A 72,089-nucleotide genomic window follows, 5' to 3' on the forward strand; every position below is an offset into this window, starting at 1 on the left:
TTTTCCATAGTTAGATTTCTTAAAGGGGTTGAATTCTTGGGTTATGTCAAGAGTGAATAAGTTTTTTTTAATTGAAGGCGGTTTTACCAACTTAATTTAAAGGTTGATAATGTGCAATGTAGTTAGGAATCAAGCGGAAGACATAATGGTTTTAAGGTTCTACTTTTCAAAAGAATTGAAATAAGTGGGGTCTTTAACAACGCTCGAACACAATTTAATAAAACATATTTCGGAACAATTACGACTTAATTAATTTTAATTAAAACCTAAAATTACTTTAAAAAGTGACCATTAAATTTACTATTAATTTGATAGCTGATTCTGCACGTCGGCTTGTGGTTCGTTCTCAGAGTAGCTCGTTTCTTCCGTGGCTGGAGGTCTATTTCGATCCTAGAGTGATCCTAGTTATCATAACATACCAACGGTAGAATGTTCGATACATACCAATGACTTCATCTTGTATCTGATCTTTTGTAAGCGTGCATTAAAATAAGATCTACTTTCCTCGTATCGCGCACGGCACAAACGATACAACGGTTCAATATAACAAAGTTCCTGGGAAGATATAATTACCATCAAGATGAGTTGTCTCATATCCCGTACGAAAGACCATTCCTTACCACAGCTAACGTAAACGGAGCTAACGTGCTCAACATATCCCACAAGCACTGAACTTTCTCATTCATCACCACGGCCCCAGCAGATACGACATTGAGAAGTTTGAATGTCTGAATTTTCGTAAGACCGTACAACATCCACCCGTAGCAAACTTCAATAAGATTGCACTGACACACACGGCACCATTCTTCGGGGCTCCTGATTAATGAAACCAATTATACTTCGCGAAATCGTTCTATATTAATTAGGAACTTACGTGATGCTGTGCCAGATTCCCAGAGCATATTGGCAGAGAGCGTTAATTGAAGGTTCGACCCTTTGGTATATCATCCGAGGATATTGGAGAGCTATTTCGTACAGGTCATGGCCCAAGGAGAGCAGTCTTTTCCAGGCCTGCGATCAAATAGTGAAATACCCCTATTAAAATGTTTAAAACCTGATACTGGAACTGTTCATTTACCTGGTACAATGGCAATGTAACCAACGGGTTAACCGTTTCGACGAACTCCAATACTCGCGACGCATGAACATCAATAACTGAAACTTAATCAAATAGTTTTAAGAAAATTACGAAATAGAAGAAGAGTTGTAGATACTTACGTGGTTTCTCTAATAGCTGAAGCATCGGTTGCGCTTTTACTTTCAATAAATTGACACATCTTTCCCCCAGAAGCAACAGTGGCAACAAAGAAGTCCAAGAAGCTCTCACTTTTCCGTAAGCAACAATAATTTTACTTAAAACCCAAGACATTACCGGGAATCCACTCTCAACTTAGTTATGAATCGACTTCCAGATTGCTGAACGTCTTCTGATTTCTCCATTACGAATTCAATAAACTTCGCCGATTTTCTATCACACAATAGCTTTCATAATTATCGGGGGAATTCTGCAGACTTTCCTAGGAAAGTTGTGACACGCCTTCTTTCTTTCAACTTTCTTCTGGAGATTTCATTGGGCGCGAAATCACATGTCGCATTACGTCCCCAGGGACCGTACAAATGCGACCCTTTCGCTCCGATGGGTTGTCGTTACGTCATAGAATGACACCACGTGATTGTGAGGCAATAATCGCAATCTATTCGACTCCGAAGGACCAAGTTCAGTTCAGTTCCACAGCCAGATTCAGCGGGCCCGTGGTTAAGAGTTCTCATAGGCTGAAGTGGTCGTGACGTATGCCTATTGTAATTGGCTTCAGAAAATTGAAGGGGGAAAGATTTCCCCCGGGAATTTGCCGTTATCTCTGACGCAATTCCGGGGAAAAGAACTTTTAGCTTGGAGGCGCCTTCTATCTTTGAGCGCGAAAACTAACATCATGAAAATTCGAACGGAAGTGAGTTTATCAAAAGGTCACGGTCAACCGGAAAGAGTGCTGAAGGTCACTTTAAATTTCAAAATGGCGTGTGAAGCTGTGGAAAAGGTCCCCCGAACGTGTGTGCTAGTGTCGTGTATAATTTGTAAAAATGTCGATAAAAGTTATATGTAAACCGTAATTTACACGATCTGGACGTTGAAAAATTAGGTATGGAGTGCAAATTTTTACGAAGAAGGTATATTTGAAGGTTTAAGGTTACTCGAAGTCGTGCATTGGTGTAGGCCTGTAACCCTTGCCTTATTTTAATCAAATTAAGATCCTTTTTTGCAAGCCGAAGAGGTTTCATCTGCAAAAGTAAGTAACTTGTTATAACGTTTAATTCTTAGACTAATTAAGTACTTTTAGATATCATTCGTGACAATGTACAGCGATTCGATTCCAAAAATATGTATGAACATTTTCATGTTGAAAAGTATTTTTATTTTAACATTTGTAATAATGGTACTAAAATATAGAAGGTAGCTTGATGGTTTGGGTTTCATACAATGGCGTCATCTCATTCGCTATGGAAGAAAGAAGAGGAAGATTTTTTAGAAGTAATGGTAAAAAAGTTCATCTTCTAATAATAATAATTACACATTTTAAGACTTCTTTCTTGCAGAGTTACAATAATTGACTTTTTGCGTGTCAATATCAAATCCTCCGCAGTAAATATTAACAAATATGTATAAGAGAGGCGACTTATTCGGCATTTTCTTTGGTGCACAATGTTTTAGAAAATAACCAATTTTTTTATTTTAGGAGTTGATATCGTGATTTTTGTCGAGAATTGGTTCAAGTCTTCGATACGGATATTTTTAAACTTATTTTATCAAAAACAAGGCAGAAGGCGCCACTTAAATATTGGTTATAATAGTATTGTAAATTTTTAAAATCGGTATAGGTTAAATTACGATATCGGCTAACATTTATTTCTGTAATATTGCGGACAATTAAATTAATTGAACCCTTAATACTATGTTGAGGTGAAATATAACTAATTTACATATATGTTGGTTGCATTTGGTTCTGTTGGTAGAAAATTCTTAATTCTGCAAATTTTTCAAAAACCAATGTTTTGGCAATTAGGCTTAAAAAAATTCACAATATTACATAAGTATGTATTTTGGTAACGCAGCCCGGTGTAGTGTATCTCTTGTAAAACGTTCGCATATGAATAGGTAATGTCATACTTAAATAAATCTTATAGACGTAGGATATTATCAATTAAGTCACCGAAGAGAAAGCATATTTAAGTTGATGTTAAATATATCCCAATTTATCTGACCCCGATAAAAACCTTTCCCGCTGTTAAATCGGTAGCATTAAAGTTTTTCAGTTTATTACTGATATTTTACGATGAATAACGTTAAGAAACTAAAAGCTGAACATTGCTTGAAAAAACGTAACTCTTGGTTCTTGCAAAATCTTATCAGTTAAGAGTCAAAAAATACACTTCATATATTTTTAAAATACTAATTGACATTTTAGATCTTCGTTGATTAATAGCAATATATATTATTTTTAAAGGACATTCTAATAAAAATAATTCCAAATAATGATTATGTAAATAAACAGAGTTCAGCTGGTCATTTCTTTTATCTTAATGCTTTATAATCACATTCTGGACGAATTGCGAAAATTCAAACAATACTTAATACTATTTTACCAATTGAACAAGCCATAAGAATCTCCAGTTAATTGAGCCTCACCATCCATAAAATATGACTGGGAGCTATTGACACTCCTTACTCTAAAGAGCCTTTCGGTTAATTAAATTGTAGTGTCAATGGAGATTGAAACATTTATATCAATTGTAGCCCCAAGGAATTCCATTCCAATAACCTTGACATGGTTGCAACAGTTGAACGAATCGTAGATACTTTTAGAGCTCTGAACTGGCAAGTTTGCACCTTTACTTGCTTTATTGCTGTAAACAAGAAAAACTATTTTTGAAGGGCAGCTCTTAACAAGGTTGTCCTTTACCGTCATTTGTTGAAATATGTATCTTCAAAGGAGCATGAGAAGTGGTCACTCTTTGAAAATGGTGAGACCAACAGGGACTGTAAGAAGAAAATTTGTTACTTTTTCACATAGAGTTACGAAAAAGATGGACATCATACTTAAGCTCTTTGTATAACGTGACATATTCTGTCTCGAAGCGTGTCAAGTTTTGATAGAATCAACAATGAAGTTGTTGGGTAATCACAAACCATCAAGCCACCTTCTAAATTTTGGGACCATTATTACAAAAGTTAAAATAAAAATTATTCTCAACATGAAAATGTTCGTACCAGCTCTTCGTGTATTTAGTAAATTCCATTCTTATCCATATCGCAGTACCTTGTCACGAACGATATCTAAAAGTACTTAATTAGTCTAAGAATTAAACGTTATAACAAGTGTACTTCTCTTACTTTTGCAGATGAAACCTCTTCGGCTTGCAAAAAAGGATCTTAATTTGTTTAAAATAAGGCAAGGGTTACAGGCCTACACTAATGCACGACTTCCAGTAACCTGAAACCTTCAAATATACCTTCTTCGTAAAAATTTGCACTCCATACCTAATTTTTCAACGTCCAGATCGTGTAAATGACGGTTTACATATAACTTTTATCGACATTTATACAAATTATCAACGACACTAGCACACACGTTCGGGGGACCTTTTCCACAGCTTCACACGCCATTTTGAAATTTAAAGTGACCTTCAGCACTCTTTCCGGTTGACCGTGACCTTTTGATAAACTCACTTCCGTTCGAATTTTCATGATGTTAGCTTTCGCACTCAAAGATAGAAGGCGCCTCCAAGCTAAAAGTTCTTTTCCCCGGAATTGCGTCAGAGATAACGGCAAATTCCGAGGGGAAATCTTTCCCCATTCAATTTTCTGTAGCCAATTACAATAGGCATACGTCACGACCACTTCAGCCTGTGATAACTCTTAACCACGGGCCCGCTGAATCTGGCTGCGGAACTGAACTGAACTTGGTCCTTCGGAGTCGAATAGATGGCGATTATTGCCTCACAATCACGTGGTGTCATTCTATGACGTAACGACAACCAATCGGAGCGAAGGGGTCGAATTTGTACGGTCCCTGTGGACGTAATGCGACATGTGATTTCGCACCCAATGAAATCTCAAGACGAAAGTTGAAAGAAAGAAGGCGTGTCACAACTTTCCTAGGAAAGTCTGCAGATTTCCCCCGATTGTTCTAATGAAACATATCTATTTATAGGCCTTGAAATGTTTTTTTAACGTAGCCTTTAGATTTTCTATTAATCCCAAAAAAGTTCCAAAGTTCACATAATAACGCGAGGAATACGTCTTTTAAAAAAAAATAAATTATATTGAACCAAAAAATCAAACTATTTAATTATACTTATGTACCTGTTATTTTACTTTTAAAAATATATGCAGCCCTAAGACTACGAGTCAGTCAACGAATTTATAAACGTTCAACGGTATTCATCTTCACACTGTCAAGGCGCTGTACCATACGGAAGTTTCGCAATATTTGGCAAAATAAAGGTATGCTGCGTTCAACGTTTATTAATTCCCCCAGAAGTTTGTTATTTATTTATTTTTGTAAGATATTTATTTGATAGTTGTAATTTGATTTTAAAGAGGTCAACATCGCGGATATATGACTTTTTATTACATAAGGCTTGCTGTGTTGCCATTCGATCCTCCTATTTTTCTGGTTTTCTCGCCTTTGCTGTGCAGAAATTTAAATTATTTGTTATCTGTAAGAGAAAACTATTCGCCATATAAAATGTTCGTTATTGTTCAATCGTATCTACATTTTGCTAGACATTTTTAAAAAGGTATGTTACTTAAACCTACTTTTATCTGATTCTGAAAATAACCGGAACTATTAATTTTACGCGTGCAAAGCAAAGGTTGTGATATATTTTTCAAGGGCCAAATGTTTGGAACACTAAGTTTGGTTAAATTCTTAACTAGATTGTTAAACCATATTATTATCCTTTAAAAAATGGTAGTGGCACTGCTGTTATTCTTTATTAAATTACGTCATTACTTGTGTGCAACCTATAATGTCAAATAATCCAAATCTATCTATTGTCAATAGAGAAATTAAGCACTTACTTGTAAATATTAAAAAAGTGTATCTTTTTTAATTTTTAGAAATTGTGTGGTTCAAATTTGGGACCCAACAAACGAGCCAAAATAAGATAAGGGGGTGTGAGTAGTCGTTTTAGGCAATCGCATGGGGTATAGAGTACGAATTTTTTTTCATCGGGTATTCGAATTCGAGTCGAGTAATATTGAAGTCGAGTCGAGTAATATTGAAGTCGAGTCGAGTAATATTGAAGTCGAGTCGAGTAATATTGAAGTCGAGTCGAGTAATATTGAAGTCGAGTCGAGTAATATTGAAGTCGAGTCGAGTAATATTGAAGTCGAGTCGAGTAATATTGAAGTCGAGTCGAGTAATATTGAAGTCGAGTCGAGTAATATTGAAGTCGAGTCGAGTAATATTGAAGTCGAGTCGAGTAATATTGAAGTCGAGTCGAGTAATATTGAAGTCGAGTCGAGTAATATTGAAGTCGAGTCGAGTAATATTGAAGTCGAGTCGAGTAATATTGAAGTCGAGTCGAGTAATATTGAAGTCGAGTCGAGTAATATTGAAGTCGAGTCGAGTAATATTGAAGTCGAGTCGAGTAATATTGAAGTCGAGTCGAGTAATATTGAAGTCGAGTCGAGTAATATTGAAGTCGAGTCGAGTAATATTGAAGTCGAGTCGAGTAATATTGAAGTCGAGTCGAGTAATATTGAAGTCGAGTCGAGTAATATTGAAGTCGAGTCGAGTAATATTGAAGTCGAGTCGAGTAATATTGAAGTCGAGTCGAGTAATATTGAAGTCGAGTCGAGTAATATTGAAGTCGAGTCGAGTAATATTGAAGTCGAGTCGAGTAATATTGAAGTCGAGTCGAGTAATATTGAAGTCGAGTCGAGTAATATTGAAGTCGAGTCGAGTAATATTGAAGTCGAGTCGAGTAATATTGAAGTCGAGTCGAGTAATATTGAAGTCGAGTCGAGTAATATTGAAGTCGAGTCGAGTAATATTGAAGTCGAGTCGAGTAATATTGAAGTCGAGTCGAGTAATATTGAAGTCGAGTCGAGTAATATTGAAGTCGAGTCGAGTAATATTGAAGTCGAGTCGAGTAATATTGAAGTCGAGTCGAGTAATATTGAAGTCGAGTCGAGTAATATTGAAGTCGAGTCGAGTAATATTGAAGTCGAGTCGAGTAATATTGAAGTCGAGTCGAGTAATATTGAAGTCGAGTCGAGTAATATTGAAGTCGAGTCGAGTAATATTGAAGTCGAGTCGAGTAATATTGAAGTCGAGTCGAGTAATATTGAAGTCGAGTCGAGTAATATTGAAGTCGAGTCGAGTAATATTGAAGTCGAGTCGAGTAATATTGAAGTCGAGTCGAGTAATATTGAAGTCGAGTCGAGTAATATTGAAGTCGAGTCGAGTAATATTGAAGTCGAGTCGAGTAATATTGAAGTCGAGTCGAGTAATATTGAAGTCGAGTCGAGTAATATTGAAGTCGAGTCGAGTAATATTGAAGTCGAGTCGAGTAATATTGAAGTCGAGTCGAGTAATATTGAAGTCGAGTCGAGTAATATTGAAGTCGAGTCGAGTAATATTGAAGTCGAGTCGAGTAATATTGAAGTCGAGTCGAGTAATATTGAAGTCGAGTCGAGTAATATTGAAGTCGAGTCGAGTAATATTGAAGTCGAGTCGAGTAATATTGAAGTCGAGTCGAGTAATATTGAAGTCGAGTCGAGTAATATTGAAGTCGAGTCGAGTAATATTGAAGTCGAGTCGAGTAATATTGAAGTCGAGTCGAGTAATATTGAAGTCGAGTCGAGTAATATTGAAGTCGAGTCGAGTAATATTGAAGTCGAGTCGAGTAATATTGAAGTCGAGTCGAGTAATATTGAAGTCGAGTCGAGTAATATTGAAGTCGAGTCGAGTAATATTGAAGTCGAGTCGAGTAATATTGAAGTCGAGTCGAGTAATATTGAAGTCGAGTCGAGTAATATTGAAGTCGAGTCGAGTAATATTGAAGTCGAGTCGAGTAATATTGAAGTCGAGTCGAGTAATATTGAAGTCGAGTCGAGTAATATTGAAGTCGAGTCGAGTAATATTGAAGTCGAGTCGAGTAATATTGAAGTCGAGTCGAGTAATATTGAAGTCGAGTCGAGTAATATTGAAGTCGAGTCGAGTAATATTGAAGTCGAGTCGAGTAATATTGAAGTCGAGTCGAGTAATATTGAAGTCGAGTCGAGTAATATTGAAGTCGAGTCGAGTAATATTGAAGTCGAGTCGAGTAATATTGAAGTCGAGTCGAGTAATATTGAAGTCGAGTCGAGTAATATTGAAGTCGAGTCGAGTAATATTGAAGTCGAGTCGAGTAATATTGAAGTCGAGTCGAGTAATATTGAAGTCGAGTCGAGTAATATTGAAGTCGAGTCGAGTAATATTGAAGTCGAGTCGAGTAATATTGAAGTCGAGTCGAGTAATATTGAAGTCGAGTCGAGTAATATTGAAGTCGAGTCGAGTAATATTGAAGTCGAGTCGAGTAATATTGAAGTCGAGTCGAGTAATATTGAAGTCGAGTCGAGTAATATTGAAGTCGAGTCGAGTAATATTGAAGTCGAGTCGAGTAATATTGAAGTCGAGTCGAGTAATATTGAAGTCGAGTCGAGTAATATTGAAGTCGAGTCGAGTAATATTGAAGTCGAGTCGAGTAATATCGACATCCGAACTCGTGAAGAAACATCAAAGTGCCACTCCAAACCAAAACTTAATAATATTGTTCGGACAAAAACCACCATGATCCATCACCAAGATCATTCAAAGAATTTGTTGTTTGTACGTCTTGTAGGTACCGTTTATTATTTCCACCACAAAAAGTTGCAAAAACCCCTCTTTGAACTTAGAGCAGCTTATTCGAGTAATCGCGGATCCGACTATGCAACTTTTTGGTACTCGATAATCGACGAGTATTTTCGAATTACTTATTCAAGGTCGAGGTCGAGTACTCGACCTCAAAAAATACCGAGTATTCGATGATGTTCGAGTACTCACACAGCCCTAAAAATAGTTCACTCACTGTTTCGAGACCAGGCTCATAAACTTGTTGTTACGCTTACTTTTAACTGACATAATAATAATAATACGAATAATCTTTTTCTCCTAAAGGGTATTATGCCTGTAATAAAAATTTGTCAAAACGTGATTGGAAGAGTTATATTACAGAACAAACTAAATTACTGTAATGTCATTGAATCTTTGAATATTTTTAAATCACGATTAAATGAATTTGGGAGGAACTTGGCTGGAAGACTGGAATATATGCTTGATGAAATTTTATTGTGGTTCTTTTCAACTTCGAACGTGACTGCAGAAGTTACGAAAATAAATTATTATTCAGTTGTCGTTATGAATTTCATGACTACTTATCCACAGAGAGTTTACCGAAAGTTTTTAGCCAACGCTGGTGATATCAGGATGAAAGCTGTGAACTCTGTTAAGAGAACAAGAGTTTTCACAATCATTGAAACTCTGGAGCTAATAAAACAACAGTCATCGGAATGGCAAAGACTCATTCCATCCCAGCCGCTTATTTTTCGAACTCAAATACTCGTAAGTTACATCACTGTTCGTGTCTTTGTATATTTACCTTGTCAGTTTTGTATCACAACGTGCAATAGAAATCTAGGTACGAGGAATGAGCATATTGAGGTTTTTTGCGCTTACAATTGCAAAATTTACAAAGTACCTTTAATTCGCGCACGCTGTTGCATTGTTACGTGGTTGTTTTGATTCGTGATTGTCAAGAAAGTTCCTAACATGGAGACATGAGAGATTTCCATCGCTCAACCACGAGTTCGAATTGGAACTGAAAAGTCCTTTAAGGGATTCACTTCGTTATCTCTAAAAAACACGTATAGGGCAAAAACTAAATACGTAGCTGATTCTACTTTAACAAGCGTGACGCTATTGAAGTCCAAAGCAGCTTCCCGTCAAAATAAAGTAGCGAGTTACTTTAGCTATTCCGATTTCTAAACATAACACCCTGTCGTCGTGTCGTTAAAATGCTAATCCGGAGTACCTGAAAGTCCATTATTCGAACGAAAACAGTATAACATTAACTAATAGAATGCAGTCCATTGGTGGTTCTTATTAACTTAACCATAACTTATACCATGCAAGTTAGATCGTTTAACTTTACAGTCTTGACGCTCAAGGCAAGGTTTAAAAAAGTGTATTATATCCGTTTGTATAGGTTGTTAGTGAACACGGTGGAATTCAAGGACATGAGGTCATAAACAACATTATTTTATGCCTTGGGTCCGCTACTGCCTCTCTGAAGATAACGCCATGGCCATCGTGGAAACGTCAAGTAACCAAGTTTACCGCAACTTCTTCCGTTCTGTCGCTAGTTTCATCTTCAAATCTTGGAACAGTCGGAGATTTGAACTTTAATTTCAAAGCGAGTTTCAGCGTCATAAATCCTATAACAATGATACCTCTAGTATTCGATCAAGTTCGAATCAGTTCGTTTAAAATTGGATATCTTGTGAGTTTAACTTTATACTTACTTTTATAATTTACGCTATTGATAATTTCTTTTGTTATATGTTGGAACTGTATACTAACAATACGGACTGTAATGTATACAAGAGAGATTTCATGTATTTATACCTCTTGAACCTGAGTTTTTAAGCTACGACTCTTATGCAATTTAGGATAGGATAACCACTTAAAGACTGTTGAGTACGAAATTGACTACAAATTATATCTTAGAACCAAATTCTGTGCACAGTAGTTGAAATTTACGAGGTGTTATATGTAACGTATACTTACATGTTACACTATTATCAATACTGGAACATATGAGCCAAAGCCCAACCGGAAATTACTTTATTTGTACATTGTTTTGTTATTATTGGTGCTGTGCACAAGCCCCAACCGGCAACCCCTTTACCTACTTTGCTCACTTAGTCACTTTTAGAGTAGAAATGACAACACAGATGAGAGCTAAAAATGGGATTTTACAAACAACCTCTATTAATTAGCTTAACTAAAAGTATTTGCAATATACGTGTTGTAATAACTGAAGAAATCTTTACATCATCCCGTTTGAGATAGATAGATAGATAATAATAATAATCAGCTAGGCTAATACCCAAGGCACCACCTTAGCTTAAGTCATCGAGCGACTTTTAATGCCTGTAAACAGGTGGCCGGGTTACAATGCGTAGGAGGGTCGTGGTGGTAAGCCCTTCATGCCACGCGAGCCAACAGCTACCTACATTTACTTTTACCGTTAACCTCTAAACGTTTTTATGGAAAGGGGAAACCGAAGACCCCAGGGGAAACCCCTTTTAACCAATGGAGAGAGAGCTTGCAAACTCAATTAATGCAGAAGGAGTGGTTTCGAGTTTTCACCCAAGGAAAGTCAGTAGGCTAAAATTCCCTTACCATATATTGTGAAGACTCACTTCCCGTACGTCTTAACGCCGTCTGTTTCGGCCCTTAAGCTTATGACGAAGAGGAAATGCAACTTCACAAGATAGGGAGAAGGGAATTTTCACCTACTGACTTTCACTGGGTGAAAACTCGAAACCACTCCTTCCGCATTAATCGGAATATTTCTCATGAGTTACTATGATAATTATTTTTAGGTACGAAGTTCAATTTACAACCACTTGGAAGGCACTGAACAAGATGTACAAATTGAAGAACTATTAACTGTGAAATGATAATTATTTTTTCTTACCAATATGTTTTTGGCAATTTTGAACGTTGGCGTTTCATTGTGTTTTAATTAGTTTCACTTCTGTTATATGAGCTAATGTTTACCGTAATTTTAATATAATTAATTTAATTAAATTTTACAAGAGCGATGTGATTTAATGAAACCTCATTCCAAGACATAATAAATTTTTCTCCATCTCTCCCCAATGGCATATTTATAAATGTCAATGATCAAACCAAGTGAATCTTTTAGCCCTACTTTGGCGTAGCGAGGGGTGGGGCGGAGGGGCGGACCGCCCCGGGAGCCACCATTAGGAGGGCGGCAAAATTGCCCCTTTTTACAAGGATGATTTTGGCACGTTCATCCCTTCTACTTCGCCTCTCTTCCTATCCTCCTTGGAATTATGATTCCGCCCCGGGCGACAATAGCCCACGCTACGCCACTGTTTGGCTAGGCTGCTCCACGTCTTAATTCGAAATAATCTCAATTAAATCAGGCCCTCAACTCGATTCAATTTACACACAGCTCATAATATGTGTGTAAATTCGAGAACATATTATGTTCTCAATATTTGGAAAAATGAAGTTTGGACTCCTTTTAAGGAACCATTTTGTTTCAAAAAAAGTTCAAAGAAACATTTCGTAAAGTGATTCTAAAAAATTTGGATAAAGTTAGAATTATCAAGTCTTCTCTCCTTCGAATTCCACCCTCTTGGTTTCAATTTTCAATAATCACCTTGCATCTCTAAAGACCAATTTATTCCTTAATTCTAGCCGCTGATAAATTTAACTTTTACATAAGTAGTCATAAAAATAACAAAAAATAATATTGTTTTCAGTGGCGTAGCCAAGTGGAGTTTAACAAGCAACCCCCAAAGACTTTCTGTGAAGTGCATGTCGGGCATCTTGCGTGAACCGAGGAGAGTGATATCCCGGAGACAAGACAACGTAGCGGCGGACATTGAAACCAAGCGATAAGTAGGAAATTTCCACTCCCCCCCCCCCAGCCAATAAAACGAAGAGTAGAATTCTTTGAATAAAGGTGTAATCATTCGTATTGTTCAAGGAAAGGTTAAAAACAGGTCCCCACGAGAGCTTATTCCACTTCGTATGTTTATACAGTTAGGATTGTTATTTTCGTTCGTATTTACCCGTGTATTATCTTTTGGAGTGTTATTTCGTGTTCAGGTTTAATGGTCACCAGTTTAGTAGTAGTGTAGAAGTATTTTTGATTGTAGTATTTATTTAGTGTTAGTGTATAAATGGTTTTGCTCCGCTTATTCGAGTCCAAGATGGCCAAATGTATTAATACCGGGACCGATCGTATGGAAAATCGTAAGAAAGAAGTTTAATAAATCTATGGTCAAGAGTATATTATTATTAGGCTTAAATCCCCCCTCCCCAACCCAACTGATAATATTTTGAGTAATGAAAATAACAGTAGTCGTGGTGGACGAGACGCAAGTATTCCCCTAAATATAAAGAGAAGATAATAGTGTTGTAAGTCGGAAAATTTTCCGCGGAAAAATAAAAAAAGTTTTCATTCCGTGATTAGTCTAAAATATTGTTTGCAAATTGAAATAAAGCGGTATTTTCACCTCATTTTTTCGAATCTGAAAGTAAAACTAAACCTCTAGACTAGTTTAAACTGATTAACAATGTAACGCTATCAATGTTTTGTAGTATGGTTACTGATATTAGACATTTCAAATTTTTACCTCTCCGAGGGGACAAAGTCCCCTAGGAGGGGTTATACAACGACCGTGTCTGTCTGTGGGTGGGTCTGTCAGGACTGCGAACGCGTTCGCATTTTCGGTGCAAAGTGTAATCACTGCGTACGCAGTTTCTCAAAGGGTTGGCAAAACCACCGTGTGACGGTGAGCGTTAACGGATGCATTTGCGGTTTGGTTTGGATGGTGTTTTTTCGCTCATCGTCGTGACGGTTTGGTGTATTACGTTTTTGTAATGTTTATGCGTAGGTTGTGAGTGTTGAATTTGTTGTGTTTGTGTTCTGATGGTTGTGCATGTTGAGTCTGTTGTGTTTATATGGGCGTTTTCTCTCCAACTTCTTCTTAATGACTTTGGGACGGACCGAGTGCTGAGTGTAATGCTACCTCTCAACGTCCAATGGCAGGCTTTCCACCAGTTGTACACGGTATTCGTCTTAGTATCAATTTGCGATCGCATCGGGCGGGATTTGAACCCGAGACCTCCTGATTGACCGGCGGACGTTCTACCACAGAACCACCGACACTTGTTACGCCTTATTGAAAATTAGACCTTCAGCTTTATCGGAAGCGTATTTAATAGAGTACGAAATTTTGGTTTAATTGAAATAGAATTGAAATTGAAATTATTGCATCGAAGAAATTCTAATTTAGCGTTTCTCTATTGATTAAAAACAAATGCGCCACCCAGGTTTCGAACCCAGACCATTCGGCTTGGCAGTCGAGCGCTCTACCACAGAACCACCGATAGCTGCTTAGATTCACTGAAATTAAGACAGGCATCGTAAGCATAATAGGTAATAAAGTCTTTTTTTATTAATGAATTTATGAAGGCCTAATCTGGTATTTTTTAAAGGTTAAATCTTGTTTTAGCGCAGTCAGCTGAGATTAGAGAGTTAAAGGGTAGACCCTGTGGGTGGTCCACTTTCTTAACGACCTATATATAGTTATGTTAATTCAAAGGAGATAATTTAACGTTAATTGCTTTAAGAGCTGGCGGTTAGTCAAGTGGCTCTCTGTGCTTTGTTGATGGTAAGGTTTTTGCTTCTTGTAAATACATTTGGTGGGGATATTTGGATATCTACGATTTCTAACGCAGTCAATGATTTCTTGGGTGTGCGAGTCATTATATGATATTGGAAATTGGACGGCATTGGTCTTTTTCATGTGGTATGCGTCACAACGTCAACAGGAAGTGAACGAGTCGTCCACTACCAGATATCTACGGTATCTTCATCAAGGGCGAGTTTTGAAATAAAATGAGCGTTAAAGATGCGGCAAGTATTTCGTAAGCGAGTAATTCCAAAAAGCCTCTGTAGATATTTCTTTCATTAAAATTTGCTTCGTATTATATTTAACTGATAAACTTGTTCTGTAAAAGGGTTTAATTCAATTGTGCATTGTTATAGTACGTCTAACTTACTGTTGTAACTACTTAACTTATGATATTCTGAATAAATTAAAATTGGTCGTTTCGTCTCAATTATTTTAATTATAATTAAAATTTTATACCGGGCGGGATAGAAATGGGTTAATATTTTTAACAAATAACTCTAAATTGCGGAGATATATCTTTAAGGGTTATCTCGAGAAATTAATACCACTAGGGACAATTCTTCCGAGGAGAGGTATATTTTGGCTTGCCAACTTGTTATTTTTCCGATTTGCGGAAAATTTTCCGCAATTCGGAAACTTTTCTGGAAAATTTTTCGCATTTTGTTTTTCCGGAAAATTAACAAGACTAGAAGATAATATTTTCCCCCATTTTGTTTATTTGTTGTATAGCATTTTTTTATTGTTTGTTGATAAAGATTTTGTGATTGATTAAACACAAAGGAGCCGGCAGTAGTGGCGTACTCCTGTAATCCCACGCGTCTTGGAAGCAGAGTTTGTGGATGGCCGTGTGAGGACGACCACCAATCCCCACACGGGTGGTCGGAATACTTCCGCCACGGCTGTCCCCCCCCCTGCCCCCCCCAAAAAAGGGGTTTCCATTCTGAAGTCGAATCTCTCCTCTTTCCTAGTAGAAGGAAAGTGAGGGTGTGGCATCGATCCCGGGTTCGGGTTTGGGTTCGGGATCGAAATCCGGGATTTAAGGGATGAAATGGGGGTAAAATCGTCGAAAAGTCAATGTATTTAGGGTATTTCTCGCGACGATTTGTTTTCCCGTATATCAACATATTGTGTCCAGGCCAACTTGTTCATTTATCTACGCTTATCTCGAAAGATACTTGAACGTATATCTTATCAAGTTTTATCGTACGGAATAAGTTGAAATGATGTAAAAATTGATAACCTAGGCGACGCGTGCGCAGATTACCCCGGGGGACGCGGTTAATTTGAATTGAAGTGTTTTGACGTCATGGAATATTCGTTGTTAAAGTAGAATGGAAATATTTTTAAACTTCATTTTAATATCACTGTAGTACGCTTGACACTTGAACCAAACTCACGAGTATTTCTTAAAACGAATATCTCGATCGCGTTTTATCGTACGAAATAAGTGGAAATTATGTAAGTTGTATGATTAATAACCTAGGCAGGAAGATAGCGCGCGCGTGCGCGGATAACCTGGGAGGCGCGGATTGCCCGGGCGCGCGGTTAATTTGAATTTAAAACATGGATTCCCTCTCCGAAATAATTCATGTACCCAAAATTGGACCGCAAGTTTTTTTCTTTTAGGGGAATCTCTATAGGAGTTTAACATTACAATAAAGCTAATAGGTCCAGTTTGGGGTACTTTTGGTCCGAAATGGGGTACATAGGGCCGAAAATGGAGACTTTGGTCGTTTTAAGGGTACTTTAGGTCTATTTTGGTCCATTTTTGGGTACATCAGAAAAGCAGTTGGAAAAACGAAGAGCCTTATTTTTTTTTTCCACCCATCTCCAAACTCCAAAAATTTATTGCTATAATTTATTTATCCCTTCCGTAGGTATAAAATAAGATAAAAACCACTTACCTATATTTTAATTACGGTAAATTAAAAATACTTAATTAGTGTACTAAGTTACGTTTAAAAGAACCTTTTGTAACAATTCCAATATGTAAATATAGGTATAAGGATTGAAAAAATACTTAAAGTGGTTTTACTGATAAACTCTAAAGGAATTTAACTTTAAAGGTATCTTAGATTATTGTTTTTAATTTTATTCAAGTTGAAAACGTATTAAGAGTCCTTCAAAGTACTATAAAAGGATTTTATTTACGAACTTAATTCATATTTTCTTCAAACTTTCAATTCACTTTTATTACTATTTAAATACGGTAAAATATAATTCTTATACACAAATATAGTCAGAAAGATACTATAAAACACTAAAATTAAAATTAAATTAAATTTGTGTGGATAAGATTTGTAAATATCATTTTGAAACTAATAACTTTCACGCTTTATTTAAGTCAAGCCAATAAAAACAATTACCTATATTTTAAATACGGTAAAATATAAATACATTTCCGATATGTAAATAGGTAGAATAACACTATGAAAAGTTCCTTTTTCTTCTTTTAATACGACAACACACAACTCTGATACGCAAATATATAAAGAAAATATAAAAAAAATTTACTCTACGTTCGATACGTTAAAATACATTTCCGATACACAAATATAGATAAAGAAATACTATAAAATGTAAAAAGGTAGAAAAATACTACACATTAACCATTATGAATTTAAACTTACAACATCCTTCACGTATAGAGCATAACATATATGTTCAGAGTTAATTTGTTTCCTCGTTATCTTTATCGCATGTGTTTTAAATAGCGTATGGAATAAGTTAAGAATGTACTGAAATGGTGTATGTTTAAACCTCGTAGAATAAAGAGTAAAACATATGTTCAGAGTCGGCTTGATTACTAAAGCGAATAACACAGAGACGTTTCCGGTGTAGTCACGTAGGAAGAAAAATACTACAACACTCTCTATACTCTACATTCAACACGTTAAAATATACTTCCGAAATGCCAATATAGGTAGTAAAATACTACAAAATCTCTATACTTTACCTTCAATACGTTAAATTACATTCCAATATGTAAATATAGGAGGAAAAATACTACAAAAGCCTCTTTTCTTGGCGTTCAATATGTTAAAAAAGATTTCTGAAATGCAAATGTAGGTAGTAAATACTACAAAATCTCTATACTCTACCTTCAATACGTTAAATTACATTCCAATATGTAAATATAGGTAGTAAATACTACAAAAGCCTCTTTTCTTGGCGTTCAATATGTTAAAATAGATTTCTGAAATACAAATATAGGTAGTAAGTACTACAAAAACCTCTTTTCTTGGCGTTCAATATGTTAAAATAGATTTCTGAAATGCAAATATAGGTAGTAATTACTACAAAAGCCTCTTACTCTACGTTCAATACGTTAAATTAATGATATGCCTCCGATCGAATCGTTCATTTTTTCCTATTTAAATATACGCATTTAAATTAGAATTGCTTCTAGTGTTCGGCAGTCGATTAATTTTTATCCACAAATTTTCCGATTTATTTAAAAAACGTTGGTAAAAAGAATATCATTTTAACTTATTTAATTGTGTTTTTTACCCAACCAAGCAGTTTTTTTTTGAAAAAAAGTGGTATTTATTTAAATAACCAATAGTTAAATAAAAATTGTTAAATGTTTAAATAATCGAAAGTGAACAAGCCTATTTTTTAAATAAAACAAACAGACTTTAGAGTTGATAAGATTTGTAAATATCATTTGAAACTAATAATTTTCACGCTTTATTTAAGTCAAGCAATTACATTTTTAAAAATGAAAGAAGTTAAACAATATAAAAATTTGTAAATATTGTAAATATTTTTAGGTAATAAAGAAATTAAGAAATGTTTTAATTAAAATATCTTTCATTTTCTACTACATTTTTAAAAATGAAAGAAGTTTAACAATATAATTATTCTAATATAATTTCAAAATCAGGTATTATCTAAAGTACAAATGCATAATTTAGTGAAGCAATTCTTATTTAAATACTTTTATTTAATTAATTTGTGTATCTGAAATGTATTTATTGAAAAATAAGTGGGTTTTACTATTTATCACGGTTTTTTATATATATATGTATATATATATATATATATATATATATATATTGGAATTGTTACAAAAGGTTCTTTTAAACGTAACTTAGTACATTAATTTATTTTGGAAGTTCAAAACGTATTAAGAGCCCTTCAGAGTACTATAAAAGGATTTCATTTACAAACTAAATTAATATTTTCTTCAAACTTTCAATTCGTTATAATTTGAATTTAAATGAAAACATCATGGATTATAGGTGCGTAATCTACTATTAGACCGAACGGATTAAAAAATACTTAAAGTAAGTGGTTTTACTGATAAACTAAAGGAATTTAACTTTAAAGGGTATCTTAGATTATTGTTTTTAATAGTATTCAAGTTCAAAACGTATAAAGAGTCCTTCAAAGTAATTTAAAAGAATTTTATTTACGAACTAAATCCATATTTTAGAAGTTAGTTTGTATGAAATACTTACTAATACCTGAAAAATGGACTTTAGAGTTGATAAGATTTGTAAATATCATTTGAAACTAATAATTTTCACGCTTTATTTAAGTCAAGCAATTACATTTTTAAAAATGAAAGAAGTTAAACAATATAAAAATTTGTAAATATTGTAAATATTTTTAGGTAATAAAGAAATTAAGAAATGTTTTAATTACAATATCTTTCATTTTTTACTACATTTTTAAAAATGAAAGAAGTTTAACAATATAATTATTCTAATATAATTTCAATATCAGGTATTATTTAAAGTATAAATGCATAATTTAGTGAAGCAATTCTTATTTAAATACTTTTATTTAATTAATTTGTGTATCTGAAATTTATTAATTGAAAAATAAGTGGGTTTTACTATTTATCACGGTTTTATATATATATATATATATATATATATATAGGAATTGTTACAAAAGGTTCTTTTAAACGTAACTTAGTACATTAATTTATTTTGGAAGCTCAAAACGTATTAAGAGCCCTTCAGAGTACTATAAAAGGATTTCATTTACAAACTAAATTAATATTTTCTTCAAACTTTCAATTCGTTATAATTTGAATTTAAATGAAAACATCATGGATTATAGGTGCGTAATCTACTATTAGACCGAACTAATTAAAAAAAAATACTTAAAGTAAGTGGTTTTACTGATAAACTCTAAAGGAATTTTGGAATTTTCTAGAATAGCAAAGTAAAACTAAAACGTAAACCAAGTTTAAAACGAAACTAATAACTGGGAGAAAGGTTGAAGTAAGTAATTTTTTTTGATTTTTCGTTTTTTAATTTTTGAGTTCCCTATATTATTATAAACTAAATTAAATATAATTTTTGAAAATTTGTGATAAAAGATCTGCTCCTTCGTGTTTTACATATATTTAAAAACTCGAGATTTTAATGAATTGTTTTCAAAGCATGAAAAATATAGCAGATCCTTTGATTTTAATTGTAGTTAGTAGTTACTTAAAAAAAAAAGTCGCTAGCTGACTTGGAGCTGGTGTAGTAAAATTTTAAAAATGTGTATTTTAAATTTTGTTTGTAAAAGTTTTTTTTGAAAAAGTTTAGTATTATAGTTTAAATTTATTAACTAAAATAAAATATAAATTATACATTTGTTTAGTATTTTACTATTGCAAGTAAAATTAATAGTAATTTCAATTACTTTTTTAGTTTTTTTTTTGACAAATATACAAACTATTTAGTTATTTCAAAAACAAATACGTCGAATTATTTGGTATTCGAAATACTATTGGTTAGTTTTTATATCTTTAATTTTATTTTTCAGAACAATTTCTCTTTGTCTAGCTTCTTCTAACTTTAATTTAGATGGCCTTAAAGCCAAGTATTTAACAAATTTTGTAACCAAGTAGATGGAGCTTTAAACAATTTTTCATTCATGTAGTCAAGGAAATGTTCAAATATACGTGTATTTGGTCATTTTGATGGTCAAATAGCCCAGTATGGAACTGCGAGATGATAGTCAGAGATTGAGACGCGGGTGGCGCCCGTGCCCCAGCGTCCGCGCCCTCGCCCTGATGGTGCCCCGAGCCTCCGTCGACGTCTGAAATGTGAAATGGGGCACCGACGGGGCTGGCGCGGACGCTGGGGCACGGGCGCCACCCGCGTCTCAATCTCTGACTATCATCTCGCAGTTCCATACTGGGCTATTTGACCATCAAAATGACCAAATACACGTATATTTGAACATTTCCTTGACTACATGAATGAAAAATTGTTTAAAGCTCCATCTACTTGGTTACAAAATTTGTTAAATACTTGGCTTTAAGGCCATCTAAATTAAAGTTAGAAGAAGCTAGACAAAGATAAATTGTTCTGAAAAATAAAATTAAAGATATAAAAACTAACCAATAGTATTTCGAATACCAAATAATTCGACGTATTTGTTTTTGAAATAACTAAATAGTTTGTATATTTGTCAAAAAAAAAACTAAAAAAGTAATTGAAATTACTATTAATTTTACTTGCAATAGTAAAATACTAAACAAATGTATAATTTATATTTTATTTTATTTAATAAATTTAAACTATAATACTAAACTTTTTCAAAAAAAACTTTTACAAACAAAATTTAAAATACACATTTTTAAAATTTTACTACACCAGCTCCAAGTCAGCTAGCGACTTTTTTTTTAAGTAACTACTAACTACAATTAAAATCAAAGGATCTGCTATATTTTTCATGCTTTGAAAACAATTCATTAAAATCTCGAGTTTTTAAATATATGTAAAACACGAAGGAGCAGATCTTTTATCACAAATTTTCAAAAATTATATTTAATTTAGTTTATAATAATATAGGGAACTCAAAAATTAAAAAACGAAAAATCAAAAAAAATTACTTACTTCAACCTTTCTCCCAGTTATTAGTTTCGTTTTAAACTTGGTTTACGTTTTAGTTTTACTTTGCTATTCTAGAAAATTCCAAAATTCCTTTAGAGTTTATCAGTAAAACCACTTACTTTAAGTATTTTTTTTTTAATTAGTTCGGTCTAATAGTAGATTACGCACCTATAATCCATGATGTTTTCATTTAAATTCAAATTATAACGAATTGAAAGTTTGAAGAAAATATTAATTTAGTTTGTAAATGAAATCCTTTTATAGTACTCTGAAGGGCTCTTAATACGATTTGAACTTCCAAAATAAATTATTGTACTAAGTTACGTTTAAAAGAACCTTTTGTAACAATTCCTATATATATATATAAATTTCAGATACACAAATTAATTAAATAAAAGTATTTAAATAAGAATTGCTTCACTAAATTATGCATTTATACTTTAAATAATACCTGATTTTGAAATTATATTAGAATAATTATATTGTTAAACTTCTTTCATTTTTAAAAATGTAGTAAAAAATGAAAGATATTGTAATTAAAACATTTCTTAATTTCTTTATTACCTAAAAATATTTACAATATTTACAAATTTTTATATTGTTTAACTTCTTTCATTTTTAAAAATGTAATTGCTTGACTTAAATAAAGCGTGAAAATTATTAGTTTCAAATGATATTTACAAATCTTATCAACTCTAAAGTCCATTTTTCAGGTATTAGTAAGTATTTCATACAAACTAACTTCTAAAATATGGATTTAGTTCGTAAATAAAATTCTTTTAAATTACTTTGAAGGACTCTTTATACGTTTTGAACTTGAATACTATTAAAAACAATAATCTAAGATACCCTTTAAAGTTAAATTCCTTTAGTTTATCAGTAAAACCACTTACTTTAAGTATTTTTTAATCCGTTCGGTCTAATAGTAGATTACGCACCTATAATCCATGATGTTTTCATTTAAATTCAAATTATAACGAATTGAAAGTTTGAAGAAAATATTAATTTAGTTTGTAAATGAAATCCTTTTATAGTACTCTGAAGGGCTCTTAATACGTTTTGAACTTCCAAAATAAATTAATGTACTAAGTTACGTTTAAAAGAACCTTTTGTAACAATTCCAATATATATATATATAAAAAACCGTGATAAATAGTAAAACCCACTTATTTTTCAATAAATACATTTCAGATACACAAATTAATTAAATAAAAGTATTTAAATAAGAATTGCTTCACTAAATTATGCATTTGTACTTTAGATAATACCTGATTTTGAAATTATATTAGAATAATTATATTGTTAAACTTCTTTCATTTTTAAAAATGTAGTAGAAAATGAAATATATTTTAATTAAAACATTTCTTAATTTCTTTATTACCTAAAAATATTTACAATATTTACAAATTTTTATATTGTTTAACTTCTTTCATTTTTAAAAATGTAATTGCTTGACTTAAATAAAGCGTGAAAATTATTAGTTTCAAATGATATTTACAAATCTTATCAACTCTAAAGTCTGTTTGTTTTATTTAAAAAATAGGCTTGTTCACTTTCGATTATTTAAACATTTAACAATTTTTATTTAACTATTGGTTATTTAAATAAATACCACTTTTATTCAAATAAATGCTTGGTTGGGTAAAAAACACAATTAAATAAGTTAAAATGATATTCTTTTTACCAACGTTTTTTAAATAAATCGGAAAATTTGTGGATAAAAATTAATCGACTGCCGAACACTAGAAGCAATTCTAATTTAAATGCGTATATTTAAATAGGAAAAAATGAACGATTCGATCGGAGGCATATCATTAATTTAACGTATTGAACGTAGAGTAAGAGGCTTTTGTAGTAATTACTACCTATATTTGCATTTCAGAAATCTATTTTAACATATTGAACGCCAAGAAAAGAGGCTTTTGTAGTACTTACTACCTATATTTGCATTTCAGAAATCTATTTTAACATATTGAACGCCAAGAAAAGAGGCTTTTGTAGTATTTACTACCTATATTTACATATTGGAATGTAATTTAACGTATTGAAGGTAGAGTATAGAGATTTTGTAGTATTTACTACCTACATTTGCATTTCAGAAATCTTTTTTAACATATTGAACGCCAAGAAAAGAGGCCTTTGTAGTATTTTTCCTCCTATATTTACATATTGGAATGTAATTTAACGTATTGAAGGTAAAGTATAGAGATTTTGTAGTATTTTACTACCTATATTGGCATTTCGGAAGTTTATTTTAACGTGTTGAATGTAGAGTATAGAGAGTGTTGTAGTATTTTTCTTCCTACGTGACTACACCGGAAACGTCTCTGTGTTATTCGCTTTAGTAATCAAGCCGACTCTGAACATATGTTTTACTCTTTATTCTACGAGGTTTAAACATACACCATTTCAGTACATTCTTAACTTATTCCATACGCTATTTAAAACACATGCGATAAAGATAACGAGGAAACAAATTAACTCTGAACATATATGTTATGCTCTATACGTGAAGGATGTTGTAAGTTTAAATTCATAATGGTTAATGTGTAGTATTTTTCTACCTTTTTACATTTTATAGTATTTCTTTATCTATATTTGTGTATCGGAAATGTATTTTAACGTATCGAACGTAGAGTAAATTTTTTTTATATTTTCTTTATATATTTGCGTATCAGAGTTGTGTGTTGTCGTATTAAAAGAAGAAAAAGGAACTTTTCATAGTGTTATTCTACCTATTTACATATCGGAAATGTATTTATATTTTACCGTATTTAAAATATAGGTAATTGTTTTTATTGGCTTGACTTAAATAAAGCGTGAAAGTTATTAGTTTCAAAATGATATTTACAAATCTTATCCACACAAATTTAATTTAATTTTAATTTTAGTGTTTTATAGTATCTTTCTGACTATATTTGTGTATAAGAATTATATTTTACCGTATTTAAATAGTAATAAAAGTGAATTGAAAGTTTGAAGAAAATATGAATTAAGTTCGTAAATAAAATCCTTTTATAGTACTTTGAAGGACTCTTAATACGTTTTCAACTTGAATAAAATTAAAAACAATAATCTAAGATACCTTTAAAGTTAAATTCCTTTAGAGTTTATCAGTAAAACCACTTTAAGTATTTTTTCAATCCTTATACCTATATTTACATATTGGAATTGTTACAAAAGGTTCTTTTAAACGTAACTTAGTACACTAATTAAGTATTTTTAATTTACCGTAATTAAAATATAGGTAAGTGGTTTTTATCTTATTTTATACCTACGGAAGGGATAAATAAATTATAGCAATAAATTTTTGGAGTTTGGAGATGGGTGGAAAAAAAAAATAAGGCTCTTCGTTTTTCCAACTGCTTTTCTGATGTACCCAAAAATGGACCAAAATAGACCAAAAGTACCCTTAAAACGACCAAAGTCACCATTTTCGGCCCTATGTACCCCATTTCGGACCAAAAGTACCCCAAACTGGACCTATTAGCTTTATTGTAATGTTAAACTCCTATAGAGATTCCCCTAAAAGAAAAAAACTTGCGGTCCAATTTTGGGTACATGAATTATTTCGGAGAGGGAATCCATGTTTTAAATTCAAATTAACCGCGCGCCCGGGCAATCCGCGCCTCCCAGGTTATCCGCGCACGCGCGCGCTATCTTCCTGCCTAGGTTATTAATCATACAACTTACATAATTTCCACTTATTTCGTACGATAAAACGCGATCGAGATATTCGTTTTAAGAAATACTCGTGAGTTTGGTTCAAGTGTCAAGCGTACTACAGTGATATTAAAATGAAGTTTAAAAATATTTCCATTCTACTTTAACAACGAATATTCCATGACGTCAAAACACTTCAATTCAAATTAACCGCGTCCCCCGGGGTAATCTGCGCACGCGTCGCCTAGGTTATCAATTTTTACATCATTTCAACTTATTCCGTACGATAAAACTTGATAAGATATACGTTCAAGTATCTTTCGAGATAAGCGTAGATAAATGAACAAGTTGGCCTGGACACAATATGTTGATATACGGGAAAACAAATCGTCGCGAGAAATACCCTAAATACATTGACTTTTCGACGATTTTACCCCCATTTCATCCCTTAAATCCCGGATTTCGATCCCGAACCCAAACCCGAACCCGGGATCGATGCCACACCCTCACTTTCCTTCTACTTTTCCTTTTCCGCTTTAGTAACCCCCTCTCTCGGATTTGATTCACCCCACGAAAGGACCCGACTCGCATTTTGTTGCCATCTTCCCCCACCTTGTTGAATTAATATCTTTGAGCAAGGGCTAGGAATATTTTCAAGATCGTACTCGTTATCCCCACCAATACGATACGCATCGGGAATTATACAGAGAGGTTGAAATTTTCACAGCTTTGAGTATAATTGTGACTGGTGAAAATTAAAACCTTTTTTTATGTGTTTTGGTTAGGTATTTTTCAATATTTATTTGTATTTTACGATTTCTTCAATTAATATCTTACATAAGACAAATAATAATCAGCTAGGCTAATACCCAAGGCACCACCTTAGGCCCAAGTCATCTAGCGACTTATAATGCCTTTAAACAGGTGGCCGGGTTACATTGCGTATGAGGATGGTGGCCAGCCCTTCATGCCACGCGAGCCAACAGCTCCCTACACTAACTATTACTAGACCCCTATAATTACTTAAAATCATATCATCGCACCTCTAAGAACTGGTAATAAATCTCCTTAAAAACATTTTGAGATGAAAGGTTTCCTACATTACAAAAAATGGGAACTATTCAACTGCTCCAATCACAACTTCTTTCTGAGACTGTTTAGCAAAATGAGCTATTGAGATTTGGCCAGAAACTGCACCGGTAATTTGGTTGAATAGTTTTTAGCTTGTATCAGTGGCGGATGCAAAAAAAAAACACATATGTATCAGGGACGTAAGAACAATTGAGAAATGACAAAGCTACTGAAACCGATAGTTCAGGTGCTTTTCTGGCGCTAGGATATTTTTTAAAATGTAGGTTAACAAGTCATATTACCTATTTAAGAAAATCACTCATAATTATTAACTGCCAAAATTTTATACTTGACTTATAGCAAAGACGAAAGAAAAAGCTCTACGTTTGCCAAAACAACATATTTAGTCATCGCGAACTCTGCTTAACTCGAAAATACTCCAACTCAAGTGCTGCCCACCGCTTTGCTATAAGCAGACAGCAAACAATCATATAAAATAATATCCTTTTATTAAAATAAGTTAATTAGCCAAATTCAAAACCACTATTGTACAGTTAAAAACATTTTTATTCAAACGCCACTACAGCCGTTTCGACGCCCTAACCATCGACAAATAACATAGGGACTCATAAGGTAAGCCAAACTCCCGGCAGGGAAATTTCCCAAGAACGGTCACACTAAACGACTTGAAAATATAGGGCAATATGGCTGCCTCCTAGTTAGTCGTTAGTTAGGCTAGACAGAAAAGGGCAAACATTTCTATGCTTGCCTTATGAGTCCCTATGCTATTTGTCGATGGGTGGATACATAATGAACAGAGGAGGGAAATTATGTGCGCGCATGACAAAAACAGTTTTTTATTTAATTAAAAAGTATTTTTTCTAATTTGTGATGATTTTAATTGTTAAAAAGGTTAATATATGGAGCGATATTATTGATTATAAGTTTGGAGTTTTTTAATTTAATAATTTCTATTGACTCTATTATTTAATTAATGGGATTGTTTCATTCTTTATTAATTTAGCATTACTTATTTCAATATGATGGCCACGCCCATTTCCAACGTGTTCGACGATAGCTTTCGGTCTTTTGAGTCTTAGATCCGCATCGTGGAAGTGTCCAGGGGTGGAAGTTAACATGTCGCTCTTCCTAAAGACTTTGTAGTATATTAGATAGCTAATAAAGTATTGTTTTTAGTCACATAGACTGATCTCCCCAACGATATTTTCTATAATTTCGAGACCTTTTTCAAAATTTTGTTCCTCTCGGTCTTTTCGAGTTGAAACTTGCACGCTATGGCTAACAGTAAATGAGCTAGTGTTGAATGATATAAATCGGAATTGTACTTTTATAAACGGACTATAACTTGTTTTAAATAAAGGATAATAAAATTTTAGTCCATACGCGTTTTCGGTATGGAAGTGTGTTTGATTTGTGACGAGCCGATAGAAAATAGAACTGTTACGGAGGTGAAGAAAAGAGGAATCGAGGGGCTTATAAAAGCCAGTAAGGAACGTTTGGATAATAAGCACGAACACTTTGAGAAACTCGACAGTATAACGTTCCATAAAGATTGTCGATTGAACTATATTATAAGATCTAGTATTAAAAAATACTTAGAAACGAAGGATGCAGTTGCTTCTAGTAGTTCAACACCATCAGAAACCAGAGTAAGCACACCCACTTTCAATTTTAAGAGCGATTGTATTTTTTGTGGAGAAATATGTAAGACATTTAACAAGAATAAAAAGAAAAAGGTTTGCGATTTTCGTAAAGTAGAAATGAAGCACTCTATTGAAGAAAGATGTAAAAGTCATGGTGACAAATGGGGAAACGAAGTACATCGACGAATAGGTTCAGAAATAGACCTCGTAGCTGCGGAAGCCAGGTACCACAAAAGTTGCCATACATCCTTCTCAAGAATTAAAAGCAAAGATAAAGGTAGACCTCGAAATGACAAACTAGAAGACGCTCTGAAAAAGGTCTGTAGAAATTTAATATGTTCTGAGCGTTGCCAGTTTTCTATTTCGGAAATACATGCCGATTTAAAGACGTTTATGGAAAACGAAGAGGATTTTATTACGGAAAAAACATTTGAAAACAAAGCTTTTAGATCACTTTGGAGATAGCATAGTCATAACTGGGCTAAAACGTCGAGGAGGAAGCGGTATACTTTGTTTCCAGGGCTCACTAGAAAAGATTGTCCATACTAAATGGCACGAAGAAAGAATGTTAGACGAAAAAGAAGAGAGGTTGACGATAGTCAAAACTGCGGCTAAAATATTAAGAGAGGATATTGGACTAATGGCATGTGACTTCGATTGTTACCCTTCGACTGAGAATATTCTAAGTGGAGGTGAACAAGATTTACCTGTAACTTTAAAATCATTTATAAGTAATTTGCTGGGGACCGATAAGATCGATTTAAATGGAGAAATTAAAGCCCTTTCCTTAGCGAATTCCATAATGTCATTGGTACGACCAAGGTCATTTATTTCACCAATATTTTGCGCTCTAGCCCTACACTTGCATCGAAAATACGGGTCTAAACATTTGTTGGACATTCTCTCTAAACTGGGATTGTGTTGTTCTTACAACGAATCCGTTAGATTCGAGTCGGCCGCGGTTTTGAATTCGGAGATTAATTATGAAAGTGAAGCGTTTGCTCAATTCGTGTTCGACAACGCTGATTATAACATACGAACTCTAGATGGTCACAACACCTGCCATTCCATAGGGGTATTTCTTGCGTGAGCCCAGAAAGTTCAGTAAAGATAGCTTCCAATATTCCAAGACCTAAAACCAACATTAAATCGAGTGATTTCGGAGAATTCAGAAGTATTCCTGCGCTTCAATACATTACACCTCCCACTAATGGTTTATCTAAACTGAAGGTCAAAAGGTTAACCGCCAAAACTTACGAAATGTCGTTAACGCTAAATTAAATAAACCACCTTAACACACTTTGGCTTGTTCGAGGTTTCATAGAGAACAATTCGAATCCTTCGTGGAGTGGGTATATGGCAAATATATCGTCACCATATTATACAACGTCAGTTATATATAACTGACGTTTTATAGTATTGTATACCTGTACCATTCATAAATTTAGACCCAGGAAATTTGAGTACAATTTTTACCGCTCTCATGTACGCCAAAAAGAGTTGCGAAAAACTTAATCAAGATCATTGTCTCGTTACTTTCGACCAGCCACTGTTTCATAAAGCAGCGACAATGGTAGAATCTGCGAGTCCCGAAAGCCCCTTATCTTAGATAATAGTTCGACTTGGAGGTTTTCACACATTAATGAGGTTCTTGGGTTCTATTGGATATGTAATGGCCTCGAGTGGAATTGAAGAGGCTCTACAAACCGTTTACGCCAAAAATACGGTTTCGCATTTATTGGATGGGCACGCGTATTCAAAATCTTTGAGAGGAATTTTCCTAATTCAAGAAGGAATTTCGCACTTAATTTTCAGAAAAGTGTTAGAAAACTATGACCTAGAGACATTGAAAATAATATACAATAATCCAGCAGAAGATCCAGTTCTTAACAATGAAACGCTAATCAAAATCGATAATGATTTTAGAAATGAAATGCTTAGAATTAAGAATGCCGGGAAAACTGGAAAACTATGGATTATGTACTGGGAAATGGTCGAAATTGAAAAGATCTTTATTTATGCAGAGATAACTGGAAATTGGAACCTTCATGTCTTCGCTACTAAACAGATAAAACCATTCATAAATTTAGACCCAGGAAATTTGAGTACAATTTTTACCGCTCTCATGTACGCCAAAAAGAGTTGCGAAAAACTTAATCAAGATCATTGTCTCGTTACTTTCGACCAGCCACTGTTTCATAAAGCAGCGACAATGGTAGAATCTGCGAGTCCCGAAAGCCCCTTATCTTAGATAATAGTTCGACTTGGAGGTTTTCACACATTAATGAGGTTCTTGGGTTCTATTGGATATGTAATGGCCTCGAGTGGAATTGAAGAGGCTCTACAAACCGTTTACGCCAAAAATACGGTTTCGCATTTATTGGATGGGCACGCGTATTCAAAATCTTTGAGAGGAATTTTCCTAATTCAAGAAGGAATTTCGCACTTAATTTTCAGAAAAGTGTTAGAAAACTATGACCTAGAGACATTGAAAATAATATACAATAATCCAGCAGAAGATCCAGTTCTTAACAATGAAACGCTAATCAAAATCGATAATGATTTTAGAAATGAAATGCTTAGAATTAAGAATGCCGGGAAAACTGGAAAACTATGGATTATGTACTGGGAAATGGTCGAAATTGAAAAGATCTTTATTTATGCAGAGATAACTGGAAATTGGAACCTTCATGTCTTCGCTACTAAACAGATAAAACCATATTTTTTGCTACTGGACATCTTCATTATGCAAAATCAACACTTTTATATTTACATCAGATAGAAAAGATAAAATCAACATTCACCGCAGAAGACTACGAGCACTTTTCAGACAAAGGAATGTTTACGATTCGGCGCGCAGAAAAAATTTGGAATGGAACGTGGACCGATATGATATGGTCATTGAACAAAATTTGATGCGACCAATGAAAATTATGGGAGGTTTAATCCATGGAAGACGCTTTGACGATGGGGCTGTAGCGAAATGGATCGCGGCTATGCCACAGTGCACTTCTATTAGAAACGCGATCGAAGAGTTCGCTGGATGTATTTCCGTAACCATTGAGCAGCACGTGGAACTTAGAGATTCCCGAAAAGTTCGAGATAAACAAGATCTTTCGAAAATCATTGTCTCTGATCTTGTATCATTAGCCAACGGATTGGTAGCGGACGCCACTATCAATTATGAAAAAGCTAAGGAAATAGGCGACTCCTTGTTGAAAAATTGTGAAGAAAAAACATTCGAAGCACTGACTCTTAAACGTAACGACCGGGTAAGAACAATAGCTCTAACCAATTGCAAAACGGTGAAGATTATGGACAATATTGTAACGATATATCCCGTTCAACTTTTCAATTGGATCGTTTGCACGAATACAACTCCCCAAGAATTAGAAGAATGTTTCGCTTTCGAATTAGCATCATACCCACAATCAATATTTGAAGATGGTTGGCTAAGAAAAACCATTAAATCATCTCTCTTAATAGAGTTTGATAAAATAGAGATGCCTATCAGCGTGGTACCTACGAACTAGGGTAACCACTTTGTTATTGATGGCGGTCATTTATTGCATAAAGTTGTATGGCAATTTTGTTTCAAAGCAACAGCTCAAGAACGCGTTTGATCTAGCTACGTTACCGCCAACCTCTGAAGCAGTGAAACACCATGTAAATCGTGTTTATTACCAAACACAAGAATGGATTGGAAATAAACTCAATCCAGAGAATTGGGGTTGAAAAAAGTTAGTCATATTTTAGAAGCAATTCGTTGTGATAAACCGCCAGCCCCGCAAATAATTCTAAATTTGATATTTTGTGAATGTAAATCCAGTAATTGCGGAAAAGCGTGCTCCTGTAGAAAATATGGAATGAACTGCTCGGCTATGTGCGGGGAATGTAATGGTATCTCTTGTCAAAACGCTTTTAAGGAAGATATTAATCCCTTAAATAGTGCCTTAGATTTGGATGACCCCTAAACCACCCATGTAACATTTTTTTTTAAATATACATTTGTAACTCAAATATTAAAAACTTAACATAACTTACATAAGCATAAACTGTCGTCGAATATATTGCATGAATATTATATTATTCATATTAATATAGGTATTGCCAAATGTAGAGAAAGAAAACCCGAGAAGCGTTTTTTGTAGTCAATTAAAGCCACACCCCATTTATGCCCGCTTGATGGCGCTACGGAATATCTCAATGTAAGTATACCATTCGATCGAGAATTGCAAGGGCTACAACTGTTGCCCAGTGCCTTAACGCGATATCTCTTCGCATTTAGCTTAAAAATGTAAAAACCCAAAAATAGCCCAAATGGCGTGCGTTTTTTGACATGTTCCGCTCCGCGAATTTTTTAGAACTTTTTTCCTTACTCAGGACATCCATCTGAACACATTTCCGTTAGGAAACACTTGTCCCAAATTATTTCCCAGAAAAATGCTAAATTTCCCGTACTAAAAAGACAAAAATAAATATAGATTGTGCTTACCGTGTTGTCATTTAGATAGAATGTCATCTACGTATCATTGCCAAAAAGAGATTTTAAACGGGGAATTCTTTAACGCTTTTTCTTCAAAATCGTTCATAACGAGATCGCATAAAAAGGGGGATAGGCTAGACCACATCGCATCGCCGTCGTTTTGAGTGTAAAATTTTCCATCAACTTGAAAGAATGTTTTGGAGTTAACTAGTCTGGTTAACTTGATTACTTCTGTGATCTCCAATTCGCTGACGTAATCCAGCCGTAATCTGTGCCTTCTACGGGAACTGACATAAATAACGAAACTACGTCAAACGACACAGTAGTTCGTTGTTATTTATACCAGTTGACTTTAATTTATCCAGTAGTTCCTTAGAATTATTTACTGTATGGCTGTGTTTTGAAACCAAGTGTCTGAAGCGTTTGACTATGTATTTGGCAATTTTTTCAGACGATGAACTGATATTCGGGACAATGGGTCGAAATTTTAACGTTACTTTGTGTATTTTCGGCGATAAGTAGAAAATTGGGGCTATGAAGTTTGAGGGTATGAGTAAACGTTTCTCGTCATCGGTTAGAGATAGGCAGCTATTTACTATATCTTTGACTTATTTGTGAAAACTTTTAATGGGATTTCTTTTTCACTGTACGTGTCATCGTTTAGGCTTGGATTAATAACTACTATTATTTATCCAAGGTTTAGGACAGCTTTCTTATATTCAGATTTGTCCAAAATGACTGTACAACTCATGAAATTCATTAATAAAGGAACATTTTGTTCCGTTTAAATCTGTCAACTGAACAAAAAGGCAGCTTATTTTTAAAACTGACTACTTAATTTTTTTGTTTTCTTATCTTTTTTCCTGTCTTGGGCCTCAGCAATAGTTTTTGAATTTAAATATTTAATTCTAATTAGAGTTCTCATTTTTAAATAACAAAAAACAATAACTCTTGTATATTTAGAAAATAAAAGCATAAGTTCATTTGTTCACTACTTAATAACACTTTATTTGTTCCTTTTTCTCCTCTTTTGTGAAATTCATTAAAATGGGATTCAAATTTAATCGTGTCATTTTTAAAATCAAAACTTGGTACGGTTATGCCTCCGTAACTAAGATGCTCTACCCAAGATGGAGTATTATAGTTATGGTCAAACGGACTATTATGGTTACATTTTAAACTAATATTTGGGTACTTTTTGTAAAATTTATTGGCCACCCAGCCCGCAAGATAATCCACTCCACCCTCTTCTTGTTCTGTAAATTCTATAACATTTTCTTTACCGCTAGTTTGGTAACTTTGAGGAGTGGAGAAGATGTTTTTATCGATATGAACATTCTCAAAATCGGCAACAGCCTTTGAATTGTTCATTTCGTTATTATAGTTACTTCTCCTACTTGGTGATAAAATCTAGAGCTCGGCGTTTGGATAAGAAATAATCACTTTATTTATTTTTATCCACAAACGAAAATTATCCGACAAAACGATTATTTTACATTAAATTGCTATATAGCCGTGGATAATATCCTTAGTTAATCGTAATTTTTATGGTTAATCAAAACTTAAGCGGTTAATTTATCTGTTTCGCCGAGCTCTAATAAAATCATATTAATTTTGGGACACTTTTTGACCGGGGATTTGGTGAGGGTGCCAAGTTCATTTGTACCGCAGGGTTCTTTGGTTTCGGGTAAACTAAAAACATCATCAATAAATTCTGATATTTCAATATCGTCCGGGGTCACTTCGGATTGTGTAAACATATTGGTAATAAAAATTTCGTCATTTGATTTAGAGATTGTATTTAGGGCTCGGTGTCGGTAAACTTTTAACCGTAACTAAGACACAAACGAATTTTTTCGAAAAATATTTCTTTGAATAAAAATGTTGTTAATATTTTTCGATCAATTTTATTCGTATAATTTGATTAATACGTATATTTTTTTAAATAAAGTTATCTTTTGATGTAATTATTAGCAAATATGTTCAATAGTTTTTTTCTTAGTTCAACTATTATCCAATAATCTAAAATTCACCTAAGGTTTTTTTTCAACCAAAAAATTAAATTATTCTATCACTTTTTGGCCAAAACTTTATTTGATTATCTTCCGTGAGTTTTTCATTATTTATAGTTGGTAATATTTAAAAAATTCATATTTATCAATTACCGGAAAAAAAATCTTTATACTTTTGGTTTCTTATCGTACTAAAAAAAAACGATTTTTAAAACTTATGCGCAAGGTAGTTGAAATAAATATTTCACGTTTAATTGTTGCGATTAACCATGGCTGAAACGTATGGGGCGCCAAACCGGAAAAAACTAAATAACATTTCTAGAAATATTTTAACACTTCTAGGAATATTTTAACACTTCTAGTATAGGAATATTTTCAAACTCTAGGAATATTTTCAAACTCTAGGAATATTTTCAAACTCTAGGAATATTTTCAAACTATCAATTTTAAGAATCCTATATATTTTAATAGACTTTCTATAGATATTTTAAAGCGTTTCCTAGTTATTTTAAGAGAGACGTTTCCTACATATTTTACGGACATAGAATATTTTTCGGCAAAACGCGGGACAGAAAGCAGCGCTTGTAGTTTCCAATCGGAGAGTTGAGTGTGAACACTGTAAAGGCGAACTATGATGGTACTTGTACCGTTGATGGGATGGTTCTTGTACCGTTACTGGGGTGGTTCTTGTACCATTGATGGGATGGTACTTGTACCATTGATGGGATGGTTCTTGTACCGTTGATGGGATGGTTCTTGTACCGTTAATGGATTGGTTCTTGTACCATTGATGGGATGGTACTTGTACCATTGATGGGATGGTTCTTGTACCGTTGATGGGATGGTTCTTGTACCGTTAATGGGGTGGTTCTTGTACCATTGATGGGATGGTACTTGTACCATTGATGGGATGGTTCTTGTACCACTGATGGGATGGCTCTTGTACCGTTGATGGGATGGTACTTGTTACATTGCAGGGATGGTTCTTGTACCGTTGATGGAGAGGTACTTGTACCGTTGATGATAAGCCTCCACTGAAAGATCTAGTGTCTGAATCTGCATCCTTCAATAAGCGATCTGATTTACGGGTATCCTCTGGAAAACCTGGTCTCCTAATTCCTAATTGAACTCGGATGCTTGAGCTCTACGTGTTCCCGCCTCAAGAAAATTTATGGTCAACGGTACAAGTACCACTCCATCAACGGTACAAGTACCATCCCATCATAGCTAGCCTTTACAGTGTTCACACTCAACTCTCCGATTGGAAACTACAAGCGCTGCTTTCTCTCCCGCGTTTTGCCGAAAAATATATTATGTCCGTAAAATATGTAGGAAACGTCTCTCTTAAAATAACTAGGAAATGCTTTAAAATATAAAGGATTTTTAAAATTGATAGGTAATTTTAAAATATTCCTAGAGTTTGAAAATATTTCTAGAGTTAAATATTCCTAGAAGTTTGAAAATATTCCTAGAATTGTTAAAATATTCCTAGAAATGTTATTTAGTTTTTCCGGTTTGGCGCCCCATATATAAGCCAATAAATAATATAACAATAATTACCAGCGGCAACTTTTAGGAGTGTATACAGTAGCGTAACTAGGAACTCCGGGGCCCCCCTTGAAAAACGACTCGGGGCCCTTTTAAAAAGCATCAATTTCAATCATAAACGTTTGGGGGCCCCCCCGCGCCGCGAGGTCTGCGGGGGCGCTATTTACGCCACTGAGTGTATATCGTATACCTTTGCTGTGTGCAACCGACACCTGTTTTCTTTGAAGGACTATGAAGAACTCCTTTCTACGTGTAACTTATTTGTCTACGACAACGTCTGCTACTGTTGACATTATCTATACGCACACTATGGAAGTTAAGCGTAGAAAAAATTAACTTGGGAGAAAATGAGTAAACTTGTAAGACTATAACTCCTATATTTATTCACCCTACAAGTTTACTAGTCCTTACTTATGTTGTCTATTAAGGAAGTAAAATTTCCATAGCTTACTAAAAGGATATTATTTCAGAAGTGGAGAAAGAAACGTAATTAGCCTTTTCAGTTTACATAGAGCCACATAGAATTAAGTGTAAGATACTAGCAGCACCAGTTGAAAACATAGTTATATTATTTGCTAAACCATGGTTTTTATTATAAAAAATAGTTAAAGTAGTTCACTATTATCCATGGGTAGACTAATACGAGTTTTCCATTAGTGTTTTATTACATTTAAGTCGGGGTACATCACAACTGGAACAACAAATATGATTGATTAACGAAGAAATATGGTCTATATTTCCAGAAAAAAACAATTTGCTTTTTTCCGGTAAATATTTAATTCGTAAATATTTCGAAGAGTTATAATTTGATCTTATTTCTCTTAAAAAAACAAGTGTGTACAAATTTATTTAAATAAAAGTTCATATCGGCTTCATGATAAAAAAATACATTCGGGGAAAGTAAGGCGGCGGTGAATTTATTGCGATCAAGATAATGTTTTTTTTTTCAAACTATATAATTAGTTGATAAACAAACTCGAGATTTTACCGTTAAATTATCTGGAAGTTTTCCGATTAATCATGGTTAACTGAATTTACCGGTTGAAACGATCAGAAAAATCCGAGCCCTAATTGTATTTGTGTTATTTTGTACTAAGCCAGGATTTTTCCCCAAAATAATCATCTTAATTCTGTAAAGATAATTTAAAGGCGTTGGGTGGTCATCTAGCCCTCCTCTAGTTCGTAATTGGGAGAAAAAGTTTTCCAAGCAATCTTGGTTAAGTCTATGGGTTAAAATGTACTTAATGCCGTACTTATTATTCAAGTTATACCAAAGACTTCGCAAGGATTCGTTATTTATTATTACCCCCTTTCGAAAACTTTGTAGCGATTGGTATCGCTCTGGGTTGGGTTTTTTGGCGGTTGGTTTTATTAAACACCTAATATTTTTCATAAGATCTGTTATCTTATCTAAAATCTCATTTTGATCGTCAAAATTTTACCATAACCACTTTTGGTTCCCCATTTTTTACGTAACTATTGAATAAGTCAAGCCACTGGTTTACTGTTTCAATAAATTCAGCCGTTACATATGCAGTTTCTTCCCCTTTGCCATTTCTTTTCACAGCAGTAGCTACACTGTGGGACATGAGCTCGGCGGCTAGGCGTACATTTTGCCTCTGAGTGTTAGCACAATCAAAGGGCAATGTTGTAAGCTTGTGGCAACTTTTTAATTCTCCACTATCTTTTTTAAAAAATTCGAAAACTGGTTCCTTGCTAATTTTACCAATTTCTGATAAGTCTTAGAAGGTGGGGACTATCGGAAAAGCAACATATTTGGTCATTAGGGTTTGCTGGGTTATTAAACCAAGTTCTCTGAATGCTAACACCCAATTCTCTCCAGACGCCTTGATTACCGCCACCCATGTCGTTCACACAAGCCCAACGGTAAAACCAGAATTATCGCGGATGACAGAATTGATTTGGTCATATTTTGTAGTCAAATTCGAGATAAATCGGCTGCTTCCAATTAGTAAAAAGACCTCTTTCCATTATGACTTGTAACTGACTATGTGGTCCTATTACCTGATCTCTTTTTACGTCATACTCCAGAGTAGATTTTATTTTAACCTCATCGAATGTTAACACGACTAGTTTATCAATTTGTCTCATATATTGAGCATTCGCTTTCATAAGTGTCAATACGTCAAGCAATATTCCCTGAGTAAAATTAAGTCTAGAGGCATATCGTAGAAAAGAAGATAAATGGGGAAGTGGTATGTTTCGTTTTTGTCTCAAATATACATATTTAAGCCCTTTTACTCAACATTTTGATTTGACTTTTAGTAAAAGTCTTCTTTAACATACAATCGTATTCGTCACGCAATTTTTCTAACTCTCTATTTCTTTTCATCATATTCTTATAAGCTTAACTATTTTTTCGGCATATAGAAACAAATTACTACTAAGAGTACTAATCTTATTTTCAGATTTTTTTAACTTCAATCTTAGTTTCTCACATTTTTGTAATACTTCTTTAATGTTACAACTGCATTCCTTTTTTGGGGTTGCATGGCTATTTTTATCACTCTTGCTAATTTTGGAAGATTTGCAACTCTGGACAATTCCAGATTCAACTAACGGAGTATTAGTCAGAGAATAGTCACGATTATTTTCAACTACAGAAAGACTGGTTGAACCTGAGACTACTGGAGAAGGAATCAAACCAGAATCTTTCAAATTAACAGAATACTGCGAACCAAAGACTAGAAATGTATTATTGTGTGGGCTGCTATTTCGTGAATTTTTTCTAGAACTATGGGAGACAAGTTTCGTTTTAGGACGTTTTGTACTCTGTAATCCGTCAAATTAAGTCAAAGGCATTGGGTCATCAACGAGTGAGTTATAATTTGACAATTCATCTCTAATTATTAAACTAGATTCAGTCTTATCACTTATCAACAATGAGTTATTGGGAACTAATTTCACTGTATCACAGATAGGTTTAGAAATTTTATACTTTGACAATCCATCTCTAATTGTTAAACTAGATATTAATTCAGTCTTATCACATATCAACAATGAGTTATTGAGAACTATTTTCACTTTATCACAGATATGTTTAGAAATGTTCTTGTAAATTAAATTGGCTTCAGAATCCGGTGATATGGCATTCTCAACGAAAATCTGTTTTGAAATATCTTTGTCGCTTTTTTCTGTAGGTGTGGTTGATTGACTAGGGTCGTTAATGGGTGGCAATTCTGACAAAGAACACTTTGGAAATTCTTCGCTAATTGAGAATTCGGTAAATTCCATATCACTTACAACCGAGGTACTCTCATTCGAAGTTCCTCTATCACAGTTTGCTATTGCTAAGGTGGTGCCTTGGGTATTAGCCTAGCTGATTATAGCTTTCGTCATTTGGCGTTTCTTTGGTTTGCGATGACTCATCCTGAACCAAGTTTTTCTCTTTAATATTTTACGGGTACGATCTCGAGAGGGTCTTACTACAGCTAATGTTGACTGGCAGGGTAAATTTTCAAATGACAAGTTTACAGAAGGAATACAATTTGGTTTCAAACTTCTTTTGGGTTTTGTACTAATAATTTCAGATTTAAAATCTCTTTGAAAATCGTCAGATGCAAAATGATTTGAACAAATGACATCATATTTTGGATTTATTTTAACTGCGGTTGAATTGAATTTTGATAACCATACTAATCTCAAATTCTTATCTGATGGAAAACGGTGATAAGATATAGATTCATTTCTAGTGCAGTGGAAAAAAATTTAAATCTTCATTTTCTTTCCAACTTTACCTTAAAACTATCACTTTTACAATTTCACTATTTATTTATAATATTAGGCCTAGGCCCTATGCTAAGGCTTATGGAATCGAACTTATTAAATAAGCTTCTAAAAGTTCTGGGTTTAATGTCAGCTAATACTGTAAGTTTGAATAATTTAGAGAATTAATACTTACAGAAATTTATATGAAGTGCCAAAAACAAGTGTAAAATTGAAGCGAAAACGACCGTACGTATTTTTTCTGGTTTCCTTTATTAGGAATTCGACTGCTTTTCTCTAGCCTCTCTCTTCGTGCTCTACTACCCTCCCCACGGATTGTTTCTGGTTTCCTGTCATCCAGCGACGTCACTGAAGGTGGACCGATAGTTGTCAAGCCCCCCAACCAAGGAGTATAGGGGAAGGAGTGGTTTTGTAAGCTCCCGGCAAACTACAGGCTGTAAATCCAAACTCCCACAAACGGGAGAAAAGGGGAAAGGGGGAAGCCTTGGTAAAGTTTTAACACGTGGTACCCAACGTCATGGGAATTTTATACGCGCACTACGTAGCGCCCTCCCGTGAGTAATCGAACTGGCGCCAATGCAGACGAAACTACACAATAACTCCCAGGCTTATGGATGTCCTAAAATTATATTATTTTAAATTAAAATGGGGAAATATTGCATTTATAGATCATGTAAAAGCCATGAAATATCGAAAAAGTCACGCGTTCAGGGTTTGGTTTTTTTTCCTGTCCCTAAACCCTCTACAAACTATGAAAAATGTGTTCGATGGGTAAATGCGATTAATCGGGATGATATTAAAACTAGAGATATAAAATCACATCATTATGTTTGTTCAAAACATTTCTTAAATGGCAGTGGCCCAACCCAAGAAAATCCTGACCCAGCTATAGAGATGAAGCCGGTAATATTTAATCATTTCGCTATTGTTTAAAAATAATATAAACTAATTTGTTTTTATTTTGTAAATAGCCTTCAACAACCCTGGACCATAATTATGTCTATTATTCCACTGATGGTGATACTCTTTCCAATTGCCACGAAGAATTAGTTCTCCCAGTTTTGGAATGCCATGGAAACTTCACGGAAAGATTAGACGTTGAATAGGCGAAACTATAAAGTAAATTTGGTCTTAACCAACTTGTTAAAATGGGAAAAAAAAATCACGTGACTACCATTTCACAGCCAACTTCGATTCGGTAACTCGTGTTCATAGTTGGTTGGCTGTACGATGGTAACGAGGGGCAGGTCACTTCCTTGATTAACGACGCACCCCTCAAAAGATTAAATCTGATTTAATCGTGATTATTTTGATTAAATTCAATTTAATCACGATTAAGTTGATTAGAATGTTTAAATGATTAAATCTGATTAAAATGATTAAATCTGTTTAAAATTATTAAATCCTGATTAAGAAATTATATCGTGATTAGTATGATTAAATCGTACTTTAGTTTTGATTTTAATGATAAATTCTCGATTGGACCGATTATATTGATTAAATCGTGATTAAAATGATTAAATATAATTAAAATGATTAAATCTAATTTAAATGGTTAAATCTAATTAAAATGATTAAATCTAATTAAAATGATTAAATATAATTAAAATGATAAAATCTAATTAAAATGATTAAATCTAATTAAAATGATTAAATCTAATTAAAATGATTAAATCTAATTATAATGATTAAATCTAATTAAAATGATAAAATATAATTAAAATGATTAAATTTAATTAACGTGATTAAATCTAATTAAAAAGATTAGATCATGATTAGAATGATTAAATCTCGTTTAAATGATTAAATCCTGATTAAAAAGATTAGATCATGATTAGTATGATTAAATCTCGTTTAAATCGTGATTAGATTTTCTAATCTTGATTAGATTTTTTAATCTTGATTACCCTGATTTAATCACGATTACCCTGATTTAATCATTTTACTATTGGAAACTTATGAAAAGGATTCCAGATCTCTGTTGCGCCTTGTGCCGAAGTTGACTTATAATCATGTCCACCTTAATGCTTTCAGCTGCATGCGAGTTAAGCTTGCCACACAAATTATGAGCTCGAGTTGTGCTAATGCAATGGAAGTATTAGTCGGAGATGAGGCCTTGGAGACTGTGAAATTCCTGCGTTATTTTGATCAATTTTTCGATATCTTCAATGTTTCAAATATTTCAACGTGTATTTACAAAAGAAAACCAGCTCTGGCCCCTTTTAATAGCAAGGATGATTGGCGATTCAAGGTATACTATGCTTAATATCTTTTTAAACTTCCCAACTTTCTTACAATTTTTTTCTTCAGTGGCTGGTAGATGACTTCCTCGGCTATTTGGACGAATGGGAGGAGGAAGTCAATCAACTAGAAACAGATGATAATTTTGATAAATCAAAAAATGCTTCTGAGCAAGGAAACTCTGGAAGGTATTAGAATAACTGGTAAATATTGCACCATTGGTGTAGGTTCAGATTTTGGGCCCACCTTCAACTAGACTACAAGGGCCTTTTTTTGAATCAATAGTTTAGAAAAAAAAGTATTTTTATATTTCTGAATGGACCCCTTTAAGCCCAGGGACCCACTTACAATACGGGCTCTGTTCCCCTTTAGCGATGCCACTGAAAACCACTAAGATGTGTTTATCCTTATTTCAGTTTTCTCAACTATTGAAATTATCAAGTTTTTATTAGAAAAGGGAGCGCCTTTTGTTTTAACGGCCAGGTTAAATCAAGACCTCTTGGAAAACTATTTTGGCAGACAGCGTGGTGCTTGTGGATCGGGTGAAAACCCAACAGTGAATCAATGTAGTCAAGGAACCAAACGAATAAAACTTATGAAATCTTTAATTAAGAAAGTATCTAATGGAAATTGTACTGTGACAAAAACCAAAAGATTACAACGAAGAAAAGCTGCCAGATCCGTATCACGTTTGAAACATGCTGAAACCATTTGATTGCTGTAGCTGAAAGGAAAAGTAATCCTCCTCTGTCTTTGTGATATTCTAGATCTATATTCATAAAATAAACTATAATCGAATATTTAAATTTTACCGCCACTATAGTCTATCTGATACAGGCCCGCCATCTATCGATAAGAAACAAGATAACGGGGTTATGTAAGGGAGCGCGGGAGAACAGTGAGCGATGTTAATGTAGCTCTTGTAAATAAATGTTTCTTTTTTTAGTTAAGAGTTATATTGAATCAACCTACAGACCTATAAATACCACAGTCTTGTTTCACACTCCATTTATGAAAATCTTCTTTGGCTTCGGATTTTTTAATGAGGGAATTACCCCAAAATGTGGGGCAATCATAAAGTCCGATGATTTGGTTAACTACGTATCCGGCAATTTGGTGAATACTTTGGATTTCTTTACTTGATTCATCCTTCCTTGGGTTTTCTTCAACCTTTATTAGTGGTACTAATTCTGCTTCCTTTTGGAGATAATAGGAATGGATCTCATTGAAAAGGCGATTAGAAAATATTGTAGTTATGATGTTTTGATCCTTAGTTTGTAATGCCTTAAATGGTGGAATGTGTGCTAACGTTTTCTTAACTTCTAAAACGAAATCATCATCATTATGCCTTTTAGTAGTAAAATTATCTTTATCCAAAATAAAAAATTGATAAATAGTCGATGGCTTCATCGGACAACTTTGTCATTTTCGATTTCTTAATTTCTTCCAATGCCTCCTACAGAGTTAATAAACATAGAGTAAATAATTTTTCATGAATCATTTTAAATTAACAAACCACTGAATTATTTATAAAACATGAACATTCAAGTCGTAAACTTTACTCCAAGGTAATGATGAGCTTTGTTAGAGCCCTAATGTTTCAATACTTACAATTACTGGTTGTGGCCTTCCGAAAAAAGTAACCTTATACAATTCTGAAGTATTACTAAGAACAGTATTCAAATTTTCATGTAATAAATTATTTATTAAAACCAATACCTAAAAAACAAAAGCGATAATTATGCAAAGGCTTAATTAAGCGTAGTGTATTTTAAATTCATTGATAGCTTTTCTTACCTTTATCAATTTTCCTCTGCTGCGCTTTAGTTAATTTTTTTGCAGTAAGTATGGTTCCCTGTCATATTAATTATCGACGATAATTGTTAACATTATATTGCTTACAAAATTAGAATAAACCTTGCCGGCACTAAGGAACACGTGTTTTTTTTGTTAGTTTCTGTTTATATACAACCTTTCTCCTTCTGCCTAAAGAGGGCGCCAAACAACTATAAATTTACTCATGTGACAATAATTTATTGTTTCCTCTTTTCAGTTTCACCCCCTTTCTCCCACAGTGGGAGTTTGGGCTAACGGTGCAGGATGCGCGGCGGCCTCACAAAACCACTCCTATACCTATCCTTCTTGCCCCAACGTACCCGCTGAAGCGCTTCTCTTAGAGGTTGGCATTTTCCAAACGCTATCCACCACATTTACGGTTATTTATGGTTAATTTTAAAAAGTGGTTATTTTTCAATAAATTTGTCCGTTTGCGATAAGGGAAAAGATAATTGGTTATTTTGCAATCTCGTTGAAATATAAATTCCAAACAAATAGAACATAAGCAACCATAAACGATTGGTTTTTTATCTTTATCTTCATTTGCGGTTAATCGCGTTTGTTAAAGGAAATTTTTTTAAACGGATGTAAGCCGTTCTTAATCGCAGAGATTATTTCCTAACTTTCGATTAGAGCATCTTCGAAAAAATGTATTAATATACATGTATAATAAAACGAAGATTAGAGGTCGGCATTTGTAATAAATTTACTACATATTTCGATCTTGAACATATTTAGGCTGCGATTAACCACGGTATTATTGTAAGTAATAAAACGATTAACCACCAAATTATAAATTAAGAGCTGACCACCTAGGCAAAGCCGTGCTAACTTGCTAAGGTATTTAGCAGCCTTGGGCGAAAATTATAAGAGCCCTTATTCGAGTTCATGCTCATCTTGCCCGAGGTATTCTGGGGCCCAGGGCAAAGTTATTCGCTGGCCCTTCAATTTGCCCCCCTCTCGAGCCCTGAAAACAAATTCAAGTTAGATATCGTGATGTGTATCCCCCTCGAGCTTTTAGTGCGTTTACAAACTTTCTGATTTGCAAGCCCCCACCCCCTCGAGGCCTGAAAACATTTTCCAAGTTATCATGATTGGCACCCCCTTGAGCCTTTACAAATGTTCTGATTTGCAGCCCTCATCAAGCTTCTTCGATGGGCCCTACACCTATGTGCCCCCTATCATATGTATATAGTCACATTAGACGATATTCAAAAGGCTTCAATAGCCTCTAAAAATCAATTTTAGAAATATGTTAGCAGACCTAAAATCTTCTTATATTTAGCGGCCCTGGGCGGCTGCCCCGCTCGCCCCCCCCCCCTACAAGCACAACCCTGCGCGTTCAAATAGCCACTTTTCGGGCTACCTTCACCAAGCTACCTCCAAAGTTTGACTTCTGTATCGAGCCAGATTTATCTCACAGGAGGAAAGACACGCCTTTGGGGGGTAAAAACGGACTTTTCAGGGGCCACCTGAATTAAGGGCTTCAAAAGTCGCATGATGACTTAGGCCTAAGGTGGTGCCTTGTGTATTAGCCTAGCTGATTATTATTAAGACAAGTGATCACTCGAGGAACACTATAGCCATCTGTTAGCGTTCGGAACTATTATAAAAATAATGTCTGCTCTCTCGAGAAATATTCAAACAGTTTATTTTACGTTTTTAATAAAGGTACAAAGTATTTTTTAAATAATTACTGCTTGTTAACGCTACTTGTTTTAAATACTGTATTTAAAAAATGTGCGATTTGGTGGTCACGTGACGTTTTATTTGTTTGTGGAGTCGAAGCCAGTGTGCCCCAATGAGAGAATCGCCAGTTAACAATATTTCTAATTTTTACAGAACGTAAGCGGGAAATAAAAATTGGTCCGAAAAGTGACCTTCAGTAGTTCGTCCATGAAACAGCCAACAAGATGTCAGGGAAATTAATTAACGGACTGTTAAGATTACAATCCGACATAATACATTCACTCTGTACAAAAAGTAAAAGTACCAAACAAAGTAAATAATCACAGTGCGACGTTCACCCTGTACAAATATTTGCGGTTGAAAGTACACTTCATACAATATAGTCCGACATAAAACATTCATCCTGTATAAAACTTCACATCAGAACGTCTTGAACAGAGTTTATAATAGCCGCCCGATATAAAACATTAACTCTGTTAAAATATATACGAAAAATTGTCGTCAATAGACCATTCCATAAAGTAATCTACGCTTGCTGAACTGGTTATTAGTGTAGCTCATTCGTCACTCACGACATACGTAGAAGTTCAGTTCAGTTTATACTTAAAAACAGGGAGTCCCGTCGAATTTACCCTTATGTCCAGAGCTTTTCGTACTGAAACATCATCGAACCGTAACCCGTGACGCAGCAGCAACAAAAAAACAAGAAGGCCAATGTTACTTTATAGAAACGTCTATGGAAGTGTTTTCAAGAGCACCATGTGGCAATCACCATTTACAAAAAATCGTATCAAATCAGACTGCTCAATTGCAATACATGTACATTTCGACAAAAACATTCATACCAGAAAGTCTCGAACACCGTAAATATTCACTGCTCGATATAAAACATTAACCCGACCCGAAATTTTCTTTCGGAAGTATTCATCGTAACAGTCATTTTATTCGCGGGAGGGGGAGGGGGGCAGAGAGTTCCAAACATTTTTTAACTCTCCGAGGGAACAAAGTCCCGTAGGAGGGGTTATACAATCACCGTGTCTGTCTGTCTGTCTGTGGGTCTGTCTGTCAGGCCTGCGAATTGCGTTCGCATTTTCGGGGCAAAGGGTAATCACTGCAGTTTCTTGGCTCACTGCGTTCGCAGTTTCTCGAAGGGTTGGCAAAACCACCGTGTGACGGTGAGCGTTAACGGATTGCTTTGCGGTTGGGTTGGGTTTGGTTGGTCTTTTTTCGTCGACGCTCACCGTCGCGACAGTCTTAACTCAGTTTGATTGGATATTTCGTTATTGTAATGTTTATGTGTAGGTTGTTAATGTTGAGTTCGTGTTGTGATGGTTGTGGGTGTTGAGTTTGTTGTGAATGTTGAGTTCGTGTTGTGAATGTTGTGGGTGTGGAGTTTGTTGTGTTTGCGTTATGGAGGTTGTGGATGTTGGGTCTGTTGTGTTTGTATGGGCGTTTTCTCTCCAACTTCTTCTTAATGACTTTGGGACGGACCGAGTGCTGAGTGTTATGCAACCTCTCACCGTCCAATGGCAGGGTTTCCACCAGTTGTACACAGTATTCGTCTTAGTATCAATTTGCGATTTTATGGCGCCGGTCGGGAATCGAACCCGGGTCTGCCTCGAGCAAGAAATGTACTCTAACCACTCAGCTACCAACGCTGCTTAATTTACGGTGTTTTTTTAAAAAACAGGTTTGGCGAATGTCCTTTAAAAAGTTATAACGTTAGGTACGATAATTTATTCTACATCATTTTAAATATTTATAAATTAAATTAATCTTATATTTAATTAAATATTTATAAATTATATTAATCTTATATTTAATTAAATATTTATAAATTATATTAATCTTATATTTAATTAAATATTTATAAATTATATTAATCTTATATTTAATTAAATATTTATAAATTATATTAATCTTATATTTAATTAAATATTTATAGATTATATTAATCTTATATTTAATTAAATATTTATAGATTATATTAATCTTATATTTAATTAAATATTTATAGATTATATTAATCTTATATTTAATTAAATATTTTAGTATTTTAATGTAAAATTTGATCGTGATCAGGAATTGAACTTCTTGTGGATGGTATTGCGTAGAATATTCAACTTCATTTTGTCGATTGCGTTTCCTCCTCTGTTCATTCTGTATCCACCTGACGATGACGCCGGTTCGGGTATCGAAACGGCTGCAGTGGCGTTTGAATAAAAATGTTTTTAACTGTACAATAGTGGTTTTGAATTAAGTTTAGGGTCATTCCATACGAAATCGACCAATGTTGTTGCTCGATAGTGGCGGATTTCTACCAAACTTTTTTTCGTGGTTTATCTACCTAAATTATAAATATTAGTGGAGTGTGGCGGCATAATTTCAAAAATTTGAAAAGTTATGAATTTTTGAAATTTACCGCTTTTATACTTAATTTTGCGGACTTATTTTAATTTTGTTTTAATATCGCAACCGGAAATAACTGTTTACATATGAAAAATAGCAATCCTAGCTAAAAACGTCTGCTGGTTCCGAATTTGGTATCTATTGTGCTGTATCTGCTCAAGTTTTCAATGTAGACGCTCGATTGGGGGGTTGCACTCAACGTTATATTTACCAGGAGGTCCACCTTGAAATTTATTGAAACTTAAAACTTAACATCTCCTTATAGATAGAACAATTTACATTAAATTTGGTTTTGGAGAAACATTTATTTCTGTCAAAACTATTTTTTTGAAATGTTCGATTTTTCAACATTTGCATTGAACTCTTTTCCAGTAGCTCCTTAGGGGGTAGACCTTATCGTTCTATTTATAAAAAGCGTAAACCCGAAATTTAATAATATTTTAAGCTATGCATCGACTGGGAGATAGAAAAGCCTCCCTTAAATTTCATTTTAGATAAATTATTATTTCTATCGTAACGGAATTTTTAAAATTTTATATTTTTTCACTTTTTCATAAGACTTAATATTAAGAGTTCATTATTGAAATGGAAATAAACATTTAATTTACAAAAAGGGTTGGTTACAAAATATTTTTAGTTTGAATTGTAAAAAAATTTGGTAAAAATAATATTAAAAACGTTAATGTATTTTATGTAATACGTTTAATCCTAATTTAGGAACAGTGATTTGACTTTGAACTTGAAATTCCGTGGGGATGAATGAAACTGATAAGCCATTCCCTACATTCTTCATCTGATTCCACAATAACACCAAAGTGGCGGCGACATACTGCCCAGGCGTAAAATAGAATTGTATGCCCGATGCTAGGTTATCATCAGAGACCTTAACTATAAAAAAAAGATTCGTCACCTGAGATCGAGATATTTTTAATTTGGTTTTGCAAATTGGAATAATAGAGTGATGACAGTTAAACAAATCCAAAGGGGTGAGAATCTGGTTATCGACAATTTTCTGTAGACTGGCACAATTTTACGCCTGGGCAGTATGTCGCCGCCACTTTGGACAATAAACTATATTTTGGTGTTATTGTGGAATGAGATGAAGAATGTAGGGAATGGCTTATCAGTTTCGTTCATCCCCACGGAATGTCAAGTTCTTATAACTGGCCAAATAGAAAAGATGAACATTGGATTCCGGAAAGTGAAAAACTCTGCGAGGGTACACGTCCAACAACACATAGGGGAGGCATTATTACTTTTCTGACGAATGTATAAAAAAGTCAAAGCACTGTTCCTAAATTAGGATTAAACGTATTACATAAAATACATTAACGTTTTTAATATTATTTTTGGCCAAATTTTTTACAATTCAAACTAAAAATATTTTGTAACCAACCCTTTTTGTAAATTAAATGTTTATTTCCATTTCAATAATGAACTCTTAATATTAAGTCTTATGAAAAAGTGAAAAAATATAAAATTTTAAAAATTCCGTTACGATAGAAATAATAATTTCTCTAACATGAAATTTCAGGGAGGCTTTTCTATCTCTCAGTCGATGCATAGCTTAAAATATGATTAAATTCCGAGTTTACGCTTTTTTTAAATAGAACGATAACGTCTACCCCCTAAGGAGCTACTGGAAAAGAGTTCAATGCAATGTTGAAAAATCGAAAATTTCAAAAAAATAGTTTTGATAGAAATAAATGTTTCTCCAAAACCAAATTTAATGTAAATTGTTCTATCTATAAGGAGATGTTAAGTTTTAAGTTTCATTAAATTTCAAGGTGGACCTCCTGGTAAATATAACGTTGAGTGCAACCCCCCAATCGAGCGTCTACATTGAAAAATTGAGCAGATACAGAAAAATAGATACCAAATTCGGAACCAGCAGACGTTTTTAGCTAGGATTGCTATTTTTCATATGTAAATAGTCATTTCCGGTTGCGATATTAAAACAAAATTAAAATAAGTCCGCAAAATTAAGCCTAAAAGCGGTAAATTTCAAAAATTCATAACTTTTAATTTTTTTTAAATTTCACCGCCAAACTCCAGTAATCTTTATAATTTAGGTAGATAAACCACGAAAAAAAGTTTGGTAGAAATCCGCCACTATCGAGCAACAACGTTGGTCGGTTTCGTATGGAATGACCCTTTATTAAGTTTATGTACAGGACGGTCCTTCGACAACTAGTTAAAATAAGTTGTCAAAATCTAAAAATTTCGGAGTGTTGTTTACCAAAACGTTGGAGCGAGGCAATTACGTTATTTTCCGCTCGTAGTAATATACTTGGCATGGCATTGCTCTACTGGTTCCTCCACTCCTGCATTGTTAGGATGATTTATTGGTAAGATTTTACTATGAGTGTTAACCCAGTAGAGGGCGCAATTTGGTCATATTAATACATTTTGATATTCCGTAGGGTACACGAAGATACAATTATTATATGTAGACAAAACTAATGAGTTTTTTTATTATATTATAGAGTGTTTAAAATTTAAACGGATTTTTCATGTGTTTTTAATAGCGTTTTTTAGATTTTAGACCAAAGTAGACGAATATTAGGATATATCGTAGGTTTCATAGGTTTTTGACCTACAAAATCGATTTCGACTATGGTGCTTTATCGTTCTGCAGCTTGTTCTCTTTTATATATAACACATTATCCCACGAAACTATGCACCGTCTCTGGGCCTCTAGGCCAAGAGGACATGTTGGATCTGTTACGTTCTCGAGCGCTTTGGCGGCTGTTCTGCTCAGCGGTAAATGTAGTATCTGTCACGTTGCAGAACGCCTCCACAGCCGTTTTGTTAAAGATTATTTCTCTAAGTTAAGCTTATATCAGTTTACTATTGGGTAGATTTTAGCTGGTTAGGTTAGGTTGGGTTGGATTGGGGTGGCGCTGCGCGCCGCCAGCGCTCGAGCGAAGCGAATGCGCGGTACCGTCAGGTGCCAATAAGCGGAACAATTGAAAACATTATTTTAAATTAATATACTTATATCATATTTTAGAAAAAAATTTATTACATTGAAATCTACAAATATTTTATGATATTGGCGAAAATATCTCCAACTGGAAGCCATGCAATCTTGGTTTTTGCCAAACATGGACAAGTAACAATACTGAAATAGTTTATTAATTTTCAGTAAAAATTTACAAATGTTCGCGTTTAATTACTTTAATTTAGCGCGAACAAGATAAAATTAGTTTCGTTTTTGGTTTTTTTTAAAGGTTTGGTTTTTTTCTTTAGACGTCAAGGTAAGTATCAATGGTTTTTTACATAACAAGGTAAGTATCATTATTTTTCTTAAAAGTAAAAATAGTTTTTTCAGGTATAACAGAGTTAAAACCAGATAAAAGTACACAAAGGTAAATGAATACAAATGAATAAAAAGGGGTTTAGCACGCTTTTAAAATTAAATTTTGCCATTATGAGATAAAAAATGATTTAATAAGTTACGTATTGTGTATATACGTCCTTCTCAGTTGTGTTTTTGGTGGCGCTGGCGAATGTCTTTTACTCGTCATTTTGTGTCCTTCCTTTCTTGGCTGCTTTTCCTGGAGAGTTGGGCATACGTCTTTTTGAAAATTTTTCTTGTTCCTTGCTGATGAGTGTTAAAAACATCTGCTTCCTCCTGTCTGTTATTTCGTCAGTTGTCTGGATGAATTTCATGAAGCCTTGGAGTTCCGTTTGTGTATAGTCCCTAATGGCCTCTAGTTTTTTCGGACTGACTGGCTACTATCCTCGGACCGAGATTCCTGGTGGTTGCTTGGTGGTGTTCCTTGCGATGTTGACGCTTCCGCCATAGTCTCTTGTTCCTTAACAGGGGTACTGTTCTCTGTCTACTGGACGCGCTCGGGTTTTTCCTTCGTGTGCTCGTTCTGGCTTTCCTCCCTGGGTTGGTTCTGCTCTTGTTGTCTGGCTCGTTTGAGTTCGCATGTTGAGGTGTTATTACCTTCTTGGTCGCAGAAAAAGCATTTTTTGATGACGCCTGTTACGTCCAAAAAAGAGGACGTTCGGGATAGTTTTGCTCATAATTATTTTTACCGATCGGTCGCCATTTTTTAAACCTTTTAATTCGGGGTATTCATCCATTCGGTGGGCTTTGATGGTTCCATATTGTCGTAGCGTGGTAAGTATTGCGTCCCACTGTATCCAGGAGGGCAGGTTCTTGATTGTTAACCAGACACCGTCGTCTTCAATGCTGGTTATCGAGCAGGGTTGATCATTTATGGTCAGCTCTCCATGGGAGACAGCTTGCTGGAGGAAGGCCAGAGTGGAAAAGGTAAGTAAGAAGCAATTTTTACCCACAGGTTGAAGAGTCTCCAAGCACTGAGGTGCAAGTTTTTCGTAGAAGGCCCGAGCGACGTCCAGGAATCCGGCGTCGACTTCGAGTCGGGCGGTCCGTTTTTTCACCTCTGCAGCCATTAAGGCTGTTGAGAGGTCGTCAGTTGAAGGTAAGTCCCAAGAAGGAACGGCGTAGTGACCAGGAACAGCAGCGACAGGTAAGTGTCGGCAGGACCAGGAACAGCAGCGGAATCAGGAACAGCAACGGAACTGGAAACAGCAGCAGCAACTTCGAGAGCAGGAACAGGAACAGAGACGTCAGGATACCGGCAGGTAAGTCCGCATCACAGGAACTAGCTGTAGAGCTAAGAAACTCGCTTGACGGTCTTTCGGCCAAGATTTCAGCGAAATAGCTGGGAACAGATACTACACTTTGATTTTAGCCAAAAGGCTGACAAGCGACAAGTAACAATACTCTGATAAGTATTGTGCCACAAGTTTACTATCCTTGGATGACTTAATATTCGATTTTGCCCAGAGATTGTTAATTTCCGCAGAACAAGCCGCAGAACGAAAAGGCACCATAGTCGAAATCGATTTTGTAGGTCAAAAACCAATGAGACCAACGATATCTCCCAATTTTCGTCTACTTTGGCCTAAAATCTAGCAAATGATCAAACAATCGCACGTGCATCACGTGCTCTACGTGCTCAAAACGCCAAAAACTATTGAGGTACTAATAATATAAATATTATTTAAGTCTAAAATATTGGTACTCTCGTCAAGTACCCGTTTGTACCCTGAATTTTCATTTTACAGGAAATTGAGAAACAAAAACGCCATCTAGGGGGGGCGACACTCATAGTAAAATCATACCGATTTATTGTCGTCTGATCAATAGTGTTTTAGCAATAAATCTAAGGATGGCAGGCTGGCATTCAGTTTAAGTATTCTTTCAGAACTCTAGAAACGGTCGTCTGCAACGAAAATAAATGTCTTCCTAGCATGGCTGTTCAAAATTGGTACAGTAAGTATTTTTTTGGCAAATAAAAATAGCTACTAGAAAAAACAAACTGAAAATATGTGGGGGCTGCCCCAGGTTTCGACGCCACTAAATATACTAACATAAAATAGTGACAAATTTAGATTATTATTTCGAAAATAGCAATACGTAGCTATTTACGTGTATTAAAATGACCTCAATCAGCCTTTTCAGTTGGCATACATCCACGTAGTGGCCAATGAGAGAAGTTTAAAACTCCTTGAGTTTCGTCACACTGGCAGCTGATAAATCTCAAAGCGTCGAAAATCCAGCAGTGAATGAGCTTTTGGCGTTGACCGCTACGTTGCTCTATGCAAACTAAAAAGGCTAATTCGGTCGATTAAATAAAACAGTGGGTGAAAACTTCGTCCTCCAGACTTTTCAAGTTTCACTTCCCCTATTCATAACGTCGTCTAGTCCGTTGTCCTCTTTCCCAAGAGAACAGGATGGCGGAACAGACGAAGATATGACGTAGGGGAAGCAAATGTTTTCCTCGGTTTAAAATTTTTTAACTCTAGCTTTAATGTTGCCAAGGTACGACTTTTTTAAACTAAGATAACAAAATTGGGGAAACGAAATTATCACTCCATTTTTAGATCGTTCTATTTCAAGTGGGCGAAATGACAAAAATTCATTTTTCTTCATTTAAATTGAAATGGTTGCAGTCGAGGAGGAGATTATTGGAACACCTTCGAACAAAAATGAACCAATTATTACAAAATTTCCCGATAAAAGTGATGATTATTAGGACATCTCGTAACGGGTTAAACAAAGTGATATATCTCTGTTACCATTCGCGATAAGCAATCGATATCTCATCGAAATAGCAGCGACTTAAGATATAACGGCGAACTAAATACATACAATGAAATTGTGATAAATGTCTTAAGTTTTATTTAACTTAATATTACACAGAGAAATTACGTAAAATAAAGAGTGAATAATCGAAAATGAAGAGAAATAATATTCTTGTAATTCTAAAAAAAGAAAAAATCAGTATGAGTCAAAAATGTAATTAAAAGTGATATGATATGGTATATTATTGAAGAACAAATACGAAAAAAACAAGGTATGTTAAGTGTTCTATAAGTTCTATGACATATTATTTGTATCAGATGGAGTTCCAAAGTGCTTTGTTTCAAAGACATGGATCTCAAAAAAAAACAACCAAATAAGCCTAAAATTAATGCTCACTATACTTCTTTAACCTAAATTGTTTACATTTAATCCACAATTTACTTATACTCGCACACTCTTAGTTTGAGCCCTTAGTCGAGAGTCAAGTAATTATTTTCTAAAATTTTATTTTCGCGTTCCTATTCCAGTGTGAATATTTTAGAATTTAAAGTGTTTTCAATGAATATTTAAATAAATATATTTTCCCACAATCAAAGATTTAAGAGAAGTAAAACCCGAGGTAAAATGTATTTATTAATTATTCCCATTTCTATGGTTTTTAAACGTGTTTATATGTTGAAAATGTTTGTGTGTATGAAGGTTATCACCATTGTGTTTACATTCGTTGGGGTTAAAAGGTAACAATTTGCTCAGGCATTTTTTTACTCTTGAAACCTTTCTTTTGCCTAGGCAACGGGGTTCAGATACAAGAGTTTACTGGTCATAAATCAATCGTCATTTTTCGCGCACAGGCCTTCATAATAACGTTTGCAACGCCCTACCTGACGGTTCTCACTACAGAATTATACAAAATATAGATAAACTAGGATACGCGATAGGACTAGCTACCAGCTATGGATTTGACTAAACTATTCGATTAAAATTTGATTCAAAGTGTATCAAATAATAGTAAATTTTTTGTCAAGTTCTGTTCCGACAAATTCTTGATGGTCATAAATTTAAAGCATTGACCTAAGAAAACTATCCCTGTCGAATTGACTTTTCCTAGAGGTTTTTAGAATGTAGAATACTCAATTTAATCAACAATCATCAGTAAAATCAATGAAAGCAGAAAGCTATTAGTGAGTGTTCGTGCCTGTCAAAAGCTAAATAGCTTAAGCGTCTGTTTCGAACCTGATAATTATTATCGAGATTAATTGATATTAATTAATTAATATCATTGTTCATACATTTGTTAGACGGATTCGGCTCAATTTTGTGGACGCTCTATTTCTCTAATTATATCGTAAGCATGGATAATTGATCATATTATATTTGACTAAGATCTTTAAATTCTACAGAAAATAAGTTGACAAAGCTATCCATTTTGTTCGCTTCGCTTCAGTCTACACGTTGAGAAAGCAATGAAATAGCTTACCTTGAAATATGGCTTTATTCCGTTAGTTGGGCGTTTGATAGCAAGGATAGTTACTTGACAGCCAGTTGGGTTGCACTTCAGGGTAACCTGTGTTAGAATTCCCGTACATAAACATTAGATTGTGCACATTGAAGCGAAACCAAGCTTACTTTGATTTGTACGAGTTTCATTTGCCGAGACGAATGGAGTCTGTGGAATGTTAGGACGAAAACCACATTGAACTGTATTTGCTGTTAAGGAACTCAAATTCCTAGTGGGGTTAAGTACTATCGGCCGTGTTAGTTGATAAGACACGTTTATCGGAATGCCAAAACCGTCGAAACCGTTGCTGTCTGTCGGCTTAGAATCTCTGAGCATGCCATTTCTCGTTACAGGTTGACTCGAGGGTTTTCCATAGTTTTGATAATACCAACTGTTAATCCGTAATGACGAGGGTGTCTGATTCTGCTGGTTCCTGTTATTTCCGAAGGAATTCGGATTCACTGAGGAGGCGTTTTCCCTCAACGGTGCTTGAGATACCAGTGGTGTGTTACTCCTTGATGGCTGATAATTAAACGCCGAATAAGGTGACGTTGAGAAACAACCAAGCGTGTTTTGGTGGGGAATATTAGCAAAAGCGCTATTAGAAATTGTAGCTGGTTTATTGAGAGAATAGCCAATATTTTGTGGTATTGTAAAAGATTGAGTAGATGTCACGTTTTTAATATTAGACGGTGTAATCAGATTTGAGCGCTCCGAAGATTCTCCGAATGGACGGAATTCAGCAGTTCCACTAGTGTCATTTCGAAAAGTTATTGGATTCATGACAAAAGGTTCCCTTGACATTGGTCGGCTTGAGTTCAGATTCATATTCCAGTTATCTCGTTTAGAACGATCAGCAATTGGAGAAATTTCCTTTGTTCCTTGAGAATGGAGGTGGTTTAAGTTGGCGCTCACTAGTCCAATACAAGAGGACGATACGGGTTGTGATCGAAATGATTGAGCGGACAACAGACTGCATAATTTTGGAGGAATCTGGTCAATAACGCTCCCTGGTTCAACGGCACCAGTTGTTTTTAAATAGTTCGCGTTCGAAGTCCAGCTGCTGAATGTCGGCTCAACTAGGGAAGATGATATTGGGGATAACTGTAATCCAAATGTACCGGATGAAGCCGAGAGTCTCAAATTTGGGGTGCACGTTTCACTGTTTCTACCACCAGCTGAAGAGTCCAATGGAGTCGCGCAAGTCCTGGAAGCAATATTGGGAATCTCATTTGTTGACGATTTAGGAGTTACAGAAGTAGTAGATTGTGCTAAACTCAATTTATTTCCCTAAACAAAAGTATTTGAAGTTAGTAACTATTTCCTTATAGTGCTACCGAGTTATACTTACATTTTGGAAATTAGTTCTGCATGGTTTTGTGTTTCGAATTTGACTTAACGCTGTATCATAGTTTACGTCTACCATATTATTGTAGGGGAACTTATTTGACTCTTTATTTCCAGGACTAGATATATCTATAATTTCTTTACGCTTCTCTTCCATTTGTGTTTCGTCCTGATAAAAAAAAACAGATGATAAGTGGAGTAATTCTTCACCTCGTGAGAGCATTATGTTGGGCCGGTTTCATGAATTTTGAAAAGTACACTATTATGGAAAACTTAGCATTCCCGTAAGAGGTTATAAACGTTAGTTACCTTTGTAATATTTTCATTGAAAAGACATTGTTCTACGTTAGAAATGTTAAGAGAAATTATGTCTTTGGAAGCCCTCAGAAGCTTCTTGTCGTTGTTCGCGTAAGGATTATTTTCTATAATGAGTCTAGATGTAAGGTCTGCCAGTTCAATGTTCTTCATCATTAGGATGTCTCTAAAACGGATCAACTGCCGATTAGATTTTGACGCAAAGTTTTGACCGAATTTGTCTATATCCTCCATAATGTCCTTGAAAAATTCCCTGGTGACGCGATGGGTTTCTCTGAACAATGACAATTTCGATTTGATGTCGGTAGACGGCGAGCCAGTCTTGACGAACCGAGAAATGCATTGAACTTTCTCCGATTCAGAGACGGATTCCCGACTGGATGAAACATTCATTTGGCCGAATTGTTTGTTACTAACAGCGCTTCGTACCATCGTCGAATGACCACAGTTATCCTCTTTGGTGCTTGTAGGTTCGGTGTCCGAAGGGTTATTTCTCTTTTCGGTAGATTTTCCTTTATCCCAAGTTTTACTCTTTTTTGAAGATTTACTTCTACTCGACAACTTACTCTTGTCGATTGTTTTACTTCTTATCGGCATTTTGATCCCATCACCAATTTTGCTCTTACTCGATGAGTGGCTCTTAATCGATGATTGACCCTTATTCAACATTACGATTATATCAGTATCGCTACTATTCGATTTTTCTTTCCTATCTGCCTGCCTCATGTCCAAAGATTGGCCCTTATTTGGCCTTTCGATCCTGTCAAAAGTTCGTCCTTTATTCGATGTTTTGAGCCTAGCTGCCTGCCTCATATCTAACGTGCGGCCGTTATTTGATATTTCGAACCTATCCGACAATTGACCATTATTGGACGTTTGACCATTATCCGAGAATTCGATCCTATCCGACATTTGACCATTATTGGACGTTTGACCTTTATTCGACAATTCGATATTACACGACATTAAATTCTTATTGGATGATCCAATCCTATCCGATGTTTCATCCTTATTCAAAGTTTGGCGTTTATTAAACATTTGGCTTTTATTCGATCTTTGACTCTTATGCACCGTTGAAATTTCGGCCAATGTTCAGCCGTTGCGGGACTCTTGGATCTTATCCCAAATATTAACCTGAGTTGTGTGTTTCATTTGCTCCGTAGTCTTTTTACACGGTTTAGACTTGCTAGACCTACGACTGGGTTTCCTCTTTTTAGCATTACTTTCTAAACTTTCAGTCTTTGTGGGAAGTAAATGTTCCTCAATTTCTCGAACAAAAGGGATTGCTTCTGTAAATTATAACAACATGATCTTAACATTTAAATAGTTTTATCATTTCAATCGTGGCTTACCATTAGTCGTCTCTTTGATTATCTTGGGTCTGCCTTTTCGTTTCTGAGTTGGTAGGGTTGGCCCATCAACGTCACTAGCCGAATCAATAAGTAGTGCCGGATGCAACGGCCTATTTCGAAGGATGATGTTAGACTTCACCCTAAAATCAAGAAGGAATCCAAGTAAACACTAGAGAGACGAGATTGTGGCAAACAGTTTTTCAAGGTACAGTATTTTAAGTCAGAAATTTGCCTAACCTCTGAAAAAATTGCAATAGAGTATAATTTTAGAATGGATCTTTATTTTGTTTTAATACATAATGTGCTTTAATTCCCCTTCATTTGGTTGCGCGCGTTATGTTTGATGACCTATAAAATTGTTTTAACTACTACATTCACATTGATTTTAGGTCTATAGGAAGTCCACTAAAATTACTAATGATTAATAAATGAAAAAGTTTAAATTTCTACGGCACTGTATTAACTTGAATGAGCTAGAAAAACGTGTTCAAGACCAATCAGAAACCTTATGTGACCAACTAGAAGCCGTTAAATTGAGGATCCAAAAAAACTTACCAAATTAATTCAAATTAAATTCATTAACCATCAATTTTGCGGCTTCTAAATGGTCAATTTTTATCGAACCAATAGGGGCTTCAATAAAACATCTTCCAAGGAAATTGCTAAGAAGTAATATTTTCGAGAGCCAGGACCTATAAGTCTCTGTTTATTTAGTGCTTGTTGAAAAAATGGAAACTTTTCACCTGTTTCGTCGTCGTTTTTTTGCTAAGCCTTAAAGTGTCAAAAAAGCTACCTAGTTAAAAGGAAACAATTGTTGCATACCGTAAAAGTGATAAGTTTCCATTATTTCAGCAAGCACTATATAAACAGTAACTTGCAGGTCCTGGCTCTCGGAAATAATACTTCTTGGCAATTTCCTTGAAGGTGTTTTATTGAAGCGTCTATTGAACCTAAAAAAAAATGACTTTTTCAAAATTAGAACTGCATCTTTAAGACGCAAGGTTCTCGAGATAATTTTGCAATGCCCTTTAAGACATGATTCAAGGTCACAGGATATTTCATTGTTTTTGTAAAATGGTGATGAATTTGTCCTGAAAATTTCGTTGCGCTAGCGCAAATATTTTCTTAATTATTTTCTCTATGTAGGTTTCTTTTTCAAAATTGTGCCTCTGTCGTGAACAGCGAAATAAAAGACGCGAACTTTTCCGACATAAAAACCGGTAAACCTTTTTCCTCTTATTTCAAAACAGAACTGGCCGTTAATTTATTTTTACACGCGCAAAATAACACCTTTTTTAACAGCAACCAAAAACTCACTTTCACGCGCGCGTGCGCTATATAAACATTTGAAAACGAATATAGGTACATGTACTATACAAAATTACGATGTGTACAACCGAACATTCCGCCCGCCTTAAAATAACGAATTTCAAATGAGATAGTAAAAGTCCGAAAAGTTACATTTGCATACATAAATAACCCTTAGTAAACAGTTTGAATACAATTAAAATCAGTCTAGTGGTAACTGGCATAATTTAACTACGGGTCTTTTCAGTGATTTGTCAGAGGTTCTGACAGTTACGACGCGAACTTGATTGTCTTGTCCTGGATGAAGTTCAGTGATTCTTGCCATTCTCCACTTGGTTGGAGGTAAATCTTCATCTTTGAGCAAGACCAAGTCGCCGACTCGTAGATTCGGTTTTGGTGTAGTCCACTTTGGACGTTGTAGAAGGCGAGAGAGGAATTCATTTCGCCAACGGTTCCAAAAGTGCTGCAGTACTTGTTGGCCCAATTGCCAACGTGACAGGCGGTTGACGTTTTCAGAAGTGAGATCGGGTTCGGGTATTGCGGTGAGTGCATCTCCGATTAGGAAATGTCCAGGTGTCAACGCATTGAAGTCGTTTGGATCCGAGCTTAACGCCGTTAAAGGACGTGAATTTAAGCAAGCTTCGATTTGGCAAAGAAGCGTTTGCATTTCTTCAAAGTTTAGAACCATGGTGCCAAGAACTCGTTTCAGATGATACTTGACGGACTTCACCCCGGCTTCCCAGAGGCCTCCAAAATGTGGCGCTGCAGGCGGGTTGAAGTGCCAATTAATTCCTTCGTCTGCGAGCCATCGTGATACTTGATCGTTGTTGTTTGTAGAGACTATGACTTTGATGAATGTTTTCATCTCTCGATCGGCTCCTGTAAAGTTGGTTCCACAGTCGCTGTAAATATCGGCGCATTTTCCTCGTCGAGCAACAAAGCGTTTCAATGCTGCCAGAAATGCTTCGGTGGTCATGTCACTGACAAGTTCAAGATGAATTGATCTTGTGGTAAAGCAAGCGAAGACGGCAATGTATCCCTTAAACCTGAGGTGACTTCGTCCCTTCATTAGTTTAAGGGTAAATGGTCCTGCGTAGTCGACTCCACACTTCAAAAATGGCCGAGCAGGATTTACTCTCGCTGGTGGTAAATCGCCCATAAGTTGCTTTACAGTGACTGCCTGCTGTCGTACACATGAAACACATCTTCTGATATGGAAACGTATGGCATCACGAAGACCGACGATCCAATAACGTTTCTGTAAGACAGAAGTTAGTAGTTGAGCACCTCCGTGAAAATGTTTCTCGTGCTCGTGTTGTATTAGAAGTTCTGTTAATTTGCTCTGTCTCGGTAACAGTGCCGGATGCCTTTGTTCGTATGGTAAGTTGGAGTGGCAAAGTCTGCCACCAACTCTAAGAATCCCATCTTGATCGATGTACGGACGCATCGAAAGGATTTTACTTTTCCGTGGTAATTCCTTGTTTTGTTTAAGGCAAGCTATCTCTTCGTTAAAACTGTTGCTTTGGACGACCCGAATCCAATGGGATAGCGCCTTATCGTTCTCTTCCTTCGATAAAAGTCCAGTAATCCTCAATTCTGTCGCATTTCGCGAATTGAAGACAAAACGTAGAATGTAGGCGGTGATATGAATGAGTTTTTTACGCGCTGAAAATTTGGAAAGGAGCGTGAAATCCATTTGATGATGCGTTACTAACGAAATAATTCGTCTTTCCTCGGATAAACATTCATTTGGCTCTGAGAGTTCATGTAGTTCTTGCGTTGTTGCGGCGAAAATAAGGCACTGCGGTCCATGCCACCAGAGACCATGATTTCCCAGTTCGCTAGCGGATATTCCTCGAGAAGCGCAATCTGCAGGGTTGCTATCTCCTGAAATGTGATGCCATTGCGCTCTCGGTAGTTTCTCGTGGATTTCTGACACTCGATTGGCTACGAACGTTTTCCAACGTTGCGGTGGAGCTTTCAACCAAGCTAGGACGATTGTTGAGTCCGACCAGCAATGAACATCAGCTATATCCAATCTCAATGACTCCCTGATCAGTTGAATCAGAGAAGCCAAAAGTAATGCACCAGATAATTCCAGTCTCGGAAGTGTGATTTGTTTGAGCGGAGCGACTCTTGTTTTCGCAGCGATCAGTTGTATTTTGATTTGTCCGTTGTTATTCACCGTCTTCAGGTATACGGCAGCTGCGTACGCTTTCTCTGATGCGCCACAAAATCCATGCAGGCTAATGTCTGTAGCATTAGCTTGCGAAATGTGCCGTTGAACCGTAATGTTTTCAATTTCTGGTAAATCGGTTCGAAACGACCTCCATTTAGCTTCAAGTGGTTGGGGAAGTTGCTCATCCCAATTCAATTTTAGCTGCCACATTTCCTGTAACATCAGTTTCGCTCGAACGGTTACTGGTGCCAACAGTCCCAGAGGATCGAATATCCTTGCTGTATCCGAAAGAATCGTACGTTTAGTGATTGAACTTCTTGACGCTGGAGAAGTAACCATAAACGAGAAATTATCAGCCGAAGGAGTCCAATATAGGCCGAGAGTCTTGACTGATTCGTCGTTCTCGATGCATAGTGGCTTTTGTAAATCCTTCATGTTGGCTGGTAGTGTATCCAATAATGCAGCTTCATTCGACGCCCATTTCCTTATTTCAAATCCTGCTTGAGATGTAGCTTGAATGATTTCTGACTGAAGTCTTAAAACGTTCTCAATCGTTTCGTCTCCTGTCATTAGATCGTCCATGTAGAAGTCATTTTGTAAAGCCGAAGATGCCAACGGAAGTGTCTCTTTCACGTCATGGCCGAGTTGCTTCAAGACTTTAGTTGCTAGGTATGGCGCTGATGCGGTTCCATATGTAACCGTTAGCAAACGGTATTCGAGCAAGGGTTCGTGTGAGTTGTTTCGCCAAACAATTCTTTGAAGATCGGAGTCGTCTGGATGTACTCTGATTTGACGAAACATTTTGGCAAGGTCTGCTTTCATTACAATGCGATGTTGACGAAAGCGAATAAGGAGGTTGACCAAATCATCTTGAAGTTTTGGCCCCACTAGCAGATGATCGTTTAGGGAAACTCCAGTTGTAGATTTGGCAGAGGCGTCGAACACCACACGAACTCTCGTGGTGGTACTGTCTTCTTTGAATACCGCATGATGAGGCACGTAGTAAGATGGATTGGTTTCGATTTTTATTTCATTCGAGGGAATGAGTTCCATATGTCCAAGGGCAATGTATTCCCCCATGAACTTGCGGTACTCCTCATAGACGTCGTTCTAAGTGAGAGAATCGACGGATTGCCATTTGTTTAGAATCTCCAAGTTTTGGTGCATCGTTTATCTTTGGTAATCGTACAGTGAATCTTCCTGTAGAGTCACGTGTATGTGATTCTTCAAAGTTCTTTTCACATTGAATTTCTGTTGGAGATAGTATTCTTCGAGGCTGGATGTCTTCTAGCTCCCAAAGATGTTTTAAATCTGCTTCCAATGTACAATGGTGGACCTTTATTTTCGAACTTCTTCCGGACATCAGCAATGGACCGGAAACTGCCCATCCGAAAAGAGTATTAAAGGCACCTGGAAGACCTTCTTTCCCCTTGCAAATGCCATCTTGTAAGAGCTCTAGATACACGTCAGCACCTAGTAAAATATCCACTTGTCCAGGGCTATGAAAAGTTGGATCAGCAAGTGTTAAGCCTTTCAAGTGTAGACAATTTCCAGGATCGAACGGACTGTTAGGTAAATAATCCGTGACCTTTTTCAGGACGATTGCCTCGACGATGACCTCCGACGTGTTAATGATATTTGACTGAATATTCACCATGACACTGCCTTGAGAGGTGTTCATTCCGGTTGCTCCAATTCCGTCAACCGAGACGTTGAAACGTGTTCGCTTCAATCTTAGTTTCCTCGTGAATTGTTCCGTGATGAAACTGGCTTGAGAACCCGAGTCCAGAAGCGCTCGGGCTGGATAAAGTTGCTCGTCAAGTCCTTTGACTTGGACCATTGCGGTTGCCAAGATAACTTGGGTTGATCCAATTATTTCACGAGATGGGCATGAAACTACACCGGAGGTTGCCTTCGTCTTCGTTAATTCCTTCTCTTGATGTAGAAGTGTGTTATGTCGTGCGTTGCATTTCCTACAATGACCAGATTTGCAGTCATTGCTTTGATGACCGGTTCGTAAGCAATTGAAACACATGGCACTCCTCTTGACCATGTTCCAACGCTCGTCCGAAGATGCATTCAGAAAATTGGTACATTTGTATACAGAGTGTGTTTCGTTGCAAAAGTGACACGTCTCGCTCAGAGCACCATGATGAGCCTTTGTACTCGGTCTCTGATGTAATGGAGGCTTCGACTTGATTGCAGTAGTTGTAGGCGGAGCTGCTGCTAAGGCTCTGGCCCGTTGTTCAAGAAATGTAACGAGATCCTCGAAAGTTGGTCTTTCGGTCCCCCTCAGGGAAAGTTCCCATTGTCGGCGAGATTCTGAATACAGTTTTTCCTTTACAAGATGAAGTAGTATGGAGTCCCAATGTTGTACTGGTTCTTTGAGAACCTTGAGCGCCCTTATGCATTCGGCGGTGGTATCGATGAGCGTTCGTAAAGCGGATGAAGATTCTTGGATGACGTTAGTTTGACTGAAGAGACGTTTTACGTGTGCATCGATGATTTCCCGGGTATTGTTGAACCGATTGTTTAAGATATCCCAAGCTTCCAGATAATTAGCGTCAGTTACCGGAATAGATTGAACTAGGAGCGCTGCTTCGTTTCGTAATGATGACTTCAAATACTGAAACTTCTGAGCTCCGGTGCGCGATTCGTTGTTGTGTACGGTGGCCGTGAAGAAATCATGAAATGGAAGCCAATCGACGTAACCACCGCTGAATGATGGAAGTTCCAGCTTAGGTAAACGTACATCACTAGCTGGTCTGACTTGTCTCACTGGAATGTTTGCTGCTCTTTCATTCGATTCAGTGACGAGTAGGATTGTCAGATCTTCGAGTCGAGCGATTAGGGGGTTGTATTCATCTTCGTGATCCGCGAAATCGTCGTCGTCGGGATCGATATTTGCAACTACGGCATCGTGAACCTCATCCAAGTCTTTCGATAGTTTTTCCACCTTGTCTACATACAGCTTCAAGGCGACGTCAGATAGATTCGTTGCTGTTTGACCCACCGCATTTTCAATCCTGGTGATCTGTCCCTTGATAGCTGCTCTTCTTCTCAAAAGAACATCCATCATGACTTATGTTGATTCGTTTACGATCGGGATATGATCGATGGCTTAAACGGTTTCCAACGGAGAATCCACGCTAATTTTCACTGTCTCTCACGGAAAGATAGCCGATTCGATGATTAGTTGAGGAACATAATCAAGTTGACGAATGTATCCGACTCGACGGACCAAAAAATGTCGTGAACAGCGAAATAAAAGACGCGAACTTTTCCGACATAAAAACCGGTAAACCTTTTTCCTCTTATTTCAAAACAGAACTGGCCGTTAATTTATTTTTACACGCGCAAAATAACACCTTTTTTAACAGCAACCAAAAACTCACTTTCACGCGCGCGTGCGCTATATAAACATTTGAAAACGAATATAGGTACATGTACTATACAAAATTACGATGTGTACAACCGAACAGCCTCAGTGGTCAGCTTGTTTTTGACCTTCATTTTCTCGGCTATTAATTCGTCATTTAAGTGGGGTCAAAGTCATTTGGACATAAAAGGTGATTAGGAACTTTTTGTTATTAGCCAAATCTCTAAAACTCAATGCAGGGTTGCTACAAAATTTTCAGATTAAAATTCCCCGACTATTCCCTGACCATTTTAAGAGAATTTCCCTGACTTTTTAAATATTTATTTTAAACTTCACTTTTATCAGAAATTAATAAATTTAAAAGGACTTATATTTCAGTAAAATGGTTATTGCAATGTTGAAAATATTAGCCAAAATTTCCAGGAAATGATAATAAAAGAATTTGTCATATATCTAGAGTAAAATTAACTAATCTAATTGCCTGACATTTCCCTGACCTTTTACAAATTCTTAAAATTTCCTGACCTTTCCCTGACTTTTAAGGGCCATTTTTTAATTCTCTGACTTTCCCCTGACGTGAGGGAACCCTGCAATGGTTCTGCAAGTGAAACACACCATAGGAATTGAAAACATTTCTAAAAAATATAGTTTCAGACTTTCAGTTATTTATCATTTTTCAATTTTTAGGTTACACTTTGTATAACACGTATTGCAAAAATTAAGACAAAAACGGTGAAATGAAAATATAATACGAACAATTATTTTTGCGCAATCTCAGTTTTAATGATATCCCAGAAACGGATATAGCAAATAAGCTATTTCCACTATAACCTGTGCGCGTACAACCAAATGATTACATTATGCATTAAGACTAAATAAAGTTGAGTACAAAAATTCAGCCTGGTTGCATTGCAAAGGTTACTGAACTTGAAATAAGTCTAATATAACGAGAGGACGTCATAAGCCGATTGTCCTACTTTTAATAATAAAAAATACTTAGAAGATGAAAGACCAACATGCTATGGTCACTCTCTTCTCTCTGGTCTATACTTAGATTTCTCCTTTCAATAAAACTCAATGCACCAATGTAATTGAGCCTAAATACTAAAGATTAGTTGAACGCATCAAGTACAGCTAACAAAACATAGAAGGTGAATTGGTGCGCAGACGAAAGGAATGAACGTTTACTTTTAAATTTTACCACAATTAAAGAAACCACGATCAAAATTATTTACAGGAAAATTGTCACTAACTTGTAAGTGAAATTGGCTTAACATATAATAATAATAATAATAATAATCAGCTAGGCTAATACCCAAGGCACCACCCTAGGCCTAAGTCATCAAGCGACTTTTGAAGCCTTTTAATTCAGGTGGCCGGGTTAGACTGCGTAGGAGGATGGTGGCAAGCCCTGCATGCCACGTGATCGAGCCAACAGCTCCCTACACTAACTATTACCGTTAACCTCAACAAGTTTTTATGGAAGGGGAAACCGAAGAGCTCGGGGGAAAACCCCTTAAACCAGTGGGGAGAGAACTTGCAAACTCAACGCAGAAGGAGTGGTTCCGAGTTTTCACCCAGTGCCACAAGCTGGGATCGAACCCGGCTCCTCTTGCTGCGAGGCGAAAGTGCTAACCACTCCGCCACCCCACATATTGAACAAACAAGCCATTACGAATGGATCTTTTCAATTTCTTTCCGAATTTATTATACATTTAAGAGTCGGATACGAAAGGAATCAAGAAAATCCCACATTCACCGAATTAAAGGGAATATTACCGCAGGTTTTTGGTGTGTAACACCAACACTTCCAACATTGGCCTCTCCTTTATACGGCTTTAGATATTTCTGCGCTAATTAGTGAATTCTGGCTCAAATTGTAAGGGGTCTTCCATAAGCAAGCGAGACGGATTTTGAGTATCTTAGTGCAAAAGAGCGTAAAGGTTTCCCAGAATTATTGAAATAATTTTTTTAAAGAAAATCCATAAGGGTAAATACCTTAGTTTTTAGTGAACGTTACACAAAAATTAAGTTTAATTTACTCACTGTATCGAGTATTAAACGTATAAATTAACTACGTAGCGTATAGGCTTAAACGGAAACCATTTGATGCATTGGGTTTCATAGAAAAACGAACTCTGAAAATCTTGTAGCGTGCAAAGCGGATAATTTATATAATACTATTACCCAATAGATTCTTGCGGAATATGGTACACGAAATCTTTATCTGCATTTTCATCATCATAGCGAGATTTCTTTCGAGTTTTTTGGTTTGTGTTGGCGAGGTTTACTTTGCACAGAGGCGGCTGCTCTTCTTCGCTACAGACTAAATCCGTCGTGCATTCGTAAGTATCGTGGTCCGAAAATAGGAACTGTTCAATTAGTTCTTGTTCCGTGTTCTTTAAATGCCAGTTTTCGGTAGAGCCGAAATTTCCTTGATTTGCTAATATCATTGTAGAGTAAGGTTCCAGTGGCCATTTTTGTACCACGGCGGAAAACTTTTTGCAGAAGCGCGGGGGAATTTTCGAGATATCAAACATGTCTAAGCGACGAACGGCGAACCATTTCTCGGTGTAGCGACGTTTACCGAATCCTGAAGTGTGTACGAATGAAATTTTCAGCGAAAGCAATGAACGTACACTAGCCTGATCGTCGAAACTTTGTAAAGTCCCATAAGACAAATAATTCTTCGTATACGCCAGAAAATATATTACTTGTTGCACGTCCGTTCCGTAAATGCCAAAATCTTCCAGTACTGCCGAGTCCAACAGTTCGTATTTTAGGGTTCTGTCTTTGTTATCATTTGCTACGAAAGAATTTTCCTCACCCGTTTTCTGATATTCGACTTTAGGTTTGTTATCCTCAAAAAAATAATTTTCAGTCGTTTCGATGACTTTCGGGCCTTCATCCTTAATAGTAGTCGTTGACACCGCAAAGGTGCCTGTATCGATTTTGATAAAAGCGGGTTGAAAGTTGTCGACGTTTTGGGATAAGGATTGCACTGACACAATTTGTGGCAGAAAGGTCGAGGAGTTTTTATTAGCCTTTGAAAATAGATTAATTTCGTTAGTTGCCGGTTGCGTAATGGTGTAAGCCATCGCGGAAGAGGCATTCGTTGGTATTTCAGAGCATACATTTGTCACCGAATTAGAAAATGTTCCTTTGGTCGTTGAATTGAGGAAGGTTTCATTGGCAGATGGGTTGAGTGAGGTTTCAGTGGCGTTCGGATTAAGCGAGGTATCAGAGACGGCCGGAGTGAAAAGGGTTTCAGAGATCACCGGATTGAAAAACGGTACAAAGTGTTCGCGGATATCAGCTTTAGAAGAATTTGAGTCTGTTTGCGAATATTGTCGATGGTCAGCTTTTCCTGTTAAAATAGAAATTCGCTGGGCAATGCGAATGCACTCATCCGTGTCACTCGAGAACTCTCCAGATTCCTTTTCATTCTTTCCGGGAGATCTAGATTCGTGTCCTAGATATCGTACCTTCAAAGGGAGCGGCGATTTGTTACGTTTCAGTTGTTGCATTCTTTTAAATATGATCATTGACTGTGCGCAAAGGTTTCTTTCCGGAGAAGAGTCGCTGCTTCTTCCATCGGTGCGATGAATTGAGAAAATATTAAATTCGTGGCGTTTCTGTTGGTTCATTATCATTTTAGAGCCATTACCAGAAATCTCGGCGATCTCTTTCCTCTCATTATCGCTAGATGATTCGATCGAGATTGGGTCTGTGATTAAGCTACACTGACTACTAATAGCGCCACTAGTACTGGGGCTGGACCGTTCCTCAACCGTACTCAGTCTTGGTCTAGAATTGGGAGAATACGGAGGACTCGGGTTCTTTAACTTCTTTTCCATACATGGTGACGAACGACTTCGTATAATCCGCGAAATACTGCTTGCCGATAGATGTTTTTCACGAGGTGCATTACTTCCTGGATTGTCGCTTGCGGAACGCCGTTCTTTAATAGGGCTGTAGCTTCTGGAACGCCGTTCTTTACGAGGGCTGTAGCTTCTGGAACGCCGTTCTTTACGCGGGCTGTAGCTTGCGGAACGACGTTCTTTACGAGGGCTGTAGCTTGCGGAACGACGTTCTTTACGAGGGCTGTAGCTTGCGGAACGACGTTCTTTACGAGGGCTGTAGCTTGCGGAACGACGTTCTTTACGAGGGCTGTAGCTTGAGGAACGACGTTGTTTACGAGGGCTGTAGCTTGAGGAACGACGTTCTTTACGAGGGCTGTAGCTTGTGGAACGCCGTTCTTTACGAGGGCTGTAGCTTGTGGAACGCCGTTCTTTACGAGGGCTGTAGCTTCTGCGCCTGTCCCTCGGTGTGTTACTCCTCGAGTGGCGTCTGTCATAATATCCACGGTATCTTAAACGGCGCTTTTCGTATTGACTCCCGCTTCTCGATCGATCTCGATCGTACGGTGAACGGCTTCGCGAATAGTATCTATGTCGAGATCTCGAATAGTAAACGTTGTGTCTCGAGCCACGGTGTCGTTTGCGGTGTTGATAAACACTTTCGTTCGAATATCTATCACTATCAGACGGAGATCTTTCGTAGTGTCGCCTTCCGTATGGCCGTTTCGAAGTGCGAGGCTTGCGTTCTTCCGCGCCATCTGTAGGTTCCATTTCAGAAAATGACGTCGAGCTGCTTGACGGTGGCAGTTCCATTAAAATATTATTGTCATCGGAATGGTTTCTAATTCTAAAACCAACAGATTAGAGTTAGAAAATTAAAATTTAAACAGCACTCGTGTATATTAGATTTTTTCAAATATATGTAGGTTTATATTTTAGAAATACATCAATTGATATACCGTTCTTTGTTATATCTACTGAATTTCTACTTAGGGATAATGGTTATGTTGAAAGTATTTTTAACGTTTCTTCCAATTACTCTCACACTCTAAAAAAAAACAACCACTTGATTTGTACCAAATAGATGAATTCTGATAAAATATTTATTATAAGTTTCTTCGTCGTTTAGCTATGATCCAAGTGTAGTATATTTTCGGACCAGCTGTTAAACGTCTCACCATGTTCATCATTGAAATTGTATCCTAGTAAATCACTACAATAGATCGCTTAAACATTCAGGGCCGTAGCTCAGCAGGGGAGGGCGGGGCAGCATCGCTAAATACCTTAAACATTTTATCAGACTATCACGACGTTTTCGAAGGATTAGGGTCCCTTCCGGGAACGTACTCTATCCAGTTAATTGAAGGTGCGGTCCCCACAAGTCACGCTCCTCGTCGCATCCCAGCCGCTCTGAAGGACTCGTGTAAAAAGGAGATAGAACGCATGGAAAATTTCGGTGTTATACGTAGGGTTTTTGAGCCCACGGAATGGTTATTGTTGGTAAGCCCGATGGCAGTGTGCGTATATGCATTGATCCTACAGTTCTAAACAAATGGATAAAGCGTGAATATTTTTTATTGCCCTCTCCCGAAGAAACGATTGCTCAAATCCCTAAAGCCGCAAAATATACAGTTTTGGACGCCCAATCCGCGTTCTGGCAGGTCTGTATAGACGAGAAGAGCAGCATGATGTTGGCCATGGGCACACCTTTCGGTCGATTTGTCTACTTACGCCTTCCATATGGCCTAGCTAGTGCACCTGAAGTTTTCCAGCAAAGGATGCACTCCATATTTTTAAATATTCCAGTATCCGTTCAGTATTTTGATGACTTGTTGTTCTGGGCGAATGACAACCCCAGTCATGATGATACTCTGCGTACAGTCTTACAAACCGTACGTGCGGCATCATTGAAATTTAGTAAAGCAAAAATGCAACTCGAACAACCATCAGGGTATAGTGGCTACCAAAGCAAAAGCCCGTGCCGCTATATATTGGCCTGGTATAATGATTCAAACATGCTCCATTTGCCAGCGCTATCAAAATTCCAATGCAAAGGAACCACTCCTCCCACATCCCATTCCGGATCGTCCATGGCAAGTGCTAGCTATAGATTTTTATCATTTAAATAACAAAACATACCTGTTGATGATTGATTACTTCAGTAAATACCCTGAAGCGGTCGAAACAACTTCAACATCAGCCACACAATTATTTGCTATATGCAACAGAATTTTCTCATGCCACGGTTATCCTGACGAAATAGTGACAGATAATGGCCCTCCATTTAATTCTAATGAAGTTGCAAAATACAACAAATATTGGAACATCTCACATATCACTACAAGTCCCTATTTCGCACAGTCAAATGCCCAGGCCGAACGCGCCGTCCAAACTGTGAAAAAGGCGAAATCGTTGGCATTTACGGCCTAGAGTGGTTCTCCCAACCCAGGCTGTATCGGTTTCTTCTGAGCGACAACTCTTTGCCAGTGTTGAAACTACCGCCGCACAACAACCTATGACAATAGTCTACCTTGAAGATGAGACGATACCCAGACGTCACAGAATGGATGCAAATGTTTGTGTTCTGGCCCCGATTGCTCATCTCCCTATAGAGGCTCCTTACAATCCAGGACCTCCACCAGAACCGATTCCTCAACTGCCAGGCGCACCTCTCGCACATGAGTTGGCCCCATCCAATACATTAACTAGGAGCACTTCCATCGTGATACATACTCCTGCTTCCCTGCAATCCACTGGTCATTCCCGAACATCACGCTCCACAACAGTATACGGAGAAGATCTTCAACAGACCACTCCACTGCGGCTCACTCAGACCGGAAGTTTTATTGTTCCAGTGCATACCACACAATCCAGAAGTATAATGAGTACTCAAACGTGCTCAAACGATCATAGTGCAACCCATTCGACGCCATTACATTCACAGCCTCGTATTGATTCT

General features: G+C 35.9%; 4 protein-coding genes across 4 annotated transcripts; 2 read left to right on the plus strand and 2 right to left on the minus strand.

Annotated features, from left to right (window-relative positions):
• Positions 1-259: 259 nt before the first annotated feature.
• On the minus strand, positions 260-1,485 carry LOC149940530 (uncharacterized). The gene is made up of 5 exons (XM_090178072.1): positions 1,219-1,485; positions 1,079-1,155; positions 875-1,011; positions 621-816; positions 260-555 (listed from the first exon to the last, which is right to left on the minus strand). The coding sequence occupies exons 1-5, from the start codon at positions 1,367-1,369 to the stop codon at positions 409-411; spliced, it is 708 nt and encodes a 235-aa protein (XP_090034198.1). The 5' UTR covers positions 1,370-1,485; the 3' UTR covers positions 260-408.
• A 3,961-nt stretch (positions 1,486-5,446) lies between these two features.
• On the plus strand, positions 5,447-11,879 carry LOC149940531 (uncharacterized). Its single transcript, XM_090178654.1, has 4 exons — positions 5,447-5,500; positions 9,207-9,650; positions 10,294-10,587; positions 11,696-11,879. Exons 2-4 carry the CDS (start codon positions 9,213-9,215, stop codon positions 11,771-11,773), a joined length of 810 nt encoding a protein of 269 aa, XP_090034780.1. The 5' UTR covers positions 5,447-5,500; positions 9,207-9,212; the 3' UTR covers positions 11,774-11,879.
• Positions 11,880-30,688: 18,809 nt separating this feature from the next.
• LOC149940532 (uncharacterized) lies at positions 30,689-31,327 on the plus strand. The gene has a single exon (XM_090179290.1). The coding sequence runs from the start codon at positions 30,689-30,691 to the stop codon at positions 31,325-31,327; it is 639 nt and encodes a 212-aa protein (XP_090035416.1).
• A 24,010-nt stretch (positions 31,328-55,337) lies between these two features.
• LOC149940533 (uncharacterized) lies at positions 55,338-58,090 on the minus strand. The gene is made up of 4 exons (XM_090179291.1): positions 57,047-58,090; positions 56,742-56,906; positions 55,519-56,680; positions 55,338-55,456 (listed from the first exon to the last, which is right to left on the minus strand). Exons 1-4 carry the CDS (start codon positions 58,088-58,090, stop codon positions 55,392-55,394), a joined length of 2,436 nt encoding a protein of 811 aa, XP_090035417.1. The 3' UTR covers positions 55,338-55,391.
• Between the last annotated feature and the right edge of the window lie 13,999 nt (positions 58,091-72,089).

The sequence above is a fragment of the Leiobunum rupestre genome, chromosome 6 (assembly GCF_980474605.1).
Source record: "Leiobunum rupestre chromosome 6, qqLeiRupe1.1.hap1, whole genome shotgun sequence".
Taxonomy (NCBI): domain Eukaryota; kingdom Metazoa; phylum Arthropoda; class Arachnida; order Opiliones; family Sclerosomatidae; genus Leiobunum; species Leiobunum rupestre.

Coding starts and splice junctions, on each gene's coding strand:
- LOC149940532 (XM_090179290.1), top strand. CDS start 30,689: ATGGTCATTGAACAAAATTTGATGCGACCAATGAAAATTATGGGAGGT.
- LOC149940530 (XM_090178072.1), bottom strand. CDS start 1,369: ATGTCTTGGGTTTTAAGTAAAATTATTGTTGCTTACGGAAAAGTGAGA. Junction 1,156..1,218: donor TCAGCTATTAGAGAAACCAC/GTAAGTATCTAC, acceptor ATTAAGTTTCAG/TTATTGATGTTCATGCGTCG. Junction 817..874: donor GGAATCTGGCACAGCATCAC/GTAAGTTCCTAA, acceptor TTCATTAATCAG/GAGCCCCGAAGAATGGTGCC.
- LOC149940533 (XM_090179291.1), bottom strand. CDS start 58,090: ATGTTTAATAAACGCCAAACTTTGAATAAGGATGAAACATCGGATAGG. Junction 56,907..57,046: donor TCAATGAAAATATTACAAAG/GTAACTAACGTT, acceptor TTTTTTTATCAG/GACGAAACACAAATGGAAGA. Junction 56,681..56,741: donor GCAGAACTAATTTCCAAAAT/GTAAGTATAACT, acceptor ACTTTTGTTTAG/GGAAATAAATTGAGTTTAGC.
- LOC149940531 (XM_090178654.1), top strand. CDS start 9,213: ATGCCTGTAATAAAAATTTGTCAAAACGTGATTGGAAGAGTTATATTA. Junction 9,651..10,293: donor TTTTTCGAACTCAAATACTC/GTAAGTTACATC, acceptor CCGTTTGTATAG/GTTGTTAGTGAACACGGTGG. Junction 10,588..11,695: donor CGTTTAAAATTGGATATCTT/GTGAGTTTAACT, acceptor AATTATTTTTAG/GTACGAAGTTCAATTTACAA.